We start from the raw sequence: 72,089 nt of genomic DNA, 5'->3' as shown, positions 1-72,089 counted from the left end.
GATTTGCTGTGGTACTTCCTTTTAACTGCTTACAAAAACCAAAGGAGGTGGTGGACAGGTAAGAAACTAGACTCGCATTCGAGAGGAGCGCGATTCAGGTTGGCGTCCACCCCTGAAGACTTAGGTTTTACGTGTTTTCACCAAATCCCTTTAGGTAATTATTCATTCTTCTGCATAAGTTAGATGAAGTACCTAGTTTTTCTGTACCTTAAAAATTTTAGACTTCCCTCTTCAATTTAATTCTTGCGTGTTTAGTGTTTCTGTGATGCCTGTTTCCTGTAAGTATCTATATATTACAAGTAGCCCGTGATTCTTTCATTCGTTTAGAGTAAAAATTTAAGAATTATTTTGGGCATTCTACAAATCTTCACCATGATTAAGTGCCTGCAAAATCTCAGTTCCTTCTTCCTGCAGTACGACTATCTTTTCGTTCAGATTTACTGTGTGCAGATTCTTTCAAAAAAATTTCTTAGGAGTTATCTTTCTTGACATCCTACATGTTTAATCCACAATCTGTGTCCAATCATCAAGATTTAATTAGGTTTGGCCTAGAAAATATTGCATTAAAGTTGTAATAGTTCTAGGTCGTGATAGGCTTCTTGTACTTTACATATTAAACACCTACATTTAATACTGAGTTTTTGGATGATTTCCTTTAGGTAGATAAGCTTGGTTACATTAAACGTTTTACTGAATTCAATTGCGAAAGGTCAGTAGTCGTTGTACCGTTGAAATTCTTTTGTGCATTATGTTATGAGGCATGAGATTGTGTGGTTTTGTGTGCTGTTTCATAGGGCCTTTCGAACCACACACCTTGTGTTTTCTTTGAAAAGTTCTGTAGTTTCTATTCACTAACCAAGAAATAAAAATTACTTGTTTTATCGTGATTTTTACGGTTCAATTTTTTTCTCTCACGAAACTGAACGACAGCGGCGCTTTGTAGCAATCCCGTAATAATATCGAAACGATCAGATTTTTCGCTTATAAACTGTCAGTACGGTTGTCTTTCTTCGATACTAGTTTCATAAGCACGCTTTTTGCAATAATATTCTGTATTAAATCTAAGACGGAGGTAACTAGTCAGTCTTCCGTATCCGTGTCACCAACCTTATAACCAGTGAATAATTTATGTCATACTGTTAGGCTTTACACAATTTTTCGCTGATACAGCCTGTGTGTCTCTAACGAATTCCAGAAATTTCTGCGCACAGTAGCTGAGATTTTTATTTATTGATTTATTTATTCTGTACATTTTAGCACCTTCATAATTTTGTATTAGGGTTTCACAATTATTAAGGGGCTGTTTTACTTGCTTGACTTCTACTAATGACACAATTATTGGAGTTCTATATGATTCTTATTTCTCAGGCTTGTCATTGTCTGTCATGGCCTGATATAATCTACTAGAATGATACTGTTTTCTACTTGTTAGCAGAATTTTAAAAAGAACACTGTGTGTTTGATAACTAGATCAATTTTCTTTAAGTATTCCCTAGAAATTTCATGATCTTTTTCCTATAAAATCTTGTTCAGTTTCTGCCAGATTCGTTGCAGTGGATACTTCCAGTACTGGCCAAAAGTCTCCCGTACTTTGATGGGAAATTTGGTTCAATTATTTGTTGCTACGAAGACAATGACTAGTAAGTCGTATTTGGTGCATAATGTGAAAATTCATTCAGAATCGTCCACTCAGCTTCGAATTAAAAATATCTCTCTGACTGCAGGCACATAGTAAAACCGCAATTATTTACTAGATAATAACCAGTCTGTAGTTCTAGGTTAAAACGTGTGCTTCGGTTGTTGAATTACTAAAATTAAGACATCGATCGGACTTGTTTAAGACATCTGTCAGGTGCATGTATGAAGTGTTTAGGTGTTTACCGTACCAAACATGTTCCCATATTTTACAAAAAAATTTAGAGGGCTCCAGTGCATTCCCACGTGGATATTTTTGTCCTCCATTATCCTAATGTTCTAAACAGTCTCTCAGGTAATCGCTTTATTTGAAAATGTTTATATCATGGCGTTAAATTTAAGTGATACCACAACTGATCGTTCTTATTGTTAAAGCTAAGCTAATGCTCATCAGAAGTTTTGGTACGCCGTTGTCAACAGTTCAGTTATGAATTCTCTGCCTGGCAGTCCTCGTCCATGATCCGGGCTTAGGACCTGCTACAGCAACTGCTAAATTATTAAATTCCTTTGCAGCTGCTGCAGGTGGAGTCTTATTCTTTGCTTATATGTATGTATCACCTTAACTGTGCCACCTGGCCACGGGTTGCATGAGAAATTTTCCGCTTTAAGTTAGACGGAAAAATTGTGTCTGAACTTCTTACGATCATAGTACAGAATGCACTACAGCAATTTTTATCATCGTCAGAGCTCAATCAAAGCTTTGAACCTGTATCAGTTTTTCGTCTTCATGTAATCATCTTTTAGAATTTTTTGAGATAAATCGCTGTACTTTCTCTTAGCACGATCTCTAGAATAAACATAACACGACGGAACAGATATTAATGCAAACACAAACCACTTACAGACAAATTCAGTAACATTTTCTTTTCTCTCTCTTCACTGTTTTTCCCATCATGTCACATTTGGGCAATAGTGGGCAATCGTGGATCAGTATCTTGGTAATTAGCAACTGCTTGCGTTTTGTGGTTGGTTCAAATGACTCTGAGCACTATGGGACTTAACATCTGTGGTCATCAGTCCCCTAGAACTTAGAACTACTGAAACCTAACTAACCTAAGGACATCACACACATCCATGCCCGAGGCAGGATTCGAACCTGCGACCGTAGCGGTCACGCGGTTCCGGACTGAGCGCCTAGAACCGCTAGACCACAGCGGCCGGCTTGCGTTTTGTATACTCACAAATTCCCTGTACCCTAAGCGAGAAAGGTAATGCGCGCCATTTGAGAGTCAGTCGTGTAAACGTTTCTGCTGCATGAGTTTGCGTCTTAAGTCTTTGTGTCTCGAGTTTTTGAAGCGAAGGCATAGATGAATGTTAGAAAGTGGCTAAAAACTACACTGAATGTGTCCAGTGAGTGAGACGGAAGGTTGTTTATCCAGTATATGGATCCCATCAGCATGGATATCAGCCCCTTCTTATTGCAAGCTAACGTGCTCCTCATTAAGAAATAACAGATGTTACGTGTCCGTAAAACAAATGCTTGAAAGAGACATTTACTAGTGAAGCGTTCACGATTATTTTCGTTCTGGCAAGTCTTTCGCATATGACAGTATGGGACCAACAATCCAACACTTCTAATGTGAATAAGAAAACTACATTGAAATCATGTACGGATTTGTGGACTCGTTTGCAGAGAATAACTGCTATCTCACTTTTCTCCAGTCCATCCGTTGTTTGCTTGTCTTGATAACATTTTCCTGTGAGTTCAAGTTTATCACCTGCTGTCTTTTAGTGAGTTATGAGTTGTACTAGTTAAAGTACTTGACTCATATTCGGATGGAGAGGGTTTTAAATTCCCCTCCAGCCATCCAGATTTAGGTTTCCGTGATTTTCGTAATCGATTAAGGAGAATGCCGCGATGGTGCCACCCATAATCAAACAGATTCAGCAGTAATATTCGTTACATAAATGTTGACCTGATGTGTCGAATTTGCAGTCAGCCCTGGGCCAAAGCTCGCCGGGAGCAGACACTTCTCTCTAACTTACTAAAAGGTGTGTAGAAGAACTGACTATGGTACTGTCCAGCAGCCCGACAAAAAGAGTTGCTAAACGAGAGATTATTTATAATTCTGTTCACAGATTCGGGTTGTCCATCAAATTACAAATCGATAAGCGAATGTAATGTAGTGTGAATACATGAACAGAGAGACCTTTCATTGTATAGTTACACAACTGCAGAACTACCACTGCGGCAGTTACATCCATAAAACATCTTGGAGTATGCGTACCAACAGATTTGAAGTGGAACGACCATATGAAATTATTCTCAAGTAAGGCACCTGCTAGTCTCAGATTTATTGGAAAAATCCTCAGGAGACTTAGTCAATCAGCAAGGGAAGTAACTTACTGAATACTTGTTCGACTAATACTTGAATACTGGCCTTCAGTATGGGATCCGTACAAGATACGACTGATAGAAGAAGTAGTGAAGATTCAAATTGCTTCAAATGGCTCTGAGCACTATGGGACTGAACGTCTGAGGTCACCAGTCCCCCAGAACTTAGAACTACTTAAACGTAACTAACCTACGGACATCACACGCATCCATTCCCGAGGCAGGATTCGAACCTGTGACCGTAGCGGTCTCGCGGTTCCAGACTGGAGCGCCTAGAACCGCTCGGCCACTTCGGCCGGCGAAGATTCAAAGAAAGCAGCAAATTTCGTGGTAGGTTCATTTAGTAACCACGAAAGCATCATGGAGATGCTCAGCAAACTACAGTGGCAGACGCTGCAGAGTGCAGCTCAGCGTCACAGTATGGTCTGCTGTAAAAGTTACGAGAGCGTACGTGCCTAGAACAGTCAAGCACTACAATACTTCCTCGTAAGTGTATCTCGCGAGAAGACCATGAAGATAAAACTGAATAGATTCGAGCTCACACGGAGGTTTATCAGCAATCAAACTTCCCGCGAACCATACGCGATCGCAACAGGCATAGGGCGAAGTGACACTAGTACACAAAGTACGCCCCGCCAAGCACCGCTAGGCAGCTTGTGGAGTATAGCTGTAGATGCTGATGGACTTAATTTCAGATTCTCTCTGATTATTCTTTAAAAGTGGATGGAATCAATTACTAACGAAATTGGATCAAACTAATTTTGCTCAGCAGTCAGGGATCACCGTAGGCTTGCCAAATCAGAGGACTGTGGTCTCGTGGGAGTGGAATAAATTTCAAAATCCCGGATTAATTATTCCTGACGTTTCGCAAGATAAGTAAAATACAAAGGCTTCCCAAACCGATAGTATAAAATTCATGCCACTGCTACTTCTTGACGGAGGGACACTAGGTCGTCTCTCCCTTCTCAGAATATCCGCCTCTCCAGTACCGCCCACCTCTGAGCCACGTGGCCAGACTTAGCTGGCCAGAACACATTGTAATGGCTATCCAGTTTAGGTTGGCCATGGGATCATGTACCTGCCGGCGGACCAACGAGTTTAAATGTAAGCTCCTTGCGGCAGACGCTTTGCTATGGTACGGTGTCTACGCTAACAAAAGTGTCGAGAGAGATGTTCGCCATCTCATTCGGTCGCAGTTCTTGGCCGGAGCAAGTAGTCATCCTCACTACCGCAGGTTTTAACGCCATTTCCAAGTCTGTATGCACGCTTCCGATTCCTAGTAGCAGCCATGGTTCACACAGCTCGTGTTAATGCAGCTTTAATCAGTAATAAAGTCACTAGCATTTCCGTCGTGATTTCATAGTGATACAATCGGGTACACGTGATTTTGTAAAGCATGTTTTCGCTATAGGTAATTTGTTCTGCCGCTGCCTGAGCATCAGACATCTCAGTTCGCTTGGCTGCTAATCATTTTACCGTAAATATCAGTGCACTCTGCCTCTAAACATTGGCTGGACGTGCTATTACGTTTAAATAGCTTGTTTCATTTGTGCTGAGCTGCAGAAAGACATTTTCATGCCAGGTTTGAATTAATTATGGGTGGAGTAACTGTTTTTGTATTGTAAAAAGCTACCTCGCACTTCATTGCGTTTTTGGAACAATATATTTAAATTTTTCCCAGATCTGTCTTCGTCCTGGTCTGTAGAATGCTCCTGTTGCCTTCCATAAACGTTCTTTTTAACTATTAGAAATCCCTGCAAGAAGGAACAGAGCCGTTAACTGACCACTGTCAAGACAACAGCCAATTAGCAGGTGAGACGAAATGCTCCAGCTAATTAGGAATCTGGCGGCCAAAGCGTCAATAATTCACCAATCTTATCGCCACGTCCAATTAGCAAAAACGACAGTACCAACAACCCATTTAATGACCACACTGGTCGCTCTGAAGCGCTGTAGATGGTGCAGAACTGGTACCAGATGATCATGCTACCCTCCAACACAATAGTGGAGAAATGTATATGCACCATTCGTTTGTATGGAATCATAATTGTAAGATGAATCGACGTGGAGACGTAACAGAATGTCAGAAAGGAGCTATTGTGTTTGGTCATGTCCATGTTCACACCATAAATGAAGCAGAAAGGGAAAATTATAAATACGTGGCTGCATAAATTCTATATGCAAACAATAGTGTAAATACCTTTCAGTGATTAATGGCTGCTTTCCGGAGATGTCTACTCATCGCACGCTTCAGTTCTAGTAAATCTGCATTTCACTGATAAAATAAGAAACAATAACATTGACAAAGGTATTAGATTACAACGAGGCCGACAACAACATCGAACTTTAGATAGCAAACAGCTATTTTCTAATTTTTGTGTATATGTACTTGTCTTGCGAAGGTACAGTACAATAATAGCTCGAGAGCCTGGAGGATGCGTATTTATTCCCTTGTTCAGAGTTTCGCGGTTAGATTACAATAATGCGATTCATGAGGAGGCTTCTGCGTCTACTTTCTTCCATGTAGCTCTGTTTCTCATTAAAGAAACCTTGTGCACAAGTCTTTCCTAACTGATCACTGTCCTTTGAGCTTTGGCCAAAGGCCGTAGGAATACGGACTATCATGTTCATTTTTAAGTTTAAGGCGCTTTGCCTCCAAGAAATGATATTTTTGGCCCGTACCAAATGGTCGGATACATCGGTGACATATGACAATAACAGACCAACTTGAACAACAGTGCTAGTTTTTGTAGCCATATTAATATCAAAGCATCTTTGACTGAACCAACATATAAACAACTGTACAATCATGTTTAAATGTAAATTTTTTGTCGTGTATATTCGTTTTTAACAAAGAGAATTACTTTTGATGTTCTGTGATAGAAAGATTATTAACTCGCGTTTAGTCTTTATTTAAGAACCGTATTTTGAAATATTGCTAGATATGGGTTTTACAATGCACTAATTACAGGCATGGAATAGTGCACACTTTAATTTTTCTGTTAAATGAAATAATACTTCCGATTTCGGTTTTTTCTTCGTGTAACCATAGTCGAAGGCTCAATTTAAAATATTTTCCAAATTTTTAAAATAAAGCTTGTTGGAGATGTAAAAACTTGTATTTAACTGTATGTGTAAAATTCTAGAAAGTGCAGTTAATGTTTAATTCTAGGACTGTCCATTTGAGAGACTAATGAGTATAGTCAACAAAACATGGAAAAATAAAATTAACAATAAAAAGTAATTCATTCAAGATGTGTAGAGTTTTAAATCTGTAATTAATATGCATTAAAAGAAAAAGACAGCTAATATTATAAGGTGTAGAATAAAAACCCTTTCTAAATGGAGGGGCGTCAAGTTCGGGTTAAAAATATTTATATCGCAGGAAGCAAAGTATACCGTACATTGGATAAGATCGCATATTTTATAAATTAGTGAAACTAGTGAAATAATTACCCTATAACTGTTCATTATGAAATTAAGAATGTGCGATATGGCCCACACTATCGTGCTTTTGTGTCATTGCACAACTTTTTATACCTTCATATTAATATTGACTCCTGAGTCTCTCTACAGTCACTTGATTAGTGGTTGCTGTGTTACAGCTGCCAAAAGGTGTACCATTACCGAAGATGAAATCTGCCAAGCAGCCTTTCGACTAAAGTTCCATTTGCATTCTACCAGCATTATCCAAGGCTTTAGAATAAATATTTCAGGAGCAGTCAACTAATTATTTAACATCAGATAACGTTTGAGGTGAAACCACTCCGGTTTCCGGCAAACTCGCAGCACTACGACTGCTCTTATAAAAGTGACTGACGAACTAAAACAAGTTATGGAAAAATAACAGGTGACTGTTATGTGCTCTTTGAATTTCAGCAATGGTTTCTACACTATCGACTTTGACATTGTACTTGTTAAACACACAAGTCAAAATTTTTCAAGTGCTGTACAACAGTTCCACTCATAACACCCACCTCGCCAACATTATGTAATGATTAGAGCAAAAAGGTCACAGTATCAGGGGTCCTGCAAGGATCAGAATTGGGCCCATTACTTTTCTCATTATACGTTAATGATGCATCAACTATTCTTTCCCACCGCAAATATCACCTATACGCCGAAGGACTTCAGTTATCTCTCAGTGCAAGCCAAACATACCTGTGTTCAGGCCGCCAAAATACCCAGGTATTACAACTATGGTCAACTTAAATTTGAGCGAACACGTAAAAGAAACTCTGGGGATGGCAAACCAAATACGGAGTTTTATTGGCAGAACAGTTACAAGATGCAACAAGTCTACTAAATAGACTGCCTGTACTACGTTCGTCCTTCCTCTTCTGGAACACTGATGCCGGGTATGTGCTACGTACCAGGTAGAATTGGTGGAGGACATCATAAAAGTTCAGAATAGGGCAGCTGGTTTTGTATTGTTGCTAAATATGAGTGTCACATGTATGATACGCGAGTCCGGGTGGCAATTATTAAAACAAGGGCGTTTTTAGTTGCGGAGAGATCTTTTCACAAAATTTCAGTCAACTTCCTCCTCTGCATGCGAAAATATTTTGTTGAAGCCATCACACATAGAGAGAAATGATATTCGTTATAAAGGAAGAGGAATCAGAGGTAGGACATAAAGATTTAAGTGTTCGTATTCCTCCACGCGTTATTCGAGTATGGAACGGCAGAGAAATAGCCTACCGAACACTTAACTGTTAATTGTAGAGTGGACATGTAGATGTAGATGTGGATGTAGATGTAAGCTGCTAGGAAACTTGCCACGAGCAGTGGCTGGTTCCGAGAGTTGAAACGACATAAGAGTGCAATGGTAATGCTACCGAATTCACGGACACTACGCTGGCCACTGTCCTGTGATTTTTCGAAGTGAGATCAAAAAGTTTGGTCCACTGTACCCAAGGCTAATAGAATGAAATTTGTTCATTGGCAGGGAATTCAAACTGAGCCCACCAATGACAGGAAATTCAGTGCCCTCAACGATAAGACTCGGGGAAGAAGAACAAATGTCCCAGGAAGGAACATTCAGGGACGGAAATATTCGAAGTCATGCCAAGTGGTGGGTTCATTCTGTTTCGCATAGGGCATTGTGACTTTGCATTCTGTAGGCATGTGAGTCTGTCTTCTGCTCGATTGTAAATTTTGGGTCTGATTCGTGTACAAACTCATATCTATTGTACTTTTGTGACATCCTCATTTTCCATTCCGTGTCGGATGGTTTTCCTTTGGGTCCTGTGTTTGAGTCCACGGACATTGGACCAGGTTTCCGCTACCTAACCTAAACCTCCGCTTGTAACTAATACGTCACCTCAACAGTCTGATTACTTCAGGCAGAAGACGACGCTTGAGCAATGGAAAAAAGGGACGGCAGCTACAGTCCGGAAAAACAGTGTAGCGCTCACCACCAGGCTGTGGTTTGCTTGGGAGGAAGCAATGGCAGAGAAAGTTTATGCGGGTTGAGAATCATCCGTAATGTCATGGGTACACAGAGCTGTGAAATTAAAAAATGTCACATGTCAATCAACGGCCACGTGATACAAAAACAGCCAGCATGGAGTTTGGCACGTTACGCTGATAACACACCAACGTCCTACGCATGTACGTACCGCCGATTCCATCACGTTGTGAGATAAAATGGTTAACCCACGCCCTAAATGCCAAATAACTGAGTCGTGTCTACGTCAAGTCAAAGTGGCTCTGAAACATTTATATTTATAACTGATACAATAAATGCAAACGAATATCGGTAAATATCGTTACACCCTCTCACCGTTTTAATGAGTTTATTTGCAACATAATTGAAGCTTAGCTTCGGACCATTCCGTAGGATAATATCACCGAGAGCAGCGTGCAGAAGCCGTGTATATAACTCAATGTGCACTATGTGGAACTGAAATTACGCAGATCTATACCGAAAATTTCCTTGGATTTTATGCATCTCATTACATCGGTGCTATTGGTGGTGATTTCAGCCTAGGCCCTGACAATACTCTACCATAGAGCCACTTACCTTGCACGAATATCTCCAGCATTAAATAATTCAGTTCAAGGAGTATCCCTTTCAGTCTCTTCACCTGAAACTCAGATACAGTCCTTGAGAACCTCTCGGTACGCACGTTTCTTTTCACTTTGCTTCTCCCTAGCCTTTGCCACAGTGAGGACTACTTCACTTGCAGCTAAAAAAGTTAAATCTGTCTTCTACCAGAAACCTAGGTATAATACCTCTGTGCTGTATTAGGCTTGATCCTATGGGTGACAGTACACTTTTTAGTACCTTCGCCCTGTGAGCTGACTTACCAAGAAAATTGCAGTGGGATGGAAAGCTTAACGTGAATTTCTAACCGCAGCGTAATTTAGTATTTTCACTTATACAAATCATTGTCCAATGTAAAAGAAGCATAATATAAGTACCATAAAATTTCATAGCATCTAGAGTCCACAGTGGGACAAATAATGGGTAAATAGAAGAACGAGGAAGAGGAACAAAATAATTGTTACGTGGAGACGATGAAGCATATACTGGATACTAGTCTTCCATTAAAATTTGAAAGCGGATATTATTAGATAGGTACACGCACTGTATCTCTCGCGTACGTCCACTTGTCATGCAATCGAAGCAATACACAGCGAGCGGACAAACATACATAACGTGAAAAACTTCATTCTCAGTCACTTAGAGTGATGAAAATGTTCGGCCACTATGACGTAGAGGAAACACATTTCAGTGCTTAGAAGGCTTATCTCCGACACATGGAGATAAATTTAGTCCAGCAGATAACTAAATAGCTTCACCTTATTTAGTATTCTGGAGATAAACGTTACGATTGATACAGCGATAGACGCAGTTACTCGGTGGCATTTCCTGCTAACATATGATCAAAAATGTTCCTCCGTAGTGTGTATCACTTTGTTTGTCTTGGCTCGTATCAGCAGATAAAAGAGGGAAGTACTCCACACCACCGATTCGGAACTGATAGGAGGTTCCACGAAATGGCTAGGGCTCTGGAACGTTGATTAGATATTACACAACAAGGGGAGAAATGTCAGATTGGTGAATCAATCCGATTTCCGCTCTCAAGAAGGAAAAGTGAAAGTCGATGGTCCTTATATCTATGTTCACAGGAATGCTTTCCATAGTCATAGCATTTTGACGACAATTTTACTTCTAAGGCATGTCAGTGTATAACATGGCAAAAGTAGATATATTTTGGAATTCCAATGTAAAAAATTGTTTCTTATTCAGCTATTAATCCATAAATTGTAACTTCAGTAGTTAATTTCAAATTATTTTCATAAAAATAATAAGATTGAAGTCAGATTGCAAGCTACGTATAAATGATTTATTCCTATTTAAGGTTACATGATGTTTGCCTGCACATTACGAAAGAGTACACCGGCGTCAATTTAATAGCAACGAACACATTAGGCATTACCAATAATCATTCTACGAATGAACATATTTAAATTTAAAAGACCAACCAAGTAAACAGGTTGCCAGTTTATAATGAAAAGTAAAGAAAAAGGAGACACTGACGTTAGTTATTTAGATCTCTTTAAGAATACGAAGTAAACAAAAAAGGAACGTCAGTTCGCATTCCGGAAAAACACGGGAGCGCCAGAAACAATACTGACCATACGACGTATCTTAGAAGATAGGTTGAAGAAAGACAAGTCTACGTTCATACGATTTGTAGACTTGGAGAAAGCTTTTAATAATGTTGACTGGAGTATACTCTTTGCAATTCTAAAAGTGGCTGGGATTAATACAGGGTGTGAAAGTTTATTCACAACTTGTATAGAAGCTAAACTGCAGTTACAAGAATCGAACGGTATGAAAGGGAAGCATCAGTTGAGCAGGGGGTATGGCAGGAATGCAGCCTATCACCGCTATTATCCAATCTCTGCGTTAGTAAACCATTAAAGGAAATCAAGGAGAAATTAGGAAAAGGAGTTAAAATTCACAATATTTGACATTTGGTGACAACATTATAATTTTGTCAGAAACAGCTGAGGGTGTGGCAGGGAAGATCAATGGAACGGATAGTGTTTTAAAAAGAAGTTATGAGATGAACACCATAAAAGTAAATCTATAGCAGTGAAATATAATAGAATTAAATCAGGTGACGCGAAGGGAATTACGTTAGAAAATGAGACACTAAAAGTAGTAAATAAGTTCTTCTATTTGGGCAGTAAATGACTGAGAATGAGAAAAGTAGATAGGATACAAAATTTAGACCGACATTAGCATGAAAATATTTCTGAAATAGAATAAATTGTTAATATCAAATATGAATGTCCAGGTAATTATGTAAGAGTTGAAGATAAAGAAGAGGGAGTGCAATGATAGAGAAGACGATAGAGCAAATACAGGGTATGATAATCTTTAAGCTTATTGGCAGGTAGTCATCATAATTGTTTTTTGTCAGGAGGGGTATGGTCAAAGCAGCGTACGTCACAAATGAATAGCACAGAAGCATTCGTCGCCAGTTCGCGACTTCCTGGGCTTTCGTACGAAAATCCTTGGAGCATAGTATCACCATAATCAAACATGGGACGTATTAGTATCTCTATATGCTGCTTTTAAGCTAGGAAGAAAATTAATTTTTATATTGCTGTAAAGAATGAAATAACGCTGACACCGTCCCACAGACTGCAGCTGCGTGTTCAGACCAGTCTAAGTGATGATTCGGAATTATTCTCAAGTTTTTTGCATGGGAAGAAAGGGTTATTTATGTGACGTCTGGGATTAGTGGTGCAGGGGATTCTCTGTGCTGAGTCTTTTGTGAGCGACTAAGGTTGCTTACGTTGCGTTAGTTTTCAAACTTACATTGTGCACCCACCGTGATAAGGCAAGTAAAACAACATTTACATTTTGTGTGATTTATCGTGTACTTGATATTACACGCTGAATTTTCTTGAGAAACGTCTGTGAATGCGTCTAGATGTCCCTTCTCTGCATTTCTGAGTCTACAACAAAGCTGTAGTTAAACAGCGGATCTTTTTGTTAGTAATGAGAATGCCTTTAAGCTTCAGGTCCGGAGGAAACTTGGTGGCGTCCCTCAGCTGTCAGTCAGTCTTCAAATGCGACACCTCTTCCAGAGCGGACAACAACACTTGTAAACCGCACGTCTCTTCCGCGGGAAGGCTCATGATAACAAGTCACGGCTCAGGTGAATCCCTGCATTTCGGAGCATCGGGCCAAAAGTTTTAGAATTGAATAGAAGGGGACTAAACTATCATTACTAACATGCTGAAATGCAATGAATTCTACAAGGCCATTGCTTTCACTGTATACTGATGCTTCAGAAACACATGCTTTTTGACGAAATGTGCATCGGAGGTTCAGGCGAATCGGCCTGGGTGTCATACAACCGGCAGTGTGTATCTTACTCATAGCAGAGCGAAGACGGACTTGATTTTTTCCAAAGTCGGCATCAATCAGATTGGGTCATGACTGAATGATGGAATAAGTTCTATAGAAGTTAATCCTGCTAATGTAACTTCCTGGCAGATTAAAACTGTGTGCCGGACCGAGACTCGAAGTCGGGACCTTTGCCTTTCGCGGGCAAGTGCTCTACCAACTGAGCTACCCAAGCACGACTCACGCCCCGTCCTCACAGTTTTACTTCTGCCAGTACCTCGTCTCCTACCTCCAAACTTTACAGAAGCTCTCCTGCGAACCTTGCAGAACTAGCACTCCTGAAAGAAAGGATATTGCGGAGACATGGCTTAGCCACATCTCATTCTGGAATCGTGTTTATAGTTGCAGAAGTATTCTCATATCATATTCGTGCGAAGGGTAAGTGGTAGCCAGTACACTCACAGAAGCGCCGTAGAAATACACTATGTGATCAAAAGTATCTGGACACCTGGCTGAATATGACTTACAAGTTCGTGGCGCCCTCCATCGATAATTCTGGAATTCAATATGGTGTTGGCCCACCCTCAGCCTTGATGACAGCTTCCACTCTTGCAGGCATACGTACAATCAGATGGTGGAACGTTTCGTGGAGAAGGCAGCCCATTCTTCACGGAATGCTGCACTGAGGAGAGGTATCGATGTCGGTCGGTGAGGCCTGGCACGAAGTCGGCGTTCCAAAACATCCCATAGGTGTTCTATAGGATTCAGGTCAAGATTCTGTGCCGGCCAGTCCACAGGATGTTACTACCATGTAACCATTCCGCCACAGGCCGTGCATTAAGAAAAGGTGTCGATATTGTTGAAAGATGAAATTGCCATCCCCAAATTGCTTTTCAAGAGTGGGAAGCAAGAAGGTGCTTAAAACATCAATGTAGGCCTGTGCTGTGATTGTGTCGCAAGCCCCCTCCATGACAAACACGACCACACCATAACAGCATCGCCTCCGAATTTTACTCTTGGCACTACACACGCTGGCAGATGACGTTCACCGGGCATTCGCTATACCCACACCCTGCTATTGGATCGCCACATTGTGTACCGTGATTCGTCACTCCGCACAACGTTTTTCCACTGTTCAATCGTCCAATGCTTACGCTCGTTACACCAAGCGAGGCCTCGTTTGGCATTTACCGGCGTGATGTGTGGCTTATGAGCAGCCTCTCGACCATGAAATCAAAGTTTTCTCACCTTCCACATAACTGTCATAGTACTTGTAAGGGATCCTTATGCAGTTTGGAATCCCTGTGTGATGGTGTGGATAGATGTCGGCCTATTACACATTACGAGCCACTTCAGCAGTCGGCCGTCTCTGTGAGTCAACAGACGAGGTCGGCCTGTACCCTTTTGTGCTGTACGCGTCGCTTCACGTTTCCACTTCACCATCACATCGGAAACAGTGGACCTAGGGATGTTTAGTAGTGTGGAAATTTCGTGTACAGACTTACGACACAAGTGACACCCAATCACCTGCCCACCATCGAACTCCGTGAGTTCCGCGGAGGGCACCATTCTGCTCTCTCACGATGTCTAATGAGTACAGAGGTTGCTGATATGGAGTACCTGGCAGTAGGTGGCAGCACTATGCACGTAATATGAGAAACGTATGTTGTTGGGGGTGTTTGGATACTTTTGATCACATAGTGCAGCCGGCCGTTGTGGCCGAGAGGCTCTAGGCGCTTCAGTCCGGAACCGCGTGACCGCTACGGTCGCAGGTTCGAATCCTGCCTGGGGCATGGATGTGTGTGATGTCCTTAGGTTAGTTAGATTTAAGTAGGTCTAAGTTCTAGGGGACTGATGACCTCAGATGTTAAGCCCATAGTGCTCAGAGTCAGTTGAACCATTTTCACATAGTGTAGTAAATTCTGGTGACAGTATAATCCGTATTTAAGGGGAAATAGCGTTTTATAGGTTGAGGATAAGCATCACATCTTCATAGTTGGTCAGAGGAATAGCTTGCAAGCTCAGAAGTATAGGGCTATCGAAATGCCACCACATATACACACATCAATAGAAGGTTTTGCATCACCCCAGTTCCCAGAACTCCTGAAGATAGACGTTGACTGTGGGTATTGTATCACACACACACTCCCTTTCACTGTTCAGAGATGTCAATAAACCCGCCCAAAGATGTAAACAACCATGTATGAACAGCACCTATTAGACGGAGCGGTTCCGACAGTCGATCAGTTTCAGTCATTCCACCAGGAAGGAGGTACACGGCTCGTGCTGCCTGGAGTTCAACCATGCTTAGACGGTCAATACCGCGGTTGGATCGCGTCCGCATTGTTACTTTGTGCCGGGAAGGTCTCTCAACAAGGGAAGTATCCAGACGTCTCGGAGTGAATCATAGCGATGTTGTTCGGACATGGAGATGATACAGACAGACAGGAACTGTCAATGACATGCCTCGCTCAGGCCACCCAAGGGCTAACCGCTACCTACAGATTATGACTCGGAGGAATCCTGACAGCTTCGCCACCATATTGAATAATACCTTTCGTGCTCCCACAGGACGTCATGTTACGACTCAACCAGTGCGCAATAGGCTGCATGATACGCAACTTCACTCTCGACGCCCATGGCGAGGTCCATCTGTGCAACCACGACACCATGCGGCGCGGTACAGATGATCCCAACAGTATGCGGAATGGATCGCACACGATTGGCACCACGTTCTCTTCACCGATGAGTGTTGCATATGCCTTCGACCAGACAGTCGTCGTAGACGTGTTTGAAGGCAAATCGGTCATGCTGAATGCCTTAGACACACTGCCCAGCGATTGCAGCAAGGTGAAGGTCCCCTGATGTTTTGGGGTGGCATTATGTGGGGCCGGCGTACGCCGCTAAAGGCCATGGAAGGCGCCTTAACGGCTGTACGATACGTGAATGCCATCCTGCGACCGATAGTACAACCATATCGGCAGCATATTGGCGAGGCATTCGTCTTCATGGACGAGAATTCGCGCCCCCATCGTGCACATCTTGTGAATGACTTTCTTCAGGATAACGACGTCGCTCGACTAGAGCGGCCAGCATGTTCTCCATACATGCAGCCTATCTAAAATGCCTGGGATGGATTGAAAAGGGCTGTTTATGGACGACGTGGCCGACCAACAACTCTGAGGGATCTACGCCGAATAGCCGTTGAGAAGTGGGACTATCTGTACCAACAGTGCCTTGATGAACTTGTGGATATTATGCCACGACGAATACAGGTATGCGTCAGTGCAAGAGGACGTGCTACTGGGTATTAGAGGTACAGGTGTGTATAGCAATCGTTGTACGGTGGTAGAACTCTTCCAGATCTTTGCTGAGTTCGTTTTCAGGAATAAGGCGAACTGTCGTGGAAGACCATGCCACGTTGCTTATTACGAATTTGTGATAGATAGAAGTAATCATCTCTCATACTGAATGTTTAGGGAAGATATTCCCAGCCTTGTCATCTTTCTTAAATGTATAAAACTAGTATCACAGCTTTAGTAAATACTTATTTTGCACGCTGTTGTATTCTGAAGGTCTAGTGTTTGATCTGCATTGCTCTGTAACTCTTCCGATATACTTTTCAAAACATGTGCTCTCAGCTCTTGACTATGCATAACAACAGGACATAACTGTGTCGGGTCTTTATTCTTCGAAATCTGAAATCAAGTGCACTGACTGTATTTTAAACGTTATTACACGTGGTACACTAGACAAAGACACACGTTTTGAAGTATGTACTACGAATTATGGCTTTCTATTTTAGAGTTTGGCCGTAACGATATAGAGACTAGTGTATCAGCTTTTCGAAAGGAATATAGCAAATTCATACATGACGGAATGTCGTAACGTACCAAAATCCAAATTAATACGTAGCTGTATCTATATAAATCAGTCAGTACGTTACAGATTAAACAAACTTCAAGTCGTATCCATTTAAAACAATAGTACTCCAGCACAATCACAGACACATTTAAAGCAAGATGAATTAGTAAAGACATGGTGAATAAATGAGAGCAGAAATTGTATTGGTCGTTGCAGAAAGTTCTCGAGTCAACTGTTTTACGAAAACAAGTTATATATTTGAACTGGATGATGAAAGGTAACTGGATTAATACGTAGAAGAAGGGCAATTTGTCAAACATCATCACTATCGGAGCTCAAAATCTTAACCGCATGCAGGAAGGTGATTGTTCATTAGCTCGTGCTCTCTTAGAATTACTACAGGGTGTCCCAGAATCTTCGAGGGATTGTAGAGGGTGTCCTGAAGAACAAATCGAGGATAGGAACCCGTGTCCAGAAACATTATCCAACGATGCTACAGAGTGTCGAAGTTATAGGCACAACATCTGCCACTACGCCACCACTTTGTCTGCAAACGAGACTTTGTATGCTGACAGAAAGTAAGCGGAACGTCTCACAGTGTTGTTTGTTGTTCTGCGATCACGGCTGATTGCCACGATAGCCAGTGGGGAAGATGGAGCTAGTTGCTGCATAGAAAGTCTCCATTTCCTATCAATGCAATTCTTTTTTGCCTCAGTTGATGATGGTTTTGGACATGGGTTTCTGGCTGCAGTTTATTTTCCTCCTAGAAACCTCTCAAATCATCAGTGGTTTTCTGTTATTGGAGAAAAATAAACTGCCGATGGAGCCCTGTGTCCGAAACCATCTTCCACCAAGGCAACAGACGATCACATTCATAGGACTATGCAGCAGCTAGCGCCATCTTCTCCACTGGCGAGTGCGGCAATCACTAGCGACCACTGAAATACAAACAACATTGAGAAACCTTCCTCCTACAGTCCGTTGGCGTATCAAGCTAAAGGGCGGCTTAGCGGCAGGCGCCGGCTCCTTATACTTCGACGCTCTTTAGCGTGGTTGGATGGCGTTTCAGGTCACGTGTTCCTGTCCTCGATTTTTTCCTCAAGATTCCCACTACAACCATGTGAAGTTTGTCGCAATATTTCTGGAACCCCTGTGTATTGAAGTGTGTTTAACTGAAAACACAAGATATAAGTAGCCTCTCGCTTCTCTTACACATAGTTTTCCTGTTCAGGTTTGACAGACTGTGACAGTCCGTTGTTATGTTTCAAATATTTGGTCATTATTGTCGCATTTAGAAGTCATTTTCAAGGTGTTATAAATTATGTGTGATTCTTCTTTACACTCTGAAATACGTATCACATTGCAGAAAAAGGAATGTTATTCGTGATTCAAAAGTGAAAGGAGTGGAATATGTGAATTGGAAAGCAAACAAAATTCCGCATCGAGGTAAAGAAAAGACTGGAAGTGAATGAATTACATGAAATTAATTTATATAAGCAAGTAAATGCATTTATCTATACAGTGTGCAGTTTAATCATCATTGTAATTTATAACTTCGACTGATTTAGGTGTAAGAAATGCTGTTTTCTACTGGAGGATGAAGATGCAAAGATAAATATTGTCGCTCACTAAAAAAATTTCTATGATAAATATCAACAAGACATCTTCCTCCAAGGGCTGATCAAAATTGAAGATGTGAAAAGCAGAAGATTCCGAAAAGGGATGTACTGGTTTCAGCTGTTTCGTCACTACAGGCAAGACAAAACCAAAAGAATATAAATAAGGCTTCATTATCCTGCAGGGCGTAACAGGGGTTTTGCAAGTTCAAGGCAAAATTCCTCATGATCTTAGTAGGGATCATATAAATGGCAAAGCCATACCAGAAGAAATTGGTCAAAGGTCAGTACTCAAAATTAATTCTTTTCCAAAGAAGACTACACATTATTCTGAAAAGATGTTTCACTACTGCTTTCTGCCATTAATGTTACTCTTAAAAATCATTCTTCAGACGTATAACTTTCATTAATTTCAGAGTTTTGTATGATCTATATATCAAAATCCGTGTAAATATTTGTGCTTGGCGAATTATTAACAAACGTGTAAAAAATGTGTGTGTCTAAATTAATCTCAGTTTGCGAGGTTCGATTACGTTGATTAGAAAGAAAATTTATTTGAGAAGTTGTGGAAAAAAGGTGTTTGCGAGTGGGTGGCTGGACAGAGAGCAGACGAGAGCCTCGGCGACCTTCAGACGTGCGGGCCACGTCATCGGAACACAGCTCGGTCAACGCTCGACGCAATCTCCAGCCGATCTTGCGCGCATAGTAACTCACGTATACTGGGAGGTGACGCCGTGGTACAGACACAAAAACTATATTCGCGAACAGCACGATTCATTTTCCGTCTTATCATTCCGCTAATTACTGTAGGCGTAGGCAGCGACATCCTGAAAAGGATGCGTCAATTTCCGGCCCCAAACTTTTTCCATTTCGAGCTGGTGGTCTGCTTCTAATAATCTTGTAGAGACGTTAGGAAGTAATACTCCTTCGATTTCCTCGACAACGATGTGATTGGAGAAGTACAAGCGTCAATCAGACAAAGATGGGGAGAAGAACCGATCACGACCTTTTTAATGGAGTCATAGTAGCATTCTCCTCAAGTGAATAGGAAAACCACCGTAAACCTAAATCAACATGACTTAGCTGGTTTAGAAATCCGCACGTTGTGAATGATCTCCACTGCATCATTTAACTCGACGTCCATCCATATTTAGTAACCGTCATATACGGAAGTACAACTAATCGTATAGTGGTTACCTGCTGGTAGCACTACCGTGATGACAGTCAGATCCATATCGAATCCATGGTTAACGATCATTGCTCCACCCAGTTTGAAAGAGTTTATTGGGCCACTTCACAAATTAATTTAGGGATTGCCGGCATGATTCTCCTTATCTCCCACACGGAAACAAACTAAAAACAGGTAAACATTAAAATAAGTAGCTTGGACGATTCACAGTCAAGTAGAAAACGACACATTTATCCCAATTTAAAGTAATGTTACATAGGGCATCCGCCACATCGACAAACGCAAGTTCGCAACCCCTAAAGACTCATCAAGCAGAAACTTACTTGGTTGTTCTTTAGTATCAAAAGGAAGAAAAGTAATGCATGGATATTTGCTCTCAATGCAGGTGGTGGAGGGAACGTTGTAAAATTAGTGGAACCTCCGACATTGTGCGAAACTTACTTTTTTGGCTTCAATTAGCATTATGAAACTTTTCTAAAAGTAGAAATTAAATCCTACGGAAACAGGCCACAATATCCTGTAGGGAACTTGTGTATCTTTAACTGCACCTCCGCTTTACGAACACATAGATGATCAATCCGTCACTTAGGAGTACGTAGGCAATTTCCGAACAATAACTTGTATTCTTGTCTACGTTAGGTTTAACATATTTGAGCGGCAACCTGGTTACCATTCTGAGACGAAACTTTATGTTGTATCTTGCTGAGCTGATACCAGACCAGGAACCCTTCTCCCAATAAATCTCTAAATCGAAGAAGGAATACACCACTAGAGTCAAGATCTTAGCTGTATTCGTGACTGCATGTAGCAACAACATGAAGCAAATGCCAGCAAAAGTTCTGTACCACAATCGAGAACTGAAACTAAATCTCTTCTGGCACTTAACATCTGAGGTCATCAGTCCCCTCGACTTATAACTACTTAAAACTAACTAACCGAAGGACATCACACACTTCCATGCCCGAAGCAGGATTCGAACTTCAACCGTAGCAGCAGCGCGGTTCCGGAATGAAGCGCCTAGAACCGCTCGGCCACAGAGACCGGCCCATTACTTATCTTCAAGTAATAAAGGAACATCGCTTCAGTATGCTCTGAAAGACAACACTCTTTCAAAAAAATGGTTCAAATGGCTCTGAGCACTATGGGACTCAACTTCTGAGGTCATTAGTCCCCTAGAACTTAGAACTAGTTAAACCTAACTAACCTAAGGACATCACACACATCCATGCCCGAGGCAGGATTCTAACCTGCGACCGTAGAGGTCTCGCGGTTCCAGACTGCAGCGCCTAGAACCGCTCGGCCACTTCGGCCGGCAAACACTCTTTCAATAGGCCAATACCGATTTCATTTACAGTTTTTGAAAGTGATAATTCTGCTCAGCACTTAAAGCAAACAGTCCCGGCGTGTATTCCTGTGCACATGCTACAGTTTGCATAGGGAGGGACTTGGGGCAAAACTGACCCTTGTATGGGAAACATACAGGGTCTTTAACTTATGAGTAAGAGGTGTTGTGATATTTCATTAATTCAGTGAAAAAGCTGAGGAGCTCATCAAATGCGTTGCAGAAGTACTACCTTAGACTGCAGGATCCTGTGGGAAATACGCCAAGAACACTACGAATCTCTCAGCTACATTAATTTACATCCAACGACATGGAGACCCTCCAAACTAGTTATGAGCATCATCATGTAGAAGGATAATTAGTGACTCTATTCAATGTGGCGTAGTAGAAGCGAAACAACGTGATAATAGTGTAGTTGGCGCTCAGTGTCTTTTGAGTGGACGCGCATTTGTTTTGACAGAACGGCAGTCAAACTCCCCGTAAGCCTAAGTGGCGATGCTTCAGTTACACAAAGAAGCGCGCCCGCCGTGGCACGACAGCGCAGACAAAGAAGCTAGTGAGCGCAGCATTCCTTTGTGCTTTTCACGGCGACCCACGCGCGGGTGATGCAACCGTCTGCCCGCAGATACCCGCCGCGCAGCGCGCACGTGCAAAACTCGTTACGACATGGCGCTGGCCCCGTTATCATCGCCCAATCGAATACCGTCACTCAATCCGGATATTACTCACTAACACCTTCTCACACTAATATACTACAGTCATCACATAGTTTTACAGTTCTCTTGTAGTTACCGCCTTCTCAATATCGTGTCTAATCACAAGAGTTACGATAGAGCAAACAGCTCCGCATGTCCTTTATAGATTTGACTATTCACTGTAGTACCACGCGGAATGCTGTTTTTCTTCCTGGTTCTCCTCTAAGCTCCTAATTCGAATTTACTCCATGACAATCTGACATCTTCAACGATCACAAGCGACAGCACAGGAGACGTTTTGAATAGATCTCAGACATTTTGTAAACCTAGTATAAATTCTGTCACAGACAGCAAAGGACTTACAAAAAAATGGTTCAAATGGCTCTGAGCACTATGGGACTTAACATCTTAGGGCATCAGTCCCCTAGAACTTAGAACTATTTAAACCTAACTAACCTAAGGACATCACACACATCCATGCCCGAGGCACGATTCGAACCTGCGACAGTAGCAGTCCCACGGTTCTGGACTGCAGCGCCTAGAACCGCACGGCCAGCGCGGCCAGCAAAAGGACTTAAACAAGAGGTTAAATGGAACGATTAGTGTGTAGCAAATAGGTTATAAGATGAGCATCAACAAAAATAAAACAAGGGCAATGGATTTCAGTCGAATTAAAACAGATGATGCTAAAGGAATTACATCAGTAAATGCAACATTAAAAGTAGTAGATGTGTTTCGCTATTTAGATGAAAAAAGTCTGACGATAGTCCAAGTAGAGATGATATAAGATTAGACTGGCTATAGCACGAACCCCATCTCTGAAAAACAGAATTTATTAACATTTAATACTAATTTAGGTGTTAGATATTTTGTATTGAATGTAGCCTAATGCGCAAGTGAAATGAGGACGATAAACTGTTCAGACAGTAAGATAAGTTTTCGAAATGTGGCAGATTAGATAGATGGTTCTACTAACTAATGAAGTGATACTGAATCGCATAGGGGGAGAATTATGGCACAGCTATATGAAAGAATGGTCGGTTGATAGGATACGTAATTAGTAATGACGGAATCGTCAATTTGGTAAGAATGGGAAATGGGAAATTGAGAAGAGGGTGGAGGGTAAAAATAGCAGAGGGAGATCAAAGAAAGAATATAGTAAGTAGATTGAAATGGTTGTAGGATGCAGTAGTTATTCGGAGATGAAGAAGCTTTGCTCGAGATGAAGTGACATGGAGAACTGCGTAAAAATGTGGGGCATTTGTACCGAAAGGGGGAGGGAGGGGGGAAATGTGTGGCATTGAAACGTGTGTTTAGTAACTCCCACAAAGTTGCGCACTTGGAAAAGTTGTCTGTAGGACAAAAGGCCAACCACCAATTGCTAAGCGCTGAGGAGGGGGGGCAAGGAACCCTTCCGACACCTGTCAGAGTTCGCGTGAGGCCTGCAAACACTGATGCAGCAGTGTCGTGTCACTCAGCTGTTTTGTTTTGATGCACAAGCAAATTATACCGCAGACTGCTGTTACACGGTTCAACGTGTTTCTTTCGCATGTTGTCTTATTGTTTTCACTGCATGGTAAATATCTGTGCCTTATACTCAGGTTCATCTCAGCATATAGGACGCGGAATGTTCGTTTTGTTTTGTAGATTTCTGGTACGTAAACAGCTGTCTTTCACTGAGGTTAGTGAAACAGTTGCTCTGTCAGGAGATGGCAGGTCACAGCGATACGTTGCGGGCATGTTACACATGTCACCGAGTGTGGCAGGAAGTGTGCTGCAGCAACACTGAGAGGCAGATCTTTCCGTGCAACGTCCAGGTCAGGGCCGTCGCTGTTGCACTACACAACGGGAGGATCACGTTATTCTGCTGCAGGCAATCCGGGACTGATGAGCAGCAGCATGTATTCTACCCGATCGTCATGCTGCTGTTACTCGTTGACTGTTATCAATACCTTGGTGGAAGCCACTCTGGGATGGAGCCAGAAGGCCCCGGGACTCAAGGAGCAAACACACCCGCCGGCTCACTATGATTTCGAGCAACTTGCATAGAACGTTGGAGAGACTAATGGGGTGGTAGCTGTCCATCTCTAGAAGGTTCTTACCAGGTTTCAACACTGGGACGATGACGCTTTCCCACCATTGTGATGGGAAGTCGCTCTCGCTCCAGATGCGGTTGAATATGGCAAGGATGTGATGCTGGTAATCCACTGAGAGATATTTAAGCATTTAATAGTGAATACGGTCTGCCCAGGAGCTGTATCAGGGTAATGAGCAAGGGGACTGAGCAATTCCCACTCACTGAATCGAGCATCTTAAGGCTCAAGGTGACGTGTAGTAAATAATAAACGCTTTCGTTCCACCTGACGTTTTTGGATAAGAAAGGTTGGTTGATAACACTCGGACCCTTAAGTTCGAGCATAATGCGCAGCAAAATGTTCGTTAACTGCGTCTACGTTGGTATAGATAGCTCTATCTATGGCAAGTCCAGGTACACCTGCAGGAGTCTGAAATCCATAAAGGTATCTTAACTTTGTCCTGACCTGAGAAGGAAAGGAAAAGGATCCAGTGGTTGATACATACTGTTCCCAGCACTCGTGCTTCCGCCTCTTTATTAGCTGGAAGGCCTGGGTACTGATACATGAGACATGTACCCGTATGCCGGCACGGTAGCTCAGCGTGTTCGGTCAGAGGGTTAGCTGCCCTCTGTAATAAAAAAACTGAGTTAATAGATCACCAACGACTTAAAAGGGTGTCTTAGGACATCCGCTCCGATCAGATTCAACGAACAAAAACGAACAAAATGAGATTAAAAAAAAAGGGGGTAGCGTCTTTGACTCATAATCAAAAAGGTCTTCGGTCCCGGGTTCGATCCCCGCCACTGCTTAAATTTTGATAAATAATCAGCATTGGCGGCCGAAGACTTCCGGCTTAAGAAGTCAGCCTCATTCTGCCAACGGCCTTGTCAAAGAGGACGGAGGAGCGGATAGAGGTTGAGGCACTCTCTTGTCCTAGGGGTGGGAAATTGCCCCTAAAGGCGGAAGAATCAGCAATGATCAACGACATGAGGATGCAGAAGGCAATGGAAACCACTGCATTAAAGACACGTAACGTGTGTCCACAGGGCATGTGGCCTGTAACTGAAGAAGTGTCATGATGATCTCTCCATTGGCAAAAGATTCCGCAATAGTCCCCCATTCGGATCTCCGGGAGGGGACTGCCAAGGGGGAGTTTACCATGAGAAAAAGATTGAATAATCGACGAAAGGATAACGTTCTACGAGTCGGGGGCGTGGAATGTCAGAAGCTTGAACGTGGTAGGGAATCTAGAAAATCTGAAAAGGGAAATGCAAAGGCTCCATCTAGATATAGTAGGGGTCAGTGAAGTGAAGTGGAAGGAAGACAAGGATTTCTGGTCAGATGAGTATCGGGTAATATCAACAGCAGCAGAAAATGGTATAACAGGTGTAGGATTCGTTATGAATAGGAAGGTAGGGCAGAGGGTGTGTTACTGTGAACAGTTAAGTGACCGGGTCGTTCTGATCAGAATCGACAGCAGACCAACACCGACAACGATAGTTCAGGTATACATGCCGACGTCGCAAGCTGAAGATGAACAGATAGAGAAAGTGCATGAGGATATTGAAAGGGTAATGCAGTATGTAAAGGGGGACGAAAATCTGATAGTCATGGGCGACTGGAATGCAGTTGTAGGGGAAGGAGTAGAAGAAAAGGTTACAGGAGAACATGGGCTTGGGACAAGGAATGAAAGAGGAGAAAGACTAATTGAGTTCTGTAACAAGTTTCAGCTAGTAATAGCGAATACCCTGTTCAAGAATCACAAAAGGAGGAGGTATACTTGGAAAAGGCCGGGAGATGCGGGAAGATTTCAATTAGATTACATCATGGTCAGACAGAGATTCCGAAATCAGATACTGGATTGTAAGGTGTACCCAGGAGCAGATATAGACTCAGATCACAATATAGTAGTGATGAAGAGTAGGCTGAAGTTCAAGACATTAGTCAGGAAGAATCAATACGCAAAGAAGTGGGATACGGAAGTACTAAGGAATGACGATATACGTTTGAAGTCCTCCAACGCTATAGATACAGCAATAAGGAATAGCGCAGTAGGCAGTACAGCTGAAGAGGAATGGACATCTCTAAAAAGGGCCATCACAGAAGTTTCGAAGGAAAACATAGGTACAAAGAAGGTAGCTGCGAAGAAACCATGGGTAACAGAAGAAATACTTCAGTTGACTGATGAAAGGAGGAAGTACAAACATGTTCCGGGAAAATCAGGAATACAGAAATACAAGTCGCTGAGGAATGAAATAAATAGGAAGTGCAAGGAAGCTAAGACGAAATGGCTGCAGGAAAAACGTGAAGACATCGAAAAAGATATGATTGTCGGAAGGACAGACTGAGCATACAGGAAAGTCAAATACAACCTTTGGTGACATTAAAAGCAACGGTGATAACATTAAAAGTGCAACGGGAATTCCACTGTTAAATGCAGAGGAGAGAGCAGATAGGTGGAAAGAATACATTGAAAGCCTCTATGAGGGTGAAGATTTGTCCGATGTGATAGAAGAAGAAACAGGAGTCGATATAGAAGAGATAGGGGATCCAGTATTAGAATCGGAATTTAAAAGAGCTTTGGAGGACTTACGGTCAAATAAGGCAGAAGGGATAGATAACATTCCATCAGAATTTCTAAAATCATTGGGGCAACAAAACGACTGTTCACGTTGGTGTGTAGAATATATGAGTCTGGCGATATACCATCTCACTTTCGGAAAAGCATCATCCACACAATTCCGAAGACGGCAAGAGCTGACAAGTGCGAGAATCATCGCACAATCAGCTTAACAGCTCATGCATCGAAGCTGCTTAAAAGAATAATATACAGAAGAATGGAAAAGAAAATTGAGAATGCGCTACGTGACGATCAGTTTGGCTTTAGGAAAAGTAAAGGGACGAGAGAGGCAATTCTGACGTTACGGCTATTAATGGAAGCAAGGCTAAAGAAAAATCAAGACACTTTCATAGGATTTGTCGACCTAGAAAAAGCGTTCGACAATATAAAATGGTGCAAGCTGTTCGAGATTCTGAAAAAAGTAGGGGTAAGCTATAGGGAGAGACGGGTCATATACAATATGTACAACAACCAAGAGGGAATAATAAGAGTGGACGATCAAGAACGAAGTGCTCGTATTAAGAAGGGTGTAAGACAAGGCTGTAGCCTTTCGCCCCTACTCTTCAATCTGTACATCGAGGAAGCAATGATGGAAATAAAAGAAAGGTTCAGGAGTGGAATCAAAATACAAGGTGAAAGGATATCAATGATACGATTCGCTGATGACATTGCTATCCTGAGTGAAAGTGAAGAAGAATTAAATGATCTGCTGAACGGAATGAACAGTCTAATGAGTACACAGTATGGTTTGAGAGTAAATCGGAGAAAGACGAAGGTAATGAGAAGTAGTAGAAATGAGAACAGCGATAAACTTAACATAAGGATTGATGGTCACGAAGCCAATGAAGTTAAGGAATTCTGCTACCTAGGCAGTAAAATAATCAATGACGGACGGAGCAGGGAGGATATCAAAAGCAGACTCGCTATGGCAAAAAAGGCATTTCTGGCGAAGAGAAGTCTCCTAATATCAAATACGGGCCTTAATTTGAGGAAGAAATTTCTGAGGACGTACGTCTGGAGTACAGCATTGTATGGTAGTGAAACATGGACTGTGGGAAAACCGGAACAGAAGAGAATCGAAGCATTTGAGATGTGGTGCTATAGACGAATGTTGAAAATTAGGTGGACTGATAGGGTAAGGAATGAGGAGGTTCTACGCAGAATCGGAGAGGAAAGGAATATGTTGAAAAGATTGGTAAGGAGGAGGAACAGGATGACAGGACATCTGGTAAGAAATCAGGAAATGGCTTCCGTGATACTAGAAGGAGCTGTAGAGGGCAAATATTATAGAGGAAGACAGAGATTGGAATACATCCAGCAAATTATAGAGAACGTAGTTTGCAAGTTCTATGCTGAGCTTAAGAGCTTGGCACAGGAGAGGAATTCGCGGTGGGCCGCTTCAAACCAGTCAGAAGACTAATGAGTCAAAAAAATAATTAATTAAATTTCTGGGAATGTGTTTAACATGTTGTAGTTGAGGAAAGGAATAAGTGGAAAACACTGATAAGGAGAAGGGACAGGATGATATGACATCTGCTAAGACATGAGGGAATGACTTCCATGGTATTAGAGGGAGCTGTAGAGGGCAAAAACTGTAGAGGAAGACAGAGATTGGAATACGTCAAGCAAATAATTGAGGACGTAGGTTGCAAGTGCTACTCTGAGATGAAGGGGTTAGCACAGGAAAGGAATTCGTGGCGGGCCGCATCAAACCAGTCAGTAGACTGATGACCCAAAAAAAAAAGAGTTTCTCCAGCGATGGGTGCCACTTATGACGACCATCAAGGCACTGTCTTCTCCTGGAGGGTGGGGGGTTCCTGAGGAAGAAGGGATCATCAAGTTGGCAGCAGAAACAATGGTTGCAGTTGTGGTTTGGATCACCACACCGATATAGCCATGTGGTGGAGATCCAGCAGTGGCAGCAGAGATGAAAGCAACACTGTCAGTCTTATTAAGAGTCCATCTGGGCAGTCAGTCAGTGGAGTGACACTGGGGTAGGGACAAGAAGATCGGAAAGTGATCACTGTCACACAGGTTGTCATGAACTCTCCAGTGAATAGACGGTAGAAGGCCAGAACTGCAGACTGAAAGATCAATGACTAAGTAGGTGCAGTTGCCACACTGAAATGTGTGGGAGCATCAGTATTTAAAAGACAAAGATCGAGTTGTGTCAGTAGATTTTCGACATCTTTACTGTGGCCAGTGATCATGGTATCACCCCACAGAGGGTTATGGACATTGAAATCACACAAAATGAGGAAAGGTGGGGGGAGTTGAGAAACCAGTGCAGCCAGTACATTTTGAGGTACTTCACCATCTGGGGAAAGACAGACATTGCAGATGGTAAGGTTCTGTGTCATCCTTACCCTGACAACCATAGCCTCTGAAGTTGCTTGAAGAGGCACCGATTCGCTATATACAGTCACAGACATATACACATACTTCACCTGACACCTTGTCGTAGTCAGTACAGGTCTTGTAATATCCCCGATAGCACCAAAGGGCGAGAGTCTACATTGCTGCACACCAAGTTTCCTCAAGGGCAATGCAGAAAGCATGTGAAGTGCTTAAGAGATGTCATAACTCAGCCAGGTGGTGGAAAAAACTTGAGAGGCACCCACATGCCTTGCTCATACTGCGGCATCAAGCAGTCAGGCCTACAAGATGAGTGGTCTGCCAAGCAAGTGGATCTATTCTCATTTCTCGCAAAAACATCAATGACTGATTATGGGCTCTAGTACCCACAGTGAATCTACAAATTATTTTCCTGTTTGAATAATACGCAACGAAAACGGATAACGAACATCTGACTATTAGTAATTTACACAACTCTGATTCTTCACTACGCACTGGCAATACCTCATTTTCTTTTTTATTCAACGGCTTTGATCAACACGTGGCCATCGCACTGAATATGAATGGCGCACACAATATAAATTCTGGATATCATAACTACACACTGTTCGAAGAACAAGGCCACCAATCTTTTTCTTTTCACTATCTTTTTTATTCCGATAAATTCTATTATGATTCAAAGATAACCTAAACACACCATTACATTTTATACAACAGTTACAAATGAGAAACTCCGCCCAGTGAGCATGGCTTTACATTGGTGATTCTGTATCTTATGGTCTCGTAATTATCTAACGCTACAGTACACTTTCTGGATAGGATGGTGGATCTTTTGCTATATCTTACACTTCGACTCTCACACCCATAATCACGAAAATTTCCTCCAGACCGAACGGTACAAAAAGGAACATGCATAACCCACGGCCTCTGAACGTATCTTGCTACTCTGGCATGCAAACCACACATACTTAAATTACATGAAATACATCACACTGGCAACCTAGAATACAACACAAACAATAGTCACAACGTTAGAATCACATCACTTTCAGCTTTCCCACTTCAATTAGTATTCATCCCAGTTTCACACGACACTGCCCCACTTCGTAACTTTTCTTTCCTACTACGAACTCTGGAGGATATATGCACGTCTTCCTGTGTAATGCAAGCCAAGTGGCGTTGCTGGATAGACGGCTGACTCACCTTGCTTCACTCTCAGAGCATTAAAGTTTGAATCTAGCGTCACACGGAAACATAACACACAAAGGTTCAAATGGTTCAAATGGCTCTGAGCACTATGCGACTTAACTTCTGAGGTCATCAGTCGCCTAAAACTTAGAACTAATTAAACCTAACTAACCTAAGGACATCACACACATCCATGCCCGAGGCAGGATTCGAACCTGCGACCGTAGCGGTCACGCGGTTCCAGACTGAAGCGCCTAGAACCGCACGGCCACACAGGCCGGCCTAACATACAAAGGTAAGATTAATATAATATTCATCTTTCCTACCACGAACTCTGGAGGATATATGCATGCCTTCCTGTGCAATGCAAGCCAAGTGGCGTTGCTGGATAGACGGCTGACTCACCTTGCTTCTCTCTCAGAGTATTAGAGTTTGATTCTAGCGTCACACGGAAACGTAACACGCAAAGTAATATTAAGAACATATTCGTCAAATCGCTCCAGGCAAATGCCGGGATGGTTCCTTTGAAAGGGCACGGCCGACTTCCTTCCCCATCCTTCCCCAATCCGATGAGACCGATGACCACGCTGTCTGGTCTCCTTCCCCAAAACAACCCCCCCCCCCCAACCCCTTACCTTACATATTCGTCACACACGCGAGTCATCAATTGATACCATGGACGAGTACTTCTCTTTGTCCTTTGTCTCATGCACAGATTGAGACTCACACAGTACTCACCACATGGAAGTACTCGTCTCTAATTTCAAGTCCTGCACACGCCATTTCTTAAATATTTCCAACTTATAATACACACGTCAGTGATTCAGCTTAACTTTAGCACTCGGAAGTATTTCAACTTAGTGCTACACACGATTTCATTGTGACCGTTGGTCACTTCCGTAGATTACTACGATCCCCTTAATATTACCTGCCTGTCATTTAATTCTCCTCACAAAAGTTCCTGAAACAGAGAAATAACTATTCCAAACTACTCTTAAGTATTTCACACGCATACCATCTCTCCACTCTTTTGTCTTTACGGAGCACACCTAAGACAGGTCTTATCAACACAAGATCCAGCGCCAGAGTGCTGAAACATGGCCGTTCTTCAGGTCATCTCGCACCCCCGCCGGGGTGGGGGAGCACCATGCTACCATATTGGCCAGCCACATTTCAGGCGCTCAGAGCTCAGGTAAATTTCATCTCTTTGGTTCCACCAAAGGTGACCAAAGGACCGTCTCAAAGATGATCATATATTGCACATTCACTATCTGCGGTTAGCAGACGACCATACATTCATTCATTTCGCAGATCTCACCAAATTGTAAAGGGATTTATTTTGTGGGAGTGCACATGTGATCAATTAAATAAATAAATTGTCATTCTCTCCTACACTGGTATCCGGCAAGATGTATTAAGTGAAATTGAGTTATTATTACAAAAAATATGTAGTTCTGACAAGAATAACGAAGAATGTTGTACCAATTTTCAATGTCGGGCGGTACTGTACCCTTTCAAACTGTCGCAATTCCACTGGAGGATTAAGCTTTCAGTCCCTGCAAGGGCATGAAGGGACTCAGGAGGCAGTTGTGTCCATTGGTTCTGAGGCTCCAGGAAGATCTAGGTCCTCATGGGACACTAGGATCTCCACCTTATCTTCAGAACTGTAACTTGCAGTAAACGGTCCCACTGGGGATCTCTTTCTTCTTTATGGTTTTATTTTTCCTGCCCTTTCGCTCATTTTTCGGTTTCTCTGTATGGGAGGGCTTCTCTGAGTTTCTCTCAGAAACCGATGACGATCTTGAAGCCTTATGACCAGCAGCTTGTAGCTCCTTCAGCTACTGGCTGGTGTCCAGATTCACAGCAGCAGGAACCTTGTAAGGCATTGTCCTGAGAGTCCCTTCCTTGCAAGAGGAGCTGGAGGAGGCTGTTTCTTTTCCATCCGAGGTGTGCAGCATGATGCCCCTGTTGGCTGGAGGGGGGGCGGGGGGGGAGGGGGGCTTGCTCTCGAATTAGCTGTTAAGGGAGCAATGGGAGGAGGAGCTCCCCCAACCATCAAAGGGGCAGACATAGACTAGCTTCCTTCAGGGCCCACTATATGAGGCACAGCTGGTGGGGTTAACATCGCCAAAGACGGCGATGTCCTCAAAGCTGCAGCATAGGAAGAGATCATGTGCACATGGTTTAGGTAGTCATATTTCCTTTTTTCTTTTGCGTAGGTCAGTCTGTCGAGGGTCTTATAGCCCATTATTTTCTTCCCCTTCTGAAAACTGTGCAGGTCAGAGAACAGGGGATTGGTGGTCTCTACAGTAGACACAGATGGGAGGAGGGACACGAGGAACATTTATGTGTGACAGATGTCCGCAGTGCCGACATGTGGGGCTGGCGTTACAATGAGAGGACAAGTGTCCTAATTTCCAACTTTTGAAGCACTGCATAGGGAAAGGAACACAAGGTTTAACGTCAAACCCGTATATCATCACCTTCACCTTTATGCGCAATGAATCACTTTCCAAGGTCAAGATCAAGGCACCAGTAACTACCCAGTTGTCATTAAGCCCCCTATACACATGCCAGACGAAGTCTACACCTCGTCGGTGTAGACTGGCGCGCAACCCGTGGACTTGCGCGGACTGCAAGAGGAGATATCAATGGAATATAATCCTCTAGACCATGTTTAAGAACTTATGGTGGGTGATGGAAACCGGTACATCGCCCAGCTTGTCACAGGGGCTCAATGCACGTGCATGCTGTTTTTATCAATACTGACCCGTTCTGCATTTTGAACATTCCCCCCAATTCCCAGAACATGTCATCTAAGTTCTCTACAAGAAGCCGAGGCTTTGTCGTTAAAAATGATTCCCCATTAGACCTGGCACAAACTAGTTGTTGAAGAGAATGTGTCTGTCCGTGAAATTCAGCCCTGCGTTCAAATGGTTCAAATGGCTCTAACCACTATGAGACTTAACATCTGAGGTCATCAGTCCCTTGGACTTAGAACTACTTAAACCTAACTAACCTAATGACATCACACACATCCATGTCCGAGGCAGGATTCGTACCTGCTACCGTGGGAGCAGCGTGGTTCTGGACTGAAGCGCCTAGAACCGCTCGGCCACAGTGGTCGGTGCCCTGCGTTCCTCCCATTGTGTGGCCAGGTAAGAGAACGATCTGGGGTCATATGTGTCAGCATTATACTCGCCTTTTCCTCGCTTAGGGACTGCCAGGGAAGTTCGACCACCAGAGTTGGACAACTTCATCAGCTTCATTGCGATTTATTCGCCCTGATGCCACCCATTCCGATCAGGGCTCCCCTCACGGACGCCACCTTTCCACAGCAAAGGCCACCTGTGGGGATGGCCGTTGCTGGGCATCCTGATGCTCCAATAAGACGGACATCTACTCCTTGGCATACATGGGGAGTTTGCAACTCAGGCATCAGAGTGCGATACCTGTACTGTCAGGGAGCTCCAACCAAGAGGGTACATGACTCCGCCCCTCGCCTCTCCCCTCAACGACGGACTGACCAACTCGCTGGATATTGGGTGCGAAAAGATCCATTATTATCGTGGGTGCTAGAGAGGACGGCGCACAGTGCATGTAAAGTATGCATCCAGCAAAACGTCCTTGCATAAAAGGATGGATTACAGGTGCAATCACATTTTCATTACGATAATACGCGCAGTAGGTCTCAGCGCACGATGGGTACACGATGCACCACACGTCCTTCCTCAAATGGACCACACTTCTATAGAATTTTTAATGGTGGAGGTCAAACCGTATGAGAGGACCATAACTTATTAGGCCCATAAGAAGGAGACAACATTTAGTCGCCGCTTACGATAGCAGTAAAATTGCAGGTCTATTCTAGATTCGAACCCACAGGGGGGAGTTAAAATGTTACCATAGAACCAATGATCACGGAGAACCATAGGAAAGGTATTTACTTATTTTTGTTTAGTCAGTGCTGATAAACAGAGAAATCTGTTACCTTTAAACTAATGAGACAGTTGTTTTACAGTAACTATTCATTTATAATTTTCTCCATTGAATGTGTTCACAGTAATTCATTATTTTCCACCTCAGTTACTAATCATCTTACTACATTGTTTCTTCTTCACATTAACGGAGCTCCATACTTATTACGATTTAAGTTCTTCCTCTCACAACCATTAGGCCCTAAGCCTGATTTGGAAACATAAATAACCATTATTACTGCTGTCATATCTCCCATTTTTAATTTATAAGGAATTGAAAGAAGGTAACTAATAATCAAAAATAAATAAACTACTGCACCCTGCTTATAAAGAGGTAGTGTTCATAGCTTCACTGCTCTTTTCGTGTATTTTGGACAAAACAAATACCTGATTCCCGGCCTTCGGCTCTAGAATAATGTTTCTGAAACATGGAGAAGCTTGACTACGCCAAAAAGCCAGACAATTCAATGTTCTGCATTTTCTTAACCGTTTTACCGGCATAATATAACTTTTACACTTATTGCACGAGCAAGTGCTGTTACATCCACGCCCACACATACACTACTGGCCATTAAAATTGATACACCACGAAGATAGCGTGCTACAGACGGGAAATTTAACCGACAGGAAGAAGATGCTGTGATATGCAAATGATTAGCTTTTCAGAGCATTCACACAAGGTTGGAGCCGGTGGGAACACCTACAACGTGCTGGCATGAGGTAAGTTTCCAACCGACTTCTCACACACAAACAGCAGTTGACCGGCGTTGCCTGGTGAACCGTTGTTGTGATGCCTTGTGTAAGGAGGAGAAATACGTACTATCACGTTTCCGACTTTGATAAAGGTCGGATTGTAGCCTATCGCAATTGCGGTTTATCGTATCGCGACATTGCTGCTCGCGTTGGTCGAGATCCAATGACTGTTATCACAATATGGATTTGGTGGGTTCAGGAGGGCAATACGGAACGCCGTGCTCGATCCCAACGGCCTCGTATCACTACCAGTCGAGATGACACGCATCTTATCCGCATGGCTGTAACGGATCGTTAAGCCACGTCTCGATCCCGGAGTCAACAGATGGGGACGTTTGCAAGATAACAACCATCTGCACGAACAGTTCGACGATGTTTGCAGCAGCATAGACTATCAGCTCGGAGACCATGGCTGCGGTTACCCTTGACGCTGCATCACAGACAGGAGCACCTGTGATGGTGTACTCAACGACGAACATGGGTGTACGAATGGCAAAACGTCATTTTTTCGGATGAATCCAGGTTCTGTTTACAGCATCATGATGGTCGCATCCGTGTTTGGCGACACTGCGGTGAAGGCACATTGGAAGCGTGTATTCGTCATCGCCATACTGGCTTATCACCCGGAGTGATGGTGTGGGGTGCCATTGGTTACACGTATCGGTCACCTATTGTTCACATTGACGGCACATTGAACAGTGCACGTTACATTTCAGATGAGTTATGACCCGTGGCTCTACTCTTCATTCGATCCCTGCAAAACCCTACATTTCAGCAAGATAATGCACGACCGCATGTTGCAGGTCCTGTACGTGCCTTTCTGGATACAGAATATGTTAGACTGCGGCCTGGCCAGCACATTCTCCAGATCTCTCAACAATTGAAAAGGTCTGGCCAATGGTGGCCGAGCAACTGGCTCTTCACAATACGCCAGTCACTACTCTTGATGAACTGTGGTATCTTATTGAAGCTGCGTGGGCAACTGTACCTGTACACGCCATCCAAGCTCTGTTTGACTCAACGTCCATGCGTATCAAGGCCGTTATTACGGCCAGAGGTGATTGTTCTGGGTACTGATATCTATCTCAGGATCTATGCACCCAAATTACGTGAAAATGTAATCACATGTCAGTTCTAGTATAATATATTTGTCCAATGAATACCTGTTTATCATCTGCATTTCTTGTTGGTGTAGCAGTTTTAATGGCCAGTAGTGTAACTTACTGTTCTATCGCTGCTGACAATAAGCCCGTGTGCAGTCTATACGTGGTTGACTAAGGCGTCCTCGACAAGTAGGCCTGTATGGTAGGTCAAAATACATGAGGTGGACATAAACATACAAGTATTAAAAACACAACACATTATAATGATGAAGACTGTGTAGGGAAACCTTTGGCATTCCAAGCATTTGCAAGGGTTCTTACAACATTCTTCCTGAAAAATAATGGCAAGTGCAGGTAACAATGATGGATATGAATAGCGATCAAGCACCCTTACCTTTAAAGTAGACCACAAAGGCTCAATAATATTGAGATCTGGTGACTGAAGTGGCAGGGGAGACGCGATAATTCACCCTCGTGCCCAGAAAAGCAGTCGTATGCGACGCAAGTTGTTTGAACTGGAACCCTCGGCAGCCAAAATGGTCCACGTAATCCTTGGCAGTAATGCATCCTTGCAGAATAACCATGCTGCTCATGGAATATCATGATATGGCTGCGGAAATCATCACCGAACCCTCACCACGTTTCACTCTTGGGACACAAACTCGGCCAGAGTCAGCCGACCAAGTTGCATTCTTGCATCGCTCCATAGTACAGGTTTTATGGTTTTAGCACCATTTCTTCTTGTCACAGGCATTTTATCACTGATGAGTGGTTCCAGAATGCCAGCTCGCCCTGCAACTCGATGCTTATGGAGTTTCCTTCGTGTTGTTTTGGTACTAAAATGGTTCGCGAGGGCGACATTCAGCTGTGCAGTGATTTTTCCAGCTGTCGTCCTGCTATTTTTTCCCGCCACTATCTTCTTCAGTGTGTGTCTGTTGCGATAAGTCAACACACACTGTCGTCCGCATTGTGACTTAGATAATGTTGCTTTTCCACTTTCCTGCATGCGGTATAAAACCTAGATACGGTGCCACTTGCTACATTAAACACGTCGGCTACCTTCACTGCGGAAGCACCCACCACGCGCGTAGTTCGCCAACTTTCGAACACACTGAACTCCGACATAATGCACTCGCCACTACACAGAACATTTTCCTGACCACGACTGACACTTGAAACGTATGTTCAAGCACGCATTTTTGTGGTATTTCCATGTTTGTCCAACCGCTCTAGAACTTGCAACTTTATGGAAATTTTCTAGCTACAGAGCCTCATTCTCAGTGGATGAATGCATCCATCTATCGGTTCTCCAGAAAATTTAAAAGGGCACTCAACTAGTACGATATAACAACTAGACTGCGGATGATGCAAAGAACCATCATGGTACATCAAGAGTCAACATATATACCCAACCAGGAAAGACTCTTGGAATCTGGTAGAGAATGGATAAACACTAGTCAGAAATAAACCTTAATATAATTGCATGAAACAGTTCATTGCAGCCATCCTATAAACCACATGTGTTAGTGTATCTAAACACGTCGCACTCAAGAAGCCGTAACCTGTGAATAATTTTTTTTTAATTTTTTTCCTGAAGATCATTTTGGTAGTAAAAATTAGTCTCATATGTTCTAAGATTTATTTAATTACGTAGTCTCCACAACGGAGGTCTCAAGTAAAATTCATCTCAGTATGTTTCCTAAATAGGCGTGGTAATCTACACTGCATCCACATCTACATCTACATGGATACTCTGCAAATCACATTTAAGAGCCTGGCAGAGGGTTCATCGAACCACCTTCACAATTCTCTATTACTCCAATTTTGTATAGCGCGCGGAAAGAATGAGCACCTATATCTTTCCTTACGAGCTCTTATTTCCCTTATTTTTTCGTGGTGATCGTTGCCCCCTATTCAGGTCGGTGTCAACAAAATATCTTCTCATTCGGAGTAGGAAGTTGATGTTTGGAATTTCATGAGAAGATTACGTCGCAACGAAAAACGCCTTTCTTTTAATGATGTCCAGCCCAAATCCTGTATCATTTCTGTGACACTCTCTCTCATATTTGGCGATAATACAAAACGTGCTGCCTTTCTTTGAACTTTTTCGATGTACTCGGTCAGTCCTATCTGGTAAGAATCCCACACCGCGCAGCAGTACTCTAAAAGTGGACGGACAAGCGTAGCGTAGGCAGCCACCTTAGTAGGTCTGTTACATTTTCTGCGTCCTGCCAATAAAGCGCAGTCTTCCGTTAGCCTTCCCCGCAACATTTTCTATGTGTTCCTTCCAGTTTAAGTTGTTCGTAATTGCAATACCTAGGTATTTAGTTGAATTTACGGCTTTTAGATTAGACTGATTGATCGTGTAACCGAAGTTTGAGTTCCTTTTAGCACTCATGTGGATGACCTCACACTTTTCGTTATTTAGGGTCAAATGCCAATTTTCGCACCATTCAGATATCTTTTCTAAATTGTTTTGCAGTTTGTTTTGATTTTCTGATCACTTCATTAGTCGATAAACAACAGGATCACTAAATTCCATCTATAACTAATCAGTTCTGACAAAATCATTTCTGAAAGTTCAGCAATACTTGTCTACTGTGTTTGATATATGGAACAGTTCCAAAACATCATAGACAAAATTAGTTCTATGCGAGAGAGTACTTGTGGAATAAAGCTTCAGAGAGGATTATTCCACTGCTGTGACATGACGTTATTTAATGTGTACCTCCACAGCCTGTTTCTACACTGTAGACGGCATTGGCCCGTCAGCACCTTCATTAAATATCAGTTGGACTGAACACAGGTCACAGTTGATACAGCGTCTTAAACTTCATTTAAAATAAAACCTTTTAAAGCAATTTATAAACCGTCGCAGAATATCCATCGCAGAAGATGACTAGGAAAACAGTGTTGCAGTGGTCGAACACAGTGATATGCTTCTTGACACAGTCACATCGCTTAAATGTCAAGCGCTAACATTGGGAAACAAGACGAAATGAAATCAGCATGTAAAGTCGGTTGCAGAGAAGGTGAATGGTCGATTTGGGGTTGTTCGTAGATTTCTAGCGACGTTTACCTCATGTATAAAGGAGACTGCGTACAGAACACTTCTGTAACCCATTCTTGAGTACTGTTAGAGTGTTTTGGATCCCCACAAGGTCCAATTAACGAAAGACATTGTGGAAAGGACACTTCTCGGAGACATATGAAGCACATGGAGCAGTCTCAGCAGCTGTCCGCTCCAGTCCCCTTACAAAGAAAGAAATTTGAACAGAATTATAATCGTGTTTCCAATTACAGAATCGTAATGCTTGTGTGATCATTACTTTAATGGTAGTAGGCACAGGCCTACAAATCAATTAATTAAAAAGTCAATGACATTCATCTATTGCATCCATTTTCAATAATCTACCACAATAATTCAAAAATCTTTGCAGTAATCCACGGGCTTTCAAATCGAAACTGAAGAGTTTCGTCATGGGTCACTCCTTCTAGTCTGTTGAGATGTTCTTTACAAAATCAAGATGATTCTTATGTTACATTGTTGACTGCGTTTACTGAAACTTATGGCTTGACAATTGTTTTGGGTTCATAAACGTTTTATTTTTAGCTATTATTACTTTTATGTTCTAATTTCATGTACTGACATGTTCCATGACCTTGGAGATTTGCTCTTCAATTTGGTCCTACGGAACTTGACGTGTAAATAAAATAAAATAAACTATATGCATTAAAAATAATTTTCTCTAGGCAACTGAAATCAACGATAGCTTGCTTTATCAAAGGGCTGTCGAATGGTGGAGGTGGGGTAATTTTTATGTTTATCCATCATTTAATCAATGAAAGAAGCAAGGTTGCGAAAATTGGCAGAAGTTCTCAGGATGTTACTTTCAAAGTCAAGGAACAGTAACGCTGGCACGTAGGAAGACTGACCCCGCCGAGGTTCGTTAAATTTGCGCCACCACTGGGTCACCAGCCTGATCAGAAATGGTTCAAATGCCTCTGAGCACTATGGGACTTAACTTCTGAGGTCATCAGTCCCCTAGAACTTAGAACTACTTAAACGTAACTAACCTAAGGACATCACACACATCCATGCCCAAGGCAGGATTCGAACCTGCGACCGTAGCGGTCGCGCGGGTCCAGACTGTAGCGCCTAGAACCGCTCGGCCACCCCGGCCGGCCCAGCCTGAAGACAGAGTTGTACTCTCAGCCAAAAGTAGTAGGAACTGTTTGCTTGCTGATCTTAGTCAAATTGGCTACAGGGACCATTTTCACTGCTGTGATGCGTCTTAGGTTACTGAGAGACGCTCTATCAGCCCCATTTCTTCGATGTTCTTAAGCAGGTTCACTTCGAGACCAGCAGTATTACGGTAGTTGCCATCATTTCGCGATGTATGTGTTTGCTGCCATGGTCTTGGAAGAAACCATGAGTACAGTAAGTCAGCTTTCGTCAACACATTTCGTGATAGAATGTACGAGGCAACTTCGTCCGTGACTGAGGCGGTGAGATCAAAAACGGGATTCGTCATCATTTTTGGAGTATATTGATAATTAGTGTAGTTTTTATATTCCCGCAGGTTCCGCATGTGTTGGTTCTACAATGCGACTTGTTCGAGGATTTTTTTCTGTCCAACACAATGTTGAAGTTTCTTTTTGAGCAGAAGGAGGACTTGTCCCAGAGACAAGTCCTAGATTGCTCGGAAGAACTCGAGGCGTGATGGCAGCATTCCAGCGGGATGTAGTAAACAGCTGTGAAATTTCAAAATGGCTTCAATATTGAAACCCTGATGTGAGTTCAGAGACAATGTACGAGGATTTAGAAGGAAGAAACGAGGCCCTGAATTGTGTGAGAAAAGCGACAAAATCAAAGTCATGGTATGGAGCATATCAGCTGGAAAGGAAACATTGTTCCTAAAGGCAAACAGGTGCAGACTGCAGGAATGTTGACATACAATTTTCATTGTTTGTATTCTCTATACGTAATATAATAGTACAAGCAAGTTGTGTAGAAATATGTGTTTATAAATTGGTCTGTGGCACAATACAAAATATTTGAGTACACTGTTCAGTCACAAAGTACCCAATAGCAGTGAAATGGTGAAATATGAATTTCCTCTGGTTAAGTCTGGGATAGGGCCTCATCTTCATAATGCGCCAAGAGCATACATGAACGTCAATCCTCAGAAGCTTACAGAATGTTTCACGCATGGTTGACGTCACCTCTTTGCTGTTTCATAAGTATTTTAATAGTATTCTAAATACATGTGCAATTAGTAAAGTGCCAGGTGGAGAGGAAGACCAGGAATCTGAAGCTTAAGTTTATGATATTGACCAAGAGTGACAAGTTTATGAAGATGTGTGTCTGTCAAAATAAACAGGATCGTTTAATAAGTAAATAATGTGGAATTAACTCTCCCATGTTAGAAGCCAAGGCACTAAAGAGGATACTGACTTCCGTTATGTTGTCTATTTTGGTATGTGCTATTTAATTATGAACGGCACAAATAATAGGAACGTGTATGAACATGTTGAAATAATTAAAAAGAATATTTTCTTGAAAATATACTATTTTTCAATTACACGATATTTATGATAAAATGAGATTTGTTTAAATCAAAAAGGGGATATGTCAGTCAGTTTCTATCACCATTTTCTATTATTTGCGTTTATTCTGTGACCAGATGGGTATCCAGTTTCGTTCAGGGACTTGGCATGAGGTTGTATGGTAGGTAGAATTAAAGGATGCTTCATTTGCTAGGCTGTACTGTTTACTTGTGCTCGACCGAGCTTCTCATTGGATGATATTTCATGGCTGAGTCTTTTATTATAAGATCGTGTCGCAATTCTTGATTCTTCAGTCCCTTCATTTCATCGTTCTTAGGTTTCTCTGCTAGTCACGGTGTTCATTCTCGTTCACTGGGAACTTAAATGTGCTTCGCGCTCCTCGTCTGTTTCGTTTTTTCGCTGTTCTTTATGTTTTCGCCATTGTGCTTCAGAACTGGCAAGACCTCCTCCTCTTTTAAGTTTGAGCATTGTCTAAAATATAAATCAAATCAACTTTTTGCTGACCAATACGCTAAGTACACTTTACTTACTTTTCAAACTCTATTTTGGATTTATATTCAGTCACTGTATCTCTTTGATTACTCACACTTCACTGTTTGTTTTATTCACTGACTGCACTACTTTTTCGGTTCCTCTCTTCGTCATTGATACGAAACTGATGTTCGAAACTACGCGAGTGTTCTGGAACGTTCCACAATGATCTGAGATGTTCCTGGATGCTCCCGAAGTTTCTGGAAAATTCCTCAATGTTGCAGGCTATTTCCCAATATTCAAGAAAATCCCGGATCATTGTGGAACATTCCGAGACATTCTAGAATGTTGTGGAATGCTCTCGAATACTCTCGAACGTTCTGTAATGTTCTATAAATTTCTAGAGGGTGAAACTTCCCAACTCTTATATCTTCAAAGCATGCCCTTCATGTAAAACCGGGAAACTTCTTCATGGATGTGGGATAGAGGGCAACTACACCATATAGTTCCCTTGATAGTAACGGGGCTCGTTTTTGAGTTTTAGAGGCACGCATGTTGTACACTTACTCTTATATTATAAATTAATTACTGACTTTTGTATACAATTGTGTTCTTCCTGATGAGAATGTGGGTGTAAATACAACGTCTGAAGATTATGCTGTTTAAGGTTACATAGTATTTTCAATATATCTCAAAACTCCTGTTAAGTGACATGTTCCCCTTTTGATTTCAGCGCCTCAGGTAAGAAGCAAGTATGCAATTGCACCGCGAGAAACCAGCATTACGTTTCATCCGATGTTAGAGCGCCAAGTTTTGTCACAGTGCTCTTGTCTATGTTCTCATATCACGTGAATCGTTACAATTAACTGATTTCGTCTTGATTCTCAATTGCGGAGATTCATCTCCGTTTTTTTCCAATTATCATTCTTCCAGGGACTGGATGAGCTATCATTGTATCTCGTATAATTCTGTGTCTCTTCTCTGTACGTTCAGCTTGGCCTATAGCGGTTCGCCATATATCCCAGAATGGTAGGCTGACAAAACCCCTTTCTTTGTGACAAGACGGCGTTGCATTTATGAGTTTGTATTAACAATATGAGTTATTTAATTACAGTTTTCTATCTGTTACTGGTCTGTCGTCTCTCCCTGTCCTAGTTATTCAAAAGGTTCAAATGGCTCTGAGCACTGTGGGACTTAACATCTGAGGTCATCAGTCTCCTAGACTTAGAACTATTTAAACTTAACTAGCTTAAGGACATCACACACATCCATGCCAGAAGCAGGATTCGAACCTGCGACCGTAGCAGCAGCTCGGTTCCCGACTGAAGCGCCTAGAACCGCTCGGCCACAACGACCGGCCCTCGTTATTCAACAAGTCATTTTCTCAGCAAAAAAAAATCCTGCTATTGGTGATGTAATCTGATGTCCTCCTGGTCCAGGATTAACTCGTTAGATCGTTTTTATCTGCTGTCAGGGAAAACAGTGACAGGCAAAACCTCTGATTTCCATCCCACCAAGCATCTACAGATTTAGCGCCAATCTACAGTATCGAAGCAGTTCACGAGTGTGCTGATAGATTTGTTGCTGGTGCGTTTAATCAGCACACGAATATTACGGAAATGCTCTGTTAACTCAAATGGGAATACCTGGAGGGATGAAGACACTCGTGATGAGTGGGAAATCTTGCGTTCGAGTTCTGGTCCGATACAAATTTTCATATTTCACCAAGAGGTAGTTTATTTACACTAATGCAGTTGATGTCATGAATTCGCCATCAGGGAATAATTTCGTAACTGATGATCTTGAGGTAGCTAAGTGGTGCTTGAACAGATGTCTTGTATACGCCGGTCTGTTATAGAGTGGTTACATTTGGAGAGCCTTTTATTGGCCCACGATGGACACCTGTATCTCAAAGTCACTACCAAAGCCTTGTTTTAGGTTGTGACTCATTCAGCGCCACTGAAACTATGACATGTATCTGACATGCTCAAGGGCGACAGAAGATTCATTTCACCTGCAAACTAGGGTCCAGATGATACCTCTGTTATATCACGTTCAAAAGTTCTCCATGACATTATAGTCCATTCACAATCAAAATAACAATCCTCATTGTAAACGGAACTCGTTATTTCTGAATCAAGTAGACATTCAATTCCAGGAGTTCTCCTTTCCTAGACAAATAGCGTGAGTCCTGTTACTGGCGAGATCTTGATGAAAATTTTTTGTGATCGCTCACCTTTTCTTCTTCCATTTGACCGGGTGAGGTGATACATTCTTAAGAAAGTGGATCCACATTCTGGGGGACATAGTTCAAACCCTATTTTCTCATAATGTTCGTAGTTCGGTATTCAGCTAACGTTAATGAAATTTTATGCAATGTAATTATATACTGATCAGCCAGAACATTATGACCACCAACCTACTGTCGGTATAAACCCGTCCAGGTAATAGCAGCGCCACCTGGCGAGGAATTACTGATAGTGAGACACACCCGCGGTGCACGCAGCATCAGTGAGCATTCTGCCCCGAGTAGAATGGAGAAGGCGCGCGATCTGTCTGCATTTGACCGAGGGCTGATTGTGGTGGTCCGCAGGTTCGGTACGAGTATTTCGAAAGCGGCACGAATTGTCGGGCGTTCGAGAATTGCTGTCGTGAATATCTTCACGTGGCGAAACCTAGGTGAAACCAAGTCCAGACGTCGTGGTATTGGGTAGGCACCCCTCATTCCAGATATCGAACGTTATAGACTGGGCTGACTGGTAAAACAGGACAGGCCGCGAATTGTGGCGGAATTAACATCAGACTTTAATGCCAGGCAGAGTACAAGTGTGTCTGAATACACAGTGCAACTACAACTCAAATAGGCAAGCGACCATCAACACTGGACGTTGACGAAGTAGCAGAGCAGTATAAAGGTCTGATGAATCCCGATACCTTCTTCATCATGCCGCTGGAAGGGTGCGAAGTCGTCGTCTTTCAGGGGAACAGCTCCTTGTCAACTGTACTGTGAGATGGAGACAAGTTGACGGCGGCTCCATTATGCTCTGGGGAACATTCACGTGGCCAGCCATTGGCCCAGTGCAGCTCGTGCAAGGTACGTTGACGACCAAGGAGTATCGTACCCTGGTTGCACACCACGTACATCCCTTCATGACGATCTTTTTTCTCGATGGCAGCGGCATTTTTCAGTAAGATAATGCACCCTGTCACAAGGCCAGGAGTGTGATGGAGTGGTTCGAGGAACACAGTGGCGACTTCCAGTTGATATGCTGGCCCCCCATATCGCCAGATCTGAACTCGATCGAACGCATCTGTGATGTGAGTGAGCGTGGTGTCAGAGTTGATCGACCCCACCTTCTGCATTTATAGGGATTAGGTGACTTGCGTGTGCAGATGTGGTGCCAACTCGCTCCAGCGACCCATCAAGGCCTCATTGCTTCTATTCCATGACCCTTCACAGCTGTTATCGGTGCCAAACGTCGACATACCGGTTATCAGCTAGATATCGGACATAATATTCTGTCTGATCTGTGTATATGAGTGTACCAAATAAATTGCTAGTCTGTAACTTTTATAGTTTTGGAGTTACATACCAAATTACTATTTGCATAATATTGGAATGTGTCTGGAGTGCGAGTGAAGTGTATGAGGAGAATGAATTTTGAATTTGTGGGCAACGAAAAATGTCTGAGCTTTAAAAATAACGTTGTGAAGCAGTTGAGTAGTTCACGCATACAAAACGAAGGGAGGAATATGAAAACAGCCACTGTTACAGCCGGCCGTGGTGGCCGAGCGGTTCTAGGCGCTTCAGTCCCCAACCGCGTGACTACTACGGTCGCAGGTTCGAATCCTGCCTCGGGCATAGATGTGTGTGATGTCCTTAGGTTAGTTAGGTTTAAGTAGTTCTAAGTTCTAGGGGACTGATGACCTCAGATGTTAAGTCCTATAGCGCTCAGAGCCATTTGAACCAACCACTGTTACACCCGAAACACAGTATTGTTTCGCGGGTTCGTAAGACGAGTAAAGATATGGTTGTTTGAAATTATTTAGCATTTTGGAAATAACATTTTCACTATTAATATAAATTTAATTTAAAGTTTACGATTGGACGCTTAGGAGATTTTCTTGGTTATAAAAAAAATGTATCGCACTTTAATCCGGGATAATTTTCTCTATATCTTACGAGAACAATAAAGTACGTGAAAATGCTTTATTTCACATAGTTTTATTTTTTCTGGGATTTATGTTACGTAAATAATTGAAAGACTAAAAGAATTGATAGTAATTTTGCGTATAACCGGCTTAGTAATAGAACTATGAACTGTACACACCTTAGCCTTAAATGTCAGTACCAAGATCGTGAAAGTTTCAAGTAAGAAATAATGAGAACCCGTTAATTTCATATTCTTTGCAATTAGTAAGAGCCACATATGAGTCCAGTAGACTACATGATGTAAGACAGCATTTCTATGTGTATTATTTATTTCACGAAAAGTTAGCTGACATATTTTCAAGTACTGCACGTGAGATATCGGCACTAGTCGCAGTATTTCATGTCATTACTAGACGACTGCTGCCAATCTCAGAGATCTAACAGTTGTGTCATTATTGTAGTGTGGCAAAGCCTTGTGATGCGTCTTTCAATTTGTTTTAACGGATTATAACTCATACTCTGGAAAAGTATGTACCGAGTAAGTGGATTAAGGACGGAAAAGACCCACCGTGGTTTAACAACAACATTCTAAAAATCCTGAGGAAGCAAAAGCTGTTGCACTCTCGGCTCCAAAGAGAAGGCGCAAAGGACGACAGGCAAAAGTTAACAGAAATTGGCGCGACTGTAAAAAGTTCGATGCACGAAGCCCACAACGGGTAATACCGCCGTACCGTAGCCAAGGATCTTATCGAGAAACCGTGAAAATTTTGGTCCTACGTAAAACCGCTAAGTGGTTTTAAGGTTTCTATCCAGTCATTCGTTGATCACTCTGGTGTGGTTGTAGAAGATAGCAAAAGGAAAGCCTAAGTTTTGAATTTAGCATTTAATAAACCGTTCATGCAGGAGAATCGTACAAACACACCGTCGTTTGATCATTTCACAGACTCGTGGTTCAAAATGGCTATGAGTACTATGGGACTTAACATCTGAGGCCATCAGTCCCCTAGAACTTAGAAATACTTAAACGTAACTCACACACATCCATGCCCGAGGCAGGATTCGAACCAGCGACCGTAGCGGTCGCGCGGTTGCAGACTGAAGCGCCTAGAACCGCTTGGCCACACCGGCCGGCCTCACAGACTCCAGTACGCACGACATAGTAATAAGCATCATCCGCCTAGAGAAACAACTGAAAGTAAATAAGACGACAGGTCCTGGTGGAATCCCAGCTCAGTTTTACAGAGAGTACTCTATAGCACTAGCTCCTTACTTAGCTTGCATTTATCGCGAATCCCTCGCCCAGCGCAAAGTCCGAAACGACTGGAAAAGGGGTAGGAGACTCCTGTGTATCAGAATGGATCCGCAGAATTACAGAGCTGTATCCTTAGCATCGGTTTGCTGCAGAATCCTTGAAAACATTCTCGTGTTCGAATATAATAAAGTTCCTTTAGAGAAAAAAGCTTCTGTCCACAAATCAGGACGGCTTAGAAAGCGTCGCTCGTGCGAAACTTAGCTTTTCGTTTTCTCACATGATATCCTGAGAACTATGGATGAAAGGCAACAGGCGGACTCCATTTTCCTAAGATTTCCGTAAAGCGTTTGGCACGGTCCGCACCGCCGCATACGGAATCTGTTCCCAGATATGTGAGTAGCTCGAAGATTTCTTGAGTGACAGAATGCAGCACGTTGTCCTCGACGCGGAAGTGTTCATCAGAGACAAGCGCATCGTCAGGAGTGCCATAGCGAAGGGCGACAGGATCGCTGTTACCTTCTACATACGTAAATGATCTAGCGAACAAGGTAAGCAGCAGTCTCTGGCTGTTTGCTAGTGATGTTATGATGTACGGAAAGGTGTCCTCGTTGATTGATTGTGGTAGGATACAGGATGACTTAGACAAAATTTCTAGTTGATGTGATGAATGGCAACTAGATCTAAATGTGGAAAAATAAAGGTTAATCCTGATGAGTAGGAAAAACAAACCCATAATTCTCGAATACAGCATTGGTGGTATTCTGCTTGACACAGTCACGTCGATTAAATATCTAGGCGTAATGTTGCAAAGCAATATGAAATGGTATGATCATGTAAGGATTGTACGTAGTAGGGAAGGCAAATGGTCGATTTCGGTTTATTGGGAGAATTTTTGGAAAGTGTGGTTCATCTGTAAAAGAGATCGCATATAGGACACTACTGCGACCCATTCTTGATCACTGTTCGAGTGTTTGGGTTACGCAGCGAGTCAGATTAAAGGAAGACATCCAAGCAATTCAGAGGTGGGCTGCAAGATTTGTTAGCGGTAGGTTAGAACAACACGCAAGTATTACACAGATGCTTAGGGAACTCAGATGGGACTCACTGGAGTGAAGGTGACGTTCTTTTCGAGGAACACCATTGATAAAATTTAGAGAAATGACATTTGAGGCTGACTGCAGAACGGTTCTACTGCTGCCAACGTATATTTCGCGTAAGGACCACGAAGAAAAGGTTAGAGAGATTAGGGCTCGTACAGAGGCAAATAGACAGTCGTTTTTCCCTCGATCTATTTTCAAGTGGAACGGGAAGGGAAATAATTAGCAGTTATACAGGGTACTTTCCGCCACGCACCATAAGGGGGCTTGCAGAGTATGTATGTGGATAAGGTGCAGATATTTGTGTGAGACGGATTGAGTGCAATAAAGTTTGATTATGCGGTTTTATGGCTTTAAATAATATTGAATCCTGGATAAAGACACCTTAAATAAACCGATTATTCTCTGTACACCTACAAAACATGATTATTATTGAATACATCACACCAAAAAATTGGTCAAAAACTGATACGGTAGTTCAAATGACAAAAATGTTGCAGAAGTATAAACGTCAATGGGAGGTCGAACATGGTGCTTCATTACCCCCCGCAAAGCTAATATAATGGAAAATGCAAATTATATGGAGTTACATTTACAACTGCTTCGGCTGGAAGAGAATAGGTGAGTGGAAGAAATTTTTGTGCTTGCGTGTATTGTGTATACGTTAGTATATGTTTTATTATGGTCATGGAGGCTGACTGGATTGTTAGTGGGTGGTGGGTGAGGTGAACGGTTTATTCTTGCCACCAGGTTACAAAACATCATAAATCTAAATCAGAAATGAAGAATAAAGGCCGGCCGCGGTGGTCTAGCGGTTCTGGCGCTGCAGTCCGGAACCGCGGGACTGCTACGGTCGCAGGTTCGAATCCTGCCTCGGGCATGGGTGTGTGTGATGTCCTTAGGTTAGTTAGGTTTAAGTAGTTCTAAGTTCTTGGGGACTTATGACCTAAGATGTTGAGTCCCATAGTGCTCAGAGCCATTTGAACCATTTGAAGAAAAAAGAAAACATCAGAACTGCTTGACAACTTTGAGGACTCTGCTTCTCCTTCCACATCTAAAGGTTTATCTTGCAATGATCAAGAAAATGTTACTGCAGCTGAACTAGCCTTAACATGTCCCATTGTAATACATAATTTTTCCTACAGCACTATGGGCTGTACTGTAAAACTGAATAAAATTATTTATGTTACTTTAAGTACAGCTACAAGTATTCGTCTGTCTAGAAATAAAATAGAAGCTGTAACTGCAGAAGTATTTGGGTAATCTGATGTTCAAAGTGCAATAGACGATGTAAATACAGATAATTTATTTTACTGGTTATAAACCGACGCTTGTAACAAGCAAAACATGAAACTGTTTCCTTTAGTTTTATGACAAAAAAAATGGTATTCAAAATGAGTTAATAGATTTTTATGAAAATATTGATGAGTTTGTTGTTATGTTTGAAGCAATTCAAAATTCAATGCAAAAATACAAATTATCTTTTCATAATGTATCTAGACTACGTGCTCGCAGCAAAAATGCTAATTTTGGATTTAACCATTCTTCATTGACAAATATGAGAGATTTGGTAGCAGATTTGAATAAGGGAACTGTTTCGCAATCCCGCGTCCGGCCATCCTGATTTAGGTTTTCCGTGATTTCCCTAAATCACTCCAGGCAAATGCCGGGATGGTTCCTCTGAAAGGGCACGGCCGACTTCCTTCCCCATCCTTCCCTAATCCGATGAGACCGATGACCACGCTGTCTGGTCTCCTTCCCCACAACAACCAACCAACCAACCAACTGTTTCGCACACATAGTGCGTAACTGTTGAGAAATCTGAGTTTTTTATAATATGACATAAAGCGACTGTAATTTAAAAAATATATGTAATATTTACGACTCTGCTGTAAGAAGAGAAGAGTTGAAAAATAATATAGAATCAAAGCACGGGAACTTTCTTGATGTGAAACGTCATGTGGGAACAAGATTGCTCTCTCTTTTACAACAGTGTGCACAGATTCATTATTAATTTGTAAAGGCTTCAAAAGTTATTTTATAAGCTCAAGGGAAAACGCCCAATGATTTTGTAAGAGTTATTGATGCTTAATGCAAATAATGAATTGTTTGAAATTTACTAGCACTTTGTAACCACATTTTAAATTTGTTTAATAAAACTGTCGAATGCATAGAAGCAACTCCATGCATTTTTTCTGTGTATATAATATCATAGACAGTTTTCAAAACGGTGTAGAAAAAGAAGAGGAGATCTATTTTTTCGGATACAAGACAGGCCAAAAACTAATATTGTTGTCATCGCCTAAACCGGCAAGTAAAATTCACAGAGTTTTTCTGTTATTTGTTGACAAAGCTATAGAGCACCAAAATAAATCATTCGATTTTAGTGACAAAAACTCTTCATTTACACTAAGCAACATAAATTTAAAAAGCAATGTTGAATTTGACCATTCATTTTGTTAATATAGTTGAAAATTTACAGCTGCTAAAATTCATTTAAAATATGGATCAACTTCATGGAGAAACTGCATTATTAAACAAATTATCTGAACAAATATATACTTGTGAAAGTTTTGAAGAATTATTCACTGCACAAAAACTGCAACAGATATTTAATAAGATAAATGATGATTATACAAATTTGCAAAAATTAATTTAATTTCTATTTGATTCCCGCCACTTCAGCATTCATAGAGATAGTTTTTCTCTGTCGAATATTATGTGACTTTTGGAAGAGGAGAGGCATAATGCGAGCTAAAACATAATGGAATCGTAAACGTAGTCACCGGTGCGTAAGGTTGTGTATGCAGTGGCCCCAATAATTTTATTAAAACTATTAAAACGTTACATGAGTGCATTTTAAAGCGAAGAAGGGGACAGAGGGTAGTCAAAACTGGACATGTACAGGGCTATTACAAATGATTGAAGCGATTTCATAAATTCACTATAGCTCCATTCATTGACATATGGTCACGACACACTACAGATACGTAGAAAAAAAGTTTTGTTCGGCTGAAGCCGCACTTCAGGTTTCTACCGCCAGAGCGCTCGAGAGCGCAGTGAGACAAAATGGCGACAGGAGCCGAGAAAGCGTATGTCGTGCTTGAAGTGCACTCACATCAGTCAGTCATAACAGTGCAACGACACTTCAGGACGAAGTTCAACAAAGATCCACCAATTTCTAACTCCATTCGGCGATGGTATGCGCAGTTTAAGGCTTCTGAATGCCTCTGTAAGGGGAAATCAACGGGTCGGCCTGCAGTGAGCGAAGAAACGGTTGAACGCGTGCGGGCAAGTTTCACGCGTAGCCCGCGGAAGTCGACGAATAAAGCAAGCAGGGAGCTAAACGTACCACAGCCGACGGTTTGGAAAATCTTACGGAAAAGGCTAAAGCAGAAGCCTTACCGTTTCGAACTCACTGATGGGGACATGCTGCGCCGAGTGTGGGAGGAACTTGATTAACGGCTTGATGTCTGCCGAATCACTAAAGGCTCACATATCGAACATTTGTGAATGCCTAAAAAAACTTTTTGAGTTTTTGTATGTGTGTGCTAAGCATTGTGAAAATATCTCAAATAATAAAGTTATAGTAGAGCTGTGAAATCGCTTCAATCATTTGTAATAACCCTGTACAATTATGTTCTATTTGCACGAGGAACCTGCAAGTTATTTTGATAAAGTGAGACGGTCGGTGTGGCTGAGCGGTTCTAGGCGCTTCAGTTTGGAACCGCGCGACCACTTCGGTCGCAGGTTCGAATCCTGCCTCGGGTATGGATGTGTGTGATGTCCTTACGTTAGTTAGTTTTAAGCAGTTCTCAAGTCTAGGGACTGATGACCTCAGATATTAAGTCCCATAGTGCTCAGAGCCATATGAACCTTTTTTTTTTTTATAAAGTGAAACACGTTTTCTTACTTAATGTCGTAATTCCGAGTGGCGTATTACACAGGACTCAATTAGAAACTAAGTAACGGACATAGTAGCATTTTTGGTAGACATAAAAACAAAAATGGCTCTGAGTGCTATGGGACTTAACATCTGAGGTCATCAGTCCTCTAGAACTTAGAACTGCTTAAACCTAACTAACCTAACGACACCACACACATCCATGATAGAGGCAGCAATGGAACCTGCGACCGTAGAGGTTGCGCGCTTCCAGACTGAAGTGCCTAGAACCACTCGGCAACAACGCCTGGGGCATAAAAAAATTTTGGACATAGAGTGAAATGTAGACTGTTTATATAGTGATTTTAATCAGGATGTTGTAAGTTAGATACAACCACAGATCGTTAGTGCGTATTTCGGGTATTGAATTACAGCTGAACTTGAAATAAAAAGTTTCGAACACTAAACCAGAAATTAGTTGTTAAAATTGAAGTACACGGTATTTGAAATAATTTTATGATTTGACTGTTCTGAGAACGTAGCATCTTTTTAATACGCTTATTTCAAGTATTCGAGAATCTAATCGAGGAACGTATTTTGAACTCTCAGCTAATTCAGTGTAAATATCTTGCAGTCTGGGGATGTTATCAGTATGGTTATAGTTTTATACAGCTTTTCTCAGCTGAGAAACATTTTGAGTCGCCATAGATTAGGCAACAGAATGGTTGGAACTCATGCAAGTGAGTGGTTCCATTACTTGCAGCGCTACAGCTACATGAATTAAGAAGCTACACAGCTGCATGATCTAGCCATCCAAACTGAGGTTTTCCAGAAGTGCCCTAAATCAATTAAGAAAGATGTCAGAATGATTCCTTTGAACTGGACATATCCGACTTCCTTCCCAATCCTTCTCTAATCGGATATTGTGCTGCGTCTCTAATGATCTGTTCCTTCCTTCTTGGGTTACTTTCCTCTACTTCAAAATGGCTCTAGGCACTATGGGACTTAACATCGGAGGTCATCAATCCCCTAGACTTAGAACTACTTGAAAAAATGGTTCAAATGGCTCTGAGCACTATGGGACTCAACATCTTAGGTCATAAGTCCCCTAGAACTTAGAACTACTTAAACCTAACTAACCTAAGGACATCACACACACCCATGTCCGAGGCAGGATTCGAACCTGCGACCGTAGCAGTCCCGCGGTTCCGGACTGCAGCGCCAGAACCGCTAGACCACGGCGGCCGGCAACTCCTTAAAGCTAAGGACATCACACACATCCATGCCCGAGGCAGGATTCGAACCTGCTACCATAGCAGCAGCGCGCTTCCAGACTGAAGCGCCTAGAACCGCTCGGCCACACCGGCCGGCTTCCTCTACGTCAAATTATGTTTGATTTGCGAGAAATCGTGAACTATCGAAACATATGACAAACTATATTATCATATAAAAATAAAAATGTTCTACAGTTATTCTGAAGGTTTAGTGTTTTTACTGCAGTTATTCTCTGGATTTACACTCTGTGACGTTCGATGCGACGGCTTATTTTCTCGCTGTTGTTGACAATGTAGTTGGTTCGTGGCTGGTTGAGTCTGGGGAGGGAACCAAAGAGCATGGTCATTGGTCCCATTGAATTAGGGTGTGATGGAGGAGGAAGTGGACCGTGCTCTTTCAAAGGAACCATCGCTGCATTTGCCTAAAGTGGTTTGTATTGTATTGTATGGAACTGGGGACCTAGAAAAAATGGATAGGCTTCGTCCCCGCCATAGCCATCAGTGGTTCACAACCCCACAACAGGCTACAGCCCCACACGGAACCCAGGGTTATTGTGTGGTTCCGCCCCCAGTGGATCCCCCCTACCACCCCAACCCCTGGGAACGTCTCACACTAGATGAGTGTAGCCCCAGTGTTTGCGTGGTAGAGTAATTATGGTGTACGTGTAAGTGGAGAAAGTGTTTGCGCAGCAATCGCCGACATGGTGTAACTGAGGCGGAATAAGAGGAACCAGCCCGCATTCGCCGTGGCAGATGGAAAACCGCCTTAAAAACCATCCGCAGACTGGCCGGCACACCGGACCTCGACAGTAATCCACAGGGCTGATTCGTGCCGGGGACCGGCAAGGCTTCCCGAAAGCAGTGCATTAGGCCGCACGGCTCTAAAGTGATTTAGGGAAATCACGGAAAGTCTAAATCAAGATGGCCGGACGCGGGTTTGAACCATCGTCTTCTTGAATACGACTCCAGTTTGCTAAGCACTTCGCCACCTCGCTTGGTCATTGTTAGTTGCGAAGCAGACTGGGCAGGAGGGAGAATGCTCTGGCAGTAATACATTCTAAGTCACATGAACTGTCGAATATCGCGTAGTGTAGCACTAGAAAAGACAGTGCGGAAGGAAGGGAAGATTATGCCGTAAGGGGCACTGAAAACGATGGAAGGATATGAATTAGTTACGGATGACGTGGGACAGTAAATATCGTATGTGTAAGTAAAGAATATGTACCCTAATGGAAGGGTTACAGAAGTTGCAGTCCTAGATACCAAATTTCCCTAGTAATGAAGAAAATAACGCTTTGTTCAAATGTTGCCAGTGTAATTTTCTTTGTAATCAACTTGATTTTCTCCATTGTACACTTTTTAAATTATTCCTGATCTTTTCAAGTAACTAATATGGAATGAAGTAAAGTAAAGGCGGTTTCGAGTTTCTTCTTTTACTTCGTTATATTTTCGGAAACTACTTTCAGGAAAGAACTACTTCTGTGGTAAACAGAGGCCATAAAGACAACACCAAATGCTATGTATAGATTAACAACGATACAAATAAACTGCTAATCCCGCATGCATATATCGTCTTATTGAAGAAATGGTCATTAAATTCACTGGAAAAACCACAGAAACGCTAAACCACGATATTCAGATGACGATTCGAATCCCGCATCTCCCGTATAAAGCTCCTGATAACCTACGAAGCAATTCCTCAGAACACCTCTCACGGAGGGAGGGCATGTGGAATGTTCATATAGATCCCTCTCGATGACACTTGAGAAAGGAAGGCTATACGTCATCACCGAGTGTCATCTCCATTCCCCCTTATGGCCACCAACAATACAATCACGACACTACATCCTAAAGACATTCTCACACTCTATATGTGAGACACTGCAGCGTCGTCACTTAGAAAGTGCGCTACAGAGGTAGAAGAATCAAACAGAAATTTGTTTCAAGCATTCTGTATAATTTTACACGTTTGGTTGGTTGGTTTGGTTGGTTTTGGGGGAAGGAGACCAGACAGCGTGGTCATCGGTCTCATCGGATTAGGGAAGGATTGGGAAGGAAGTCGGCCGTGCCCTTTCAGAGGAACCATCCCGGCATTTACCTGGAACGATTTAGGGAAATCACGGAAAACCTAAATCAGGATGGCCGGACGCGGGATTGAACCGTCGTCCTCCCGAATGCGAGTCCAGTGTCTAACCACTGCGCCACCCCGCTCGGTCTTTACACGTTTCAGTTGAGTTCTTCATCCTTGACGCTCTTTGGTTCATGGTGTGCATCAGTTTCTTTCTGTCACAAATTGATGTCCAGATATGGGAATGTGTTAAGTCTACGGGGGCGTGCCGAAAACATTGTGCCACTGCAGTTTTTATGTGAATTATCGTAAAGCGTTTTCAATAAAATAAACGTTATTAACATTCTACATTTTTATTAATCATGTCCGCACATCTGTAACCCTCCGTCGCTAGAGGACTGCGAGCTATACCTTGTAGCATGTTGGGGTGTAACCTAACTATGTCAGTGCCTGAGAAGTAGCTTGCTGTAATCGAGTTTCGTATTAAAAATGTTCGTCCACACAGAGAGCACACTCCCCTCTCCGCATGAAAATGCCAGACCACACATAGACGCTGCGACGTCTGCAAGAATCCGACATCGTATGTTCACTGTCATGGATCATCCTCCATGTAGTCCCGCTTTTGCTCCATATGAGTTTTATTTGTTTCCATAACTGGAATAACACATTCGGAGACTTCACGTTGACAGTGATGAAGTAATGTAAGCAAAGGTGAGGTTGTGGCTCCGTCAACAAAATCAAGCACTTTACATTGACAGTATCAACAAACTGGTCTCACGTTGGGAAAAATATGTTCAATGGTAGGGTGACTCTTGACAAAGGTATTTGTAGACCTGAAGAATAAAGATGTAGACTCTTAAGTACGTTTCCTTAACTTTAAAACTTGTGAAAGTTTTTAAATAAAACAATCGGAGGCACTACTTTTCACCACGCCCTCGTATTAATAGTACAGCGGAACAAGGAAAGAGTCCCTGCATAATGACGTTCTGTTATACAGTACTTCTGAAAGTCTCAGACTGTGTTAATTCTGGTCCATATGTATGGGCTCTTGCCGGCCGGTGTGGCCGAGCGGTTCTAAGCGCTGCAGCCTGGAACCGCGCGACCGCTGCGGTCGCAGGTTCGAATCCTGCCTTGGGCATGGAAGTGTGTGATGTCGTTAGGTTAGTTAGGTTTAGGTAGTTCTAAGTGTTGTGGGTTGGCAGGAGAGCCAACACCGTGATTATTAGAGGAAGCCGAAAGGCACGCGTTTTAGCTCACGCAGGCTGGCGTGAGGTCTGGAACAGGACAAGGAAATTAGAATTTATAAAAAACGGACGTAGCTGGTGGAATACTTAACTTTAATCCATAACCGGTGAACGTCGCTCTTGACTGTACATGATTCACAATATCAATAGTGTAAGTAGGCTGTTTATGTTTTCTTATCGGCAACGTTACGTAGCGCTCGGTATGAAAATCACTGGCTGTGCTGTGTGCAGTCTGTAGCTAGTTTGCATTGTTGTCTGCCATTGTAGTGTTGGGCAGCGGCAGCTGGATGTGAACAGCGCGTAGCGTTGCACAGTTGGAGGTGAGCCGCCAGCAGTGGTGGACGTGGGGAGAGAGATGGCGGAGTTTTGAAATTTGTAATACTGGATATTATGAACTGCTATGTATATTATGATTTTTCAACACTATTAAGGTAAATACATTGTTTGTTCTCTACCAAAATCTTTCATTTGCAAACTATGCCTATCAGTAGTTAGTGCCTTCAGTAGTTTGAATCTTTTATTTAGCTGTCAGTAGTGGCGCTCGCTGTTTTGCTGTAGTTCGAGTAACGAAGATTTTTGTGAGGTAAGTGATTTGTGAAAGGTATAGGTTAGTGTTAGTCAGGGCCATTGTTTTGCAGGGATTTTTGAAAGTCAGATTGCGTTGCGCTAATAATATTGTATGTCAGTTTAAGCACAGTCTTATATAATTTTTCAAAGGGGACGAATCATAGCCCTCATGCTCCCCACAAAAAATTTTACAAAATGTTTTGGGCAGTGGCCAATAATGATTTGATAAATTTTTTCATAATTACCATAACAAAGATATCAAATGCACACACTTATTGATATAATGTTGGTCAAAAGCTAAAATTTTCTCACAGTCCATAAAGATAGTCCTGATCATTCATCATAATAGTAATTACAGTTTTTTTCACAAAGTCTCATTAGTAAAAGAAATTGCATACGGAAGTAGTGGATTTCCATGCAGTCTTGAAGAAGTAGTGTTGTCCTTCCAACGGATAGACAGTGCTGACTCTTGACATGCAGACAGGTAATGGGCCACAACAGAGCAAACCCACAGCAGAGTCAGTCGAAGTTTTTAAGAATATTGGTAGGTAGGTCATCACAGAGTAGACCCACTGTAGTCCTGGTAGAGATTACGGTATTGGTGAGTCAGCAAAGGTGTAGACCCACTGTAGTCCTTGTAGAAATAATGGTATTGGTGGGCCACCAGAGGTGCAGACCCACTGTAGTCCTGGTAGAGATAATGGTATTGGTGGATCATCAAAGATGCAGACCCACTGTACTCCTTGTAGAGATAGCCAGCAGCCATCTGTTGTGACTGTGCGGGTGCACAATCACCATCGAAGAATCTTGCGGACAATATAGCAAGTCCATAAACCACCACTTGTGCACTCACAAAAAAATTTGTTTGAAATGTCCTTAGAACCAGCAATGCTGTTATCCAGTCCCTTTCTGAGTTATTAACACACGTGCAAACACTATCAGTCCCTACTTCTCACAAGTTGTCCATATACTATGACCAACAGAAACGTGTACAGTGAAATGTAACTTACAAGTTACTTAATTTGATGAACTGGTGTCAATTACAATTTTATAACATAAGAATACAATAACAAAAGTACAAAATACATCATTAAAAACATAACAATACAGGTAACATTTGTAGTAATACAGGCTTTACAAAAGAATAGAAATAACATATACATCAGTGTTACAGGAATTATGACATGAGTACATACATAAAAGATCAGAATAACTTGCGAAACATCAACTTCACACATGAGCATTAAAACAAAACAGAATAAATAATGTCTAACCATATTTACAAGGTAAATAACATATTATTAATGCCAATTATATTTGAGGATAACAGTATTCCTCATTATAGTGAATATAGCTTAGTATTAGAAGAAGAAAAACTTCTATGAAACTACACAGAGACAGGAAGAAAACAAATACATAAGGGTACACAAAAACATAGTGGGATAACACAAAAGGAAAGGACAGGGTTTGTTTTCAGTGTAACATTTGGTACTGCAGTCCAACCCAAAACTTCATTCCATAGATCTTTCGTCTTATTTCAACCTTTGCTTGCACCAAAAAAATCCTATCCAAGCATGCTTTCTGTATTTATTTAACATACTTCTTACCTCATTATTTATTTCCAAGAAAATCCTACCTATACCTGTACTTTGTTCGTATAACTTCTCAGTGCATTTCTTCAAATTCATTGCAACTCATTCTCTTATAGGCTACCCCCTCTTAAGCTAACTTAAATCTACTGAGCTCAGATGCTAAACTAAGGGACGAGGCAATGCAGCAGCACAAAACAATTAACGCAAACAGCAATGACAAAAAAATGCAAATTGGCAGCAGCAGTAAATCTAAATTAACAGAGAAAATGCAACATTACAACTAATATGAGCCAATGTGCAGCAACAAGAAAAATAAATCAGTAGTAAAACTAGCTTAACAGAGTAATACAAAGTGAAATTTAGTAGCACTATGCCTGGCAAACAGCAGCAGCAACTTATATCTAAACATGACATAGCTCAAGTAAAAAAAACATTACACTAAAGACAATAATGCAGATAAGGGAAATGTATATTCACATCTTAATATCTATGTAATTAAAGTGATGCACCACAAAAACTAATTCTATAAAAAATTACCAAGTTCTCGAAAAGAAAATTATATATGCAGTTACTGTTATTAGTCCCTTCTTATTGTTCTTTCCATTCCAAGAGCTCCTTTTTCGAAGAATGTGGATCATAAAATAATTATTTAATAGATCTGTTGACAGAAAGTGTTCACATTAGCAAATGCATTTAAGTTTATTTTATAAAACCAATGCTGCAACACAGCTGGAAAACAGATATCAAATGAAATAAGCAATTACACAAACCAAAGCATAAAAATATCATTCAATAGCTATGTGGCATTTCGTAAGTCAGTAGCTCTCAACTCTCATAGAAAGACACTTGTCATAATCAGGTTTGCAGATGTAAGAATATTTCCCATCAATTCATAATCATTTCAGTAAGTAGCACAAAGTACGATAAATTATGTTTCCAAGTAATGAGCGTGTCATATATGTGATGCTTTCTACAATGGAATGTCAATAGTGAGGATAATGGCCCCCCTCTGAGAGGCACTAATGGCTTTTTTCCAGGCGTCTGTTCACTATAACAATGCACTCGTAAATACTGTCTAAATAAGTTCTCTTGGTTCTTGACTGGATATTTAACTTTAAACATTGTTGCATGGTAACAGTTTCTAAGTCTGACAATGCATACTAGAAATGTGAAGTGAAACGTTTTATGGCAAAGACAAAGTTAAAAAGCAGATTATCTTTCAATAAACGGTTTTACATGTGAAATGTGGTGTAAACCTTTGCTCTTCTCAGTACGCAGAGTTTCAACTTGAATTCAATTATCATGCGGTATTCGTCCGTAAAGAAGACTGGAATTTTGCTCAAGGTTAGCGTCAATGTTATTTTTCCCTGAGCCAGCGAGCGCAAGTGGCTGCCTGCGGTGCGAGTCATTGTCTGTTTCTTAGTTGGCGCGCATCGTTATTGGGATTAGGAGACCTAACTTCTACAAATTCGCCTCGCCGAGAGGGCTCTGCTCTGTTTAAATCCCGCCAGCTCTGATGCAGTTCAGGTCTGTCGTTACGATCATATCGTCTGTCGTCATGTCGGTAGATTCCATAGTTTCTTTCCTGTCGGTCGCGTGGTGGAGAATTTTTCCCTGAATCGTAACTGCGCGCTGGACCGTTGCGTCTGAAGTTATTCTGTCTCCCGTGATAATAACTGTTCTGGTTGTCAAATTGTCTGTTTCTATGAGTGTCTCTGTCATATTCATTACTACGGAAATGCGATCTCTCTCTGTAACTATTACTCTGCCAGTGGTTGTCATACGGGTGGTGTCTCTTTTGGTCACGATTTACGTTGTAAGAATGGCCTTGTCGCATCCAGTTATTATTTCTGTCATCGCGGAATTGTGACGGATGTGACCTGTAATTCTTGTGCTCCTGTTTTCGGGTTCCGCGATTGTCAGTGTCAATTTCCAGTTCTTGTAAGAGCCCCTGAAAAGCTTCAATGTCGTCTTTGCAACGTCCTGCCAAAATAATATGCCATAAATGTTCAGGTAATTTGATTAAGCAAATGCGGATGAGTTCGGAGGGGCTGTATGGGTTTGACAGGTACTGATTCTTGTGCAACATGTCTTCAAACTATTTCACAAGACTGGAAAATTCAGATTGTTCGAAATGTTTCATCATTATGATGCCACGTTTTACTCGGTCTTGTGTGGCTTGAGACCAATATGCTGAGAGGAAGGCATGGTAAAATTCTCCTTCACTGTGGCAATCGTGAATGACAGATCGCATTCTTACATCTGGTTCATTCTCTAAGTAGCCACACATAAATTCCAATCTGTGTTCTAATGACCAGTTGGGAGGAAAACAATGAGAGAATTGATGGAGCCACGCTTGTGGATGAATGTCATTGGCAGAATTCTTAAACGTTTTGAATTTACGTGTAGTAATGAACAGCTTATAGTCAAAATCATCGTGTCGGCAAGTACCATATCGGTCATTGTTACGTCGTGTCGGCGGTTCCATCTCAAAATTCAGTGCACCTTGCCAATTTCTTTCATAATTTCCGAAATGCCCTGTGTTATTATTTTGTGGCTTTTCCGTATTTCTAAGTTCCTCTTCCCGTGTTGGAGTGCGAGTGTCCTCTGAAATATGAAATTTTTGTATTACTTGTGCCAACTGATCTTGTACTTCCCAGATTTCTCTTTTGTATTGCGTATTAATTTGATTCTGATTTTGTTTGAATTTCTTAATTTGTTCATACTCTTCTGTGTCAGTGATGGCTGCAGGTCTTGTGTCATTTAGATCATCATCTACCTTTGCAGATAAGTTAGTGAACTGATCCGAAAGTTCAGCTACTTTCTCCGATAGTGTACTTATTTCCTCAGTGTGTTTTTCTGAACCAAGTTTCAGAGTGTCCATTTGTGTAGAAATCGTATCTACTGTGTCCTTTAAGTTTTCTTGACTTTTTGCAAGTTGCGTAACCGAATCGGCAGATGCAACTTAGTCAATTTTAGCTTGCAAGGTGTCGTGATTTTCATGAACAATAGTTTGGAGTTCTTTTATGGCTGTTTCGTGATTCTGTAATGCATTTTCATGCCGCGAAAAAATAGGTTGAAAACGCTCACAAAAATATGTGTTTTTACATCATTACAGACTTTTTGACATTTCGATTCAATGTTATGTAACTCAGTAGTTAAATCTTCACGTGTTTGTTCAAGCTTATGTTCCACTGAGTCTAACTTTTGAAGCTTTTGTTCCATTGTATCTAACTTTTGAAGATTTTGTTCCATTCTGTCTAACTTTTGAAGCTTTTGTCCCATTTGTTGCATTAATTGTAATAACAATGCACTGGTGTCTGAAACATGTTCCTCAGTGCTTTTCGGCAGTGAATTTGCACCGGCAACATTCACATTTTGACAAGCGGAAAATGTATCTTGACTCATTTGAGAAAACGGTGAGAACCCAAAACCTGAGTCTACAGTATCTGCAATATTGTGTTCTGTCATTCCCGATTCCTGAGGCGAGCTGTTGCCGACCGATCGATCGATAATGCTTCCCTGTTTACTACCTGTTTCACTGTCTACACCATTATTTGACGCCCGCTCCATTTCCCCATGCACAGTTACCAAATTACTACTTTGAATATTAGTTAATTCATTACATGGTGGCGTTAACACACTGCTTTCGTCTTCACTGTCATTTCTCAGTTTACTTTGGAGCCTAGTGTTACGTTTTTCACACGCCATTATTGTCACAATATTTCACACGACAACACAGAAAAGCACAATTTGAAGAGCAAAAATAAGAGAACACATTAACGTAGCACTGAAAATAATATCTAGTTAATTGCAGCTGCAAAAACCTTGGTGCAAATCTATATGCGTGCCACACCTGTTTTACTGTACAACAATGAAAGACTGCAACTAGAAAGGAAATTCTCTCTATAATTATGCGCTAGCAATAAACAATACCTACACTAATTACACAAACTACAAGAAAAAAATCAGAAGATTCCAGTGAGGTATCCTGGCAGGGTCGCCATATGAAACATCCCCTTTGAAAAGTTATATAAGACTGTGCTTACACTAACATACAATATTATTAGCGCAACGCAATCTGACTTTCAAAAATCCCTACAAAACAATGGCCCTGACTAACACTAACCTATACCTTTCACAAATCACTTACCTCACAAAAATCTACGTTACTCGAACTACAGCAAAACAGCGAGCGCCACTACTGCCAGCTAAATAAAAGATTCAAACTACTGAAGGCACTAACTACTGACAGGCATAGTTAGCAAATGAAAGATTTTGATAGAGAACAAACAATGTATTTACCTTAATAGTGTTGAAAAATCATAATATACATAGCAGTTCATAATATCCAGTATTACAAATTTCAAAACTCCGCCATCTCTCTCCCCACATCCGCCACTGCTGGCGGCTCACCTCCAACTGCGCAACGCTACGCGCTGTACACATCCAGCTGCCGCTGCCCAACACTACAATGGCAGACAACAATGCAAACTAGCTACAGACTGCACACAGCACAGCCAGTGATTTTCATACCGAGCGCTACGTAACGTTGCCGATAAGAAAACATAAACAGCCTACTTACAATAGTAACTGAACATGGCGCCTTGCTAGGTCGTAGCAAATGACGTAGCTGAAGGTTATGCTAACTCTCGTCTCGGCAAATGAGAGCGTATTTTGTTAGTGAACCATCGCTAGCAAAGTCGTTTGAAAAACTGGGGCGAGTGCTATTAAGTCTCTCTAGACCTGCCGTGTGGTGGCGCTCGCCTGGGGCAAAAGCAGGTGTCTGCCGCTGCACAGGAACCGGATGTAACAAAGACATCAAGGTTCGATGAGGGCGACCGTGAAGCAACTCATCTGGAGAGCGACCATCTCGGGGCTGAGAGCGATACGAGGACAAAAAGAGCAATAATGCGTCCTCCCGAGAATGCGACTCTTTCAACTTCAACATCTGTGACTTGAAAGTCCCGACCAATCGTTCAGCGGCACCGTTTGACTGTGGCGAAAACGGCGCGGACGTCAGATGTTGAATACCATTGGCTTTGCAGAATGACTGAAATTCTGCGGACATGAATTGTGGGCCATTGTCAGAAGACCTTCAATGCAAAAGATAGCAGATAACGCTTGGATGGTGGCAGACGACGTCGTGGAAGACATCCAGACAACAAAAGGAAAATTACTGAATGAATCGACTACAACCAACCATCGAGCATTCCAGAATGGACCAGCAAAATCGATGTGTAAGCATTGCCAAGGGGAAGTGGCTTTTGGCCATGCAAAGAGTTTCCGCGGTGGCCTGATTGTTGTTCGGCACACACCATGCAAGAAGAGCACATATTCGTAATCGCAGCATCTATTCCGAACCAAGTACATTGCTGACGAGCAAGTTGTTTCGTTCTCACTATACCCCAATGTCCTTGGTGGAGAAGCTGTAAGACAGAGAACTGTAACGAACGTGGGACCACGACCCTGGACTGATCATTATCAGAACGCAACAGCAACACCACGTCGTACAAAAAGTCTCTCCTGGTGAGCATAAAATCGGCGAACCAACGGGTCCCCGATCCGTGACATTGACAAGGGCCATTACATAGCAACAAAACGCAGAACGGTAGCGAGGACAGGGTCGGCAGCTGTGGCTGTAGCTACACGACGAAAATCAGTCGGAAACGATTCGACCACGTCATCGGTTTCCGAATCAATAAACATGCAAGCAAGTTCGGAGGAATCGAATGCTCTATCCTCAGCAACAGGCAAACGGGACAACGCATTGGCGTTTCCGTGCTTAGCAGTGGACCGATATAAGATATCGTAGCGGTACTGCGAGAGGAAAATAGACCAGCGAATGAATTTCTGCGCTGTACGTGGAGGTACAGGCTTGGTCGGATGAAAAAGCGATGTCAAAGGTTTGTGGTCTGTGATGATGGTAAAGTGACGACCATACAAGAAATCATGAAACTTTGTAACACCAAATACGAGAGCCAATGCTTCTTTCTCGATCTGTGAATAATTTCTTTGCGCAGACGAGAGCAATTTGGACGCAAAGGCAATAGGGCGATCGTTGAACCATCTTTGTGCGCAAGCACAGCACCGATCCCGAAATCCGATGCATCCACCATCAACAAAATGGGCTTCTGGGGATCGAATGGCGTAAGGCAAGTATTGCAAAGCAATGCCGATTTCAACTGGCGAAAGGCGCGTTCGCATTCCGTCGTCCAGACGAACGGAACACCTTTACGGCGTAAGCGACGAAGCGGAGCTGAAATGGAAGAGGCATGGGGAACATAGCGATGATAATAGTTAATTTTGCCCAGCACGCTCTGTAGCTGCTTCAAATTCTGCGGCAAAGGCAAGTCTTGTATGGCACGGAGGTGCTCGGGACTGGGATGTATGCCTTGGGTATTGAGTACATGTCCCAGGTAGGGTAAGTCACGGGCAAAAAACACACATTTGTCCTTCCGCAAGCAAAGACCATTTTGTCGCAAGACCTGAAATAATGTTCTGAGATTAGCTAAATGTTCTTCTTCCATCTTTCCGGAGATCACAATATCGTCCAGATAGTTTGCTGCAGTAGGGACCGACACAGAAACAGTTGGTAGATATTGCTGAAACAATGCAGGGGCTGATGCACACCCGAATGGCAGTCATTTGAATCGATACAAACCAAGATGCGTGTTAACCACCAAAACGCAATGGGATTCGTCGTCCACCGGTATTTGCAAGTACGCATCTGCTAGGTCCAACTTCGAAAAATATATTCCCGGGCACAGTTTGTCAAAAAGATCTGCCGCGCGGGGTAAAGGAAAAGTTGCAGTCGCTAGTTGTGGATTCACTGTTTCCTTGAAGTCCACACAAAGTCTCAATTTTCCGGAAAGTTTTGGCAAAATTACTAAGGTTGATGCCCAGAGAGAAGCCTGCACACGTTCAATTACACCTTGTGATTCCAAATCGTGTAATGTTTTCGCAACCTCATCACGCAATGCGTGGGGAACATTGCGCGCTCAGAAAAATTTCGGTTGCGCGTTTACTTTCAGTTCCAAATGTGCTTTATAGTTCTTAGCACAACCAAGGCCAGTGCAAAAATGTCTGCAAATTCTTCACATTGACGAGAAACACCGTCGGAAGGCACAGTCTGGTTCACTGATAGGACCTGATTTACTATAGACTAGTTAAACAACTGAAATAAATCGAAACCAAACAAGTTCACTGCAGAAGAAGAACAAAGGACGTAAAATGACACAAGTTTTGTTTGTCCCTTGTATGTTGCAAGAAGGCTGCACTGTCCTAACACAGGGATCTTGTGACCTGAATAGGTAGTTAACAGTTGCAGCACGCAACGGAGGTGTGCCCAGCAGTTTGGAAGTGTCTTGATTGATCAGTGAAATTGCAGCCCCGGTAATGAGCTGGAATGGTATCACTTTGCCGTGAATGTCCAAGTCCACAAAAAGTTTATTGCCCTGCTGACGACAAGAGCGACTGTCTCGTGCAGTGTGAACTGACACTGGTACAAAATCACTTGCGACTTGACGGGAGTTCCTGCGAAGTCGACGCACACTATTTGTGGGACAAACACAGTCACTGTTAGAGAGAGTGGCACTGGGCGGAGTGGCATGAACCATACGAATTTCCATGGCCAAAGTGTCACGTATCCTTGGTTCGATTCCGATTCCGGCGCGAAGCAAAGGGCCTGGAATGGTTTCGAGCTTCCGATCTGAGCATTTTCTGGCAAACATTTTGAACATGTCCTTTTTTATTACAGGAAAAGCAAATAGCTTGGCGTGACGGGCAATTTTCACGCAAATGTCTAGTAGCACACCGCGGGCATGATTTTAGCACTGCATTTGCTTGTAGCTGAGAGCCTGGCGGCAGCGGCTCGGCCGGGCGCGAGGGCTGTTTACTGCTCCGTGCAGTTCGCCCGGCGGGCCGGTTAACCTGACACACGGGTGGCGAAGTTTCAAATGATTCCTGAGCAAAGTCAAGTGTGTCCTGCCGATCCAATATGTCCATCACTTGTTGAAGGGAGGGATTGACTAGTTTCAAAATCTGTTCCTTTATACAAACATCAGAAATGTTCTGTGCAATTGCATCACGTACCATAGTATGTGAATAAGGGAGTCCACATTGACACTCAAAAGCATAATCCCTAGTAAGGCCTTGCAAGGTTGCAACCCACTCCTGATTAGTCTGACTTGCCGTACGTTTTGTACGAAAGAAGGTATACCATTTGGCAACTACAATGACTGATTCTTTGAAATATGCATCTAATGCAGACAAAATTTCGTCGTAGGACAGAGTTGCTATGTCGCGTCGGGGAAATAATTTGACTATCACACAGTACGTGTGCACCCCTACGGAGGACAACAAAAAAGGCTGCCGCTCGTTACCTTGAATTCTGTAGGCGGCGAGATGGAATCCAAATTGGCCTGACCACTCCGTCCAGCTTTCCAGTGCAGCATCAAAAGGACGAAAAGTTGGTGCGACTGCGTGTTGTGGCTGCGTTAGCGGTGGAGCGGCGGCTGCCGCATTGTTTTGCATTGCACGTTGACCCTGGACGAGCTGTCCAAGGGCATCCAGTAAGGCCTGCGTCTGATGATTCTGTAAGCGATAAAATTCGGACAGTATATCTGGAGATGGTGGCGAAGACATTACACAAGTAAATCAGGGCAGTGTAGTTACGAACGCGGTATTGTCTCGTCGCCAATGTTGTGGGTTGGCAGGTGAGCCAACACCGTGATTATTAGAGGAAGCCAAAAGGCATGCGTTTTAGCTCACGCAGGCTGGCGTGAGGTCTGGAACAGGACATGGAAATTAGAATTTAGAAAAAACGGACGTAGCTGGTGGAATACTTAACTTTACTCCGTAACTGGTGAACGTCGCTCTTGACTGTACATGATTCACAATATCAATAGTAACTGAACATGGCGCCTTGCTAGGTCGTAGCAAATGATGTAGCTGAAGGCTATGCTAACTCTCGTCTCGGCAAATGAGAGCGTATTTTGTCAGTGAACCATCGCTAGCAAAGTCGGTTGAACAATTGGGGCGAGTGCTAGGAAGTCTCTCTAGACCTGCCGTGTGGCGCCGCTCGGTCTGCAATCACTGACAGTGGCGACACGAGGGTCCAACATATACTAACGGACCGCGGCCGATTAAAAGGCTACCACCTAGCAAGTGTGGTGTCTGGCGGTGACACCACACTAAGTTCTAGGGGACTGATGACCACAGCAGTTAAGTCCCATAGTGCTCAGAGCCATTTGAACCATTTGTATGGGCTCTTGGCTCCTAATAACCTCTGGCACAGACAGACATATTGGTCCAGTCTGAATCATTGTTTCCACAGAAGCTAAAAAAAAGGAAGAAAGGAAAAGAAATTATTACCTGCAATTTCGTCAAATAAAGACATGGTTTTAGACAGTGGTTGTTATATGAAATAAATTTTTTACAGTGTACAGCTACCAGCCACAAAGTGGTTTTAGGTTATTTTATTTAAAAAGTACTGTTACCGGTTTCGAATTTTTCACAATTCATCAATTTTCATGCTTTCATCAAAATAATATTTATCTGGTCTTGACATTTCACTGATGACGAAGTCGGCACAGACAGAGCACAATCTTGCATAGGCTAAGAAGCCATCCCTGGATTCATCTTGGTCGATTTATGGATCCCACGGAAAACCTAAATCTACATCTACTCAGATACTCTGCAAGCCCCCGTATGGGCTGTACCACTACTCGTCATTTCCTTTACTGTTCCACTCTCAAACAGAGCGAGGGAAAAACGGCTGTCTATATGCCTCCGTATGAGCCCTAATTTCTCGTATCTTACCTTCGTGGTTTTTACGCGCTGTGTATGTTGACGTCAGTAAAATCGTTTGGCAGTCAGCTTCAAATGCCAATTCTCTAAATTTTCTCAGTAGTGTTTCTCGAAAAGAACGTCGCCTTTCCTCCAGGAACTCGTATTTGAATTTCCGAGGAATTTCCGTAACTCTTACGTATTGTTAAAACCCACCAGTAAAAAATCAAGCAGCCCGCCTCTGAATTGCTTCGACGTCTTCCTTCAGTACCACCTGGTACGGATCCCAAACACTCGAGCATTACTCAAGAAAAGATCGCAGGACACTAGTAATATTGTATCCGATCATTACAGAATTGATCTTCCTACTCAACCGCATTAACTTACATTTTTCCACATTTAGGGCCAGCTGTCATTCATCACACCAACAGGAATTTTTGTCTAACTCGTCTTGTATCTACCTACAGTCACTCAACTTCGACACCTTATCGTACACCACAGCATCATCACCAAACAACCGCCAATTGCTGCCGACCCTGTGCGTCAAATCATTTATGTATATAGAGAAAACAGCGGTCCTATCACACTTCCAGAGGACGCTCCTGAAGAGATCCTTGTCTCTGATGAATACTCGCCGTCGAGGACAACATACTCGGTTCTATTACTTAAGAAGTTTTCGAGCCACTCACATATCGGTGAACTTATTCCATATGCTCTTACCTTTTTTAACAGCCTGCAATGGGGCTCCGTGTCAAATGCTTTCTGGAAATCTAGAAATGTGGAATCTACATTGAAATTTTCATTCTACTGCGGAGTGTGCGCTGATATGAAACTTACTGGCAGATTAAAACAGTGTGCCGGACCGAGACTCGAACTCGAGATCTTTGCCTTTCGCGGGCAAGTGCTCTACCAACTGAGCTTCGGTTCCATTGACCAAACAAGTAAGTAAGTATCTCCAAAACCGCTTAACTGATGATTATGCCCGTTATCTTTTACAAAAGTAAAAATCTTGTACGGCGACAGGATTGGCAAGCTGATCGTAAACTCCATCTTATATTTAGCCACCCCAGCTTCGCTCGCGTAGACTGTATGATCTATGCAGATTTTTAATCGAATTTTTATGTTGTTCACAAACTGCAGAACCTTCTAAGCGTTTCGTGCCAATTAAGCCATAGACGCGTGGTCTTCTCCGTGTGTACTCTTGACCAAACAGCGATTCTGGTAGCTGGAATCCCAGGTTTTTGTTAATCATGCCTTTTGCATTCTTGTCTTGATATATCCATAGAAACTTTCGTCACCTACCACATATTTCTTTATATCAAATCGAGAAGCGAAATACGAATTTTCATAAATTTAGCTTTAAAAAATTGATAAATATAAAGAAATACTTTCGTAAAAATTACCATCTCCTATTTCACTACCTTAAGGGTCGAATTTCCAAAAATAGTGAAACACGTATTTTTTTATTTCTAACAGAGAATCCAAATAGTAATTTTGATGGATATTTGCTATTAAAATGCTTTAGTGGTTCTTTAATAACGATTTATTTTCAAAAAACTTTCACCCACTATTTTGCACCATTTTTTACAAATTCTGAAGCATGTATCTCTTTATTTCTAACTGAGAAACCAAACACCAGTTTTCGCAGGTCTTGCCTCGTGATGACTGGGTGTTGTGTGATGTCCTTAGGTTAGTTAGGTTTAAGTAGTTATAAGTTCTAGGGGACTGATGACCACAGATGATAAGTCCCATAGTGCTCAGAGCCATTTGAACCATTTTTTTTCGCAGGTCTAACTTCAAAACTGCCTTAATAGCGAAATTTTTCAAAAAGTCTTTCAACCCCTATTCCACCTCCTTGGAAGTAGAGTTTCTTCAAACAATCCCTTCTTAAACGATGCCTCCAGTCTAAGATCAACACACTCTCCAAATTTCAAATTTCTGTCCATAGCAATCTGGGCTTGGATGAATTTCCAAAAAAAGTGAAATGGGTATATTCTGTTAGTTCTAACATAGAAGCAAAATACAAATTTTCATAGATGTAGCTTCACACATGCTTGTATAACGAAATATTTCCATTAAAACTTTCATCTTCTATTTCTCCCCCATAGAGGCTGAATTTCCAAAACCAGAGATTCAAGTATTTTTTATTTCTAACCGAGAAGGCAAATGGAAATTTTTATAGATTTAGCTTTAAAAGAGCTTGCATAATGACGTATTTCATAAAACATTTGTAGCTCGATTTCACTTCCTTGGGGGCTCAGTCTCCAAAAACAAAGAGAGTCTTAATATTTTTCTTTTTAACTTAGAATTCTAATACCAGCTTTCATAGACGTAGCTTTAAAAATACTTTAGTAGTTCTTTAATAACTTTTCCATTAAAAACATTCACCTCCTATATCACCCTCCTAGGGATTAAATTTCCAAAATTGCTGAAACACGCATTACTTTATTTCTGCCCAAGAAACTGCTAACAATTTTCGTAGGTCTAGATTCAAAACTGCCTTAATAGCGACATATTTTCAAAAAACCTTTCATTCCCTATTTCACAACCTTAGGGGTGGAATTTCGCAAAGTTCCATCTTAAGCGACACCGACAGTAGAAGATCAGTACCCTCAACAAATTTCAAGTCTCTGTCCTCAGTGGTTGAGGCTGGGCAATGATGAGTCAGTGAGTGAGTGAGTGAGTCAGTCGGGACAATGTCTTTTGTACATACAGATTTAATTCGTACTCTAAGGTTCGTACTTTCCCTGAAAAGCATCCAAACACAGCTGCACTGTGTGGAGCCACCGCCAACGGCCATACCGAGGTGGATACATAGTTCTCGTCAGATACCGAACTTAAGCAGACCCTGATACTAGTCTTTGCGTCAATGACCTGGAATCAGTTCCAAACCATTTTGCAGGGTCCTGTGATGTGAAGACATGCAACACTGTTGATGGTGATCC

The sequence above is a fragment of the Schistocerca cancellata genome, chromosome 4 (assembly GCF_023864275.1).
Source record: "Schistocerca cancellata isolate TAMUIC-IGC-003103 chromosome 4, iqSchCanc2.1, whole genome shotgun sequence".
NCBI lineage: Eukaryota > Metazoa > Arthropoda > Insecta > Orthoptera > Acrididae > Schistocerca > Schistocerca cancellata.
The sequence above is the reverse complement of the archived record's forward strand: the minus strand, read 5'-3'. Positions refer to the sequence as shown.